This window comes from Urtica dioica, chromosome 7 (assembly GCF_054948205.1).
Source record: "Urtica dioica subsp. dioica isolate 48M chromosome 7, U.dioica_male_clone48M_v1_H2, whole genome shotgun sequence".
Classification (NCBI taxonomy): Eukaryota; Viridiplantae; Streptophyta; class Magnoliopsida; order Rosales; family Urticaceae; genus Urtica; species Urtica dioica.
Window position 1 is genome coordinate 4,934,425 of NC_142762.1, and position 72,089 is coordinate 5,006,513.

Sequence of the window (72,089 nt, forward strand, 5' to 3'; positions counted from 1 at the left end):
GCGCATCCCGCGCCGCACATCCAGCGCCGCGCATCGCGCGCCGCGCCTGGTGACCCGCGCGCCGCGCCCCCTGCGCCGCGCGCCGCGCGCCGCGCATTGTGCGCCGCACTTTGTGCGCCGCGCGCCTCCACTTGATGGCGCGCGCGTTCCTAGTCCCACATGGACGAAAAAGGAGCCTCCTAAGGCCCCCAAACACCTATAAATACCCTCTCTCATTGAGGGGAAATGCCATCCCATTCTTTCTCAAGGAACTTGAGACTTCTCTCCGCTTCTCTAGATGCCATCCTTGGCCTGAAGCGGATTCTCCACGATTTCTCGCTCTCGGAGATTCTGAAGCGCTTTCCGGGGACTCCCGAGTGCCGCCTCTCTTGATCGAGCGATTAATCTTGAGCCCACGAGTGCTCTAACGGTTTTCGACTGAAAATCGCCTACGCGTCTAGCACCCTAGACGCGTCCGCCATTTCTGACAAGAAATCGCCTACGCGTCCTGCATTTCCGACTAGGAATCGCCTACGCGTCCGGAATCTCCGCCACAACAAGGAACTCTTGACTTAGAGTCTTCCACGTCTCCAAAAGAGAGAAAACACACATTCTCTCTCGCGCTCGCGATCTCCGAAGTCCTGAGACGCCGCCGAGGACTCCTCGCGCCCCGTCTCCTTCGTCGAGTACGCTTCTCCATCAAGGCTCCGCGCCTCATACTGCGTATCACACGCTTGAACTACGTTCTGACCTGATCCCACGCACGGGTACGTAGGCAGCCGACAACCAAGGCACGGTCACTCCTCCTCCTCACCCCCTACCTCTCCCGAGAGGCGGATTGATCGGAGAAAACCCTAGCTCGAGACTATCGAGTTCACACTCTTGGCCCGGGTGCGATCACTTGGTCCGGCCTTGGATCGAACCGCCCGAGGTTTTAAATAGTTGTTCATTTTCGTGCGACAACATTTTGGCGCTAGAAGGAGGGGACTTCCCGACCTGTTCAACCCGAAATCCCTTCTGTTCATCTTCTTCTTTTCTTCTACAAACTCAACTTTCTCGAACTTGAGAAAAGATGAGTACTCAACCACCCGTACATTCTGAGGGCGTGAACAACCCCGAAAACGTCACTGGGACCAATAAATACTTCTTGCGCTCCCGAGCGCATGGTGACGAAGAGTCGCTCCATGAAGAGAGCTCGACCCGCTCACCATCTCCATCTCCAGATAGCAGGGACCACCGCATCATGGAGCTGGAGGAGAGTATCCGCCAACTAAAGGCGAAGAACGCGAGGTACCACAGCCGACTAGCTGCGAAGAAAGCCACGCATGACACAATAACCCTCAACAAGGATCCTGAGAACCTCAACGAGGAAAGCCGTGACCGCGACCCTGATTACGAGGGTACTGGCGATTCGGAGGGTATCGAGACTTCTCTCACGAAGGACGGGGAACCCCCCGCCGTGTTTGAAGCCGGTCCTTCGAATCCCCTACCCCGGAAAGGCGACGCACCGGCTGCTTCTCAAGAGGAAAACTCCCGACGCTCGGCCTTCGACCGACTAGGTCAAAGGGAGAATGTTACGGAGAGTCAGGGCACGCGGAGAGCGCGCCGTCGCAGACGAAGCCTGCACCTCCGTATGTCCAGCCCCGATCTTAGGGATCACCTCACCGCCCAACGCATTGAGCGTGGCGATGACTTAAGAGAGCGACTAAGCTCTCGGCCAAACGTCCCCGTAGCAGCCCCAACTAACGGGAACCGCCGCACGGGTCAAGGGTCAAATGAAAGACGACAGATGACTCCTCCCGAACAGGGAGTTACTCCGACTACCGGTCTCGATGTGATCACAATGATCCACAATCTTCGAAATGAAGTACGAGATCTCCGAGAACACGGAATAGGCGGAAGTGCCTATGGGGTCGTTGAGGAGAAGTCCTCGCCTTTCACGGCTCAGATATTGGCCGAAATATGTACGGGAAATTTCAAACTCTCGAACCTCGCTCCATATAATGGAAAAGCAGATCCTGCTTACCACATCCAGCACTATGAAACCTGGATGACGATGCAGGGTGTCACTCCCGACGCTATGTGCCAAGCTTTTAGTCTTACCCTCGCCGGACCCGGCTTCGAGTGGTTCAAGAACTTAAGGCCGGGAAGCATCCGCTCGTTCAAAGACCTGAAGGACATGTTCCTAGCACGGTTCGCTACGTCTATGGTCCAAAAGAAGACCAAGATGTACCTGTGGTCAATCAGGCAAGAGGATGGCGAGTCTCTTAGACGATACCTCGCCCGATTCACTGAAGAATCAAATAAGGTCGATCGCTTTGACGACAAAGACGCAATCACCGCCATCACTGAAGGCTTGCGCACAAGTGACTTCCTTAAGTCCATCGTCGGCCGTGTCCCTTCTACCATGGCCGAGTTAATGACTCGAGCCAAGACCTTCATGGGAGTCGAAGATTACCTCGATGGTCGCAAGGGCAATGATCAAAGCCCTCACCACCGAGACGAGCCTAGCGACGAGCAAGGAAACTCCCGTAAAAGGCGAAACAGAGGAGGTCAGACTTTTAATAGACGACGTCCGATGCCCCAGAAGCCGCGACTTGCGGAAGACTTTAAGGGCTACTCGTCGTTCACACCGTTGAACACAACGCCGGAGCAAATCCTAGCTTTAGCGCGTGACAAGTTCACTCCCCCGGCTCCAATGAACAAAGATCCCGCGACTCGCGATAGATCTAAATATTGCGAGTTCCATCAGGAATACGGTCACTTGACCTCAGAATGCTATAGTCTTAAAAGGCAGATCGAGGCATTGATCCAACAGGGTGAGCTAAAAGAGTTCGTGTTACGCATGATTAGCGCTGCGGGCCCCACCTCGAACAGACCACAGTCTGGCAGGGGAGGAGGAACAGCCGCTTCTGCCGACCGAACCACGGCTACTGCCAATGCCAATCCACAACTCCACGTTGTGACCACCATATTGGGAGGTCCACAAGATGGAGATTCGGCCCGACAACGGAAAAAATTCCTGAAGGCCGTGGCTCAAGAAGACGCTGCTATGCACGTCAACCTCACGTATGAAGAACCTCCGTCCGTGCCTCACGAGATGATGCATTTCACCAACAAAGAGGCCAAGCGAGTTGTGCATCCGCACAATGACGCAATTGTGCTCAAAGCCCAAGTAGCTAATAACTTGGTGAAAAGAGTTCTCATCGACAACGGCAGTGCTGCCGACATAATTTTCAAGTCCACCCTAGAGCGCATGAAGCTCGGGGGGCTACACCCAACTCCGACCCAAACGCCTCTATTCGGGTTCACTGGGAAGAGAGTCATGACTAAAGGCGTCATCGATCTGCCGGTCACCTTCGGAACTCCCGGAGGCATTGAAGTCGTTCACATGGTCCCATTCCTAGTGGTCGACCAAGAGTCCCCCTACAACGTAATCGTTGGGCGACCCACGTTGAACCGGCTAAGGGCAATCACTTCAACATACCACCTACTGGTGAAGTTCCCTACCAAGGATGGAATCGGCATCATGGCTGGAGATCAATCCCAAGCCAGAATATGCTACATCCAGGGAATCGATGGAAAGACCGCTAAAAAGACGGTTAACACGATCTCTCAGCTCAGAGATAGCGTCGAGTCGACCAAGGTCCTCCGCGAAGTCCATAAAGACACCTGCATGACACCCAAGTGCAAGGTAACGGCGTCCTCATCAGGGACCCCACACGGTCTACCAGGTCATACATGGACGAGACACCGATCTATCGCCTGTGGAATGCGGAACACTGGAAGAGAGTACTACCACTAGCCAGCGATCCCCCCATTTTATTTCTTTGCTTTCTAAACATTCAATAAGGCTTACGAGCCAACGTTTTAGGATTTCAAATTTTTTGCAATATTAATAAAGTTCGATGTTTTTCTTTCAAAATCCACTTTATCAAAGATTTTTAATCATCAAAGGTTACACTTGTAAACCCAAAACTCGGGGGGCTAGTGCCATAGGCAATGGAAAGTACGCTCAAAATCCTCAAGAAACTACGCTCCACAAAAAGAAAGCACGCTCCATCAAAACAAAACACCCGAACACAAAATGGGAACAAGCGTGCACGTAAGACGCCTCCGTGGCGCGCCGTAAGACATCCCCGAGATGCAGGCTAAAGACGCCCCCGTGGCGCGCCCAAGAGACATCCCAGAGATGCAGGCTAAAGACGCCCCCGTGGCGCGCCCAAGAGACATCCCCGAGATGTAGGCTAAAGACGCCTCTGCGGCGCGCCCAAGAGACATCCCAGAGATGCAGGCTAAAGACGCCCCCGCGGCGCGCCCAAGAGACATCCCCGAGATGCAGGCTAAAGACGCCCCCGTGGCGCGCCCAAGAGACATCCCAGAGATGCAGGCTAAAGACGCCCCCGTGGCGCGCCCAAGAGACATCCCCGAGATGCAGGCTAAAGACGCCCCCGCGGCGCGCCCAAGAGACATCCCAGAGATGCAGGCTAAAGACGCCCCCGTGGCGCGCCCAAGAGACATCCCAGAGATGCAGGCTAAAGACGCCCCCGTGGCGCGCCCAAGAGACATCCCAGAGATGCAGGCTAAAGACGCCCCCGCGGCGCGCCCAAGAGACATCCCCGAGATGCAGGCTAAAGACGCCCCCGTGGCGCGCCCAAGAGACATCCCAGAGATGCAGGCTAAAGACGCCTCCACGGCGCGCCCAAGAGACATCCCCGAGATGCAGGCTAAAGCCGTCCCTCGTGACGCACTTAAGACGCCTACATGGTGCACGTAAGACGCGTAAAGGCGCAACCCGTAATACGCCTACATGGTGCAACCTAAGACGCCTACATGGCGCACGTAAGACGTGTAAAGGCGCAGCCCGTAAGACGCCTACATGGCGCAATATAAGACGCCTACATGGCGCACATAAGACGCCTACATGGCGCACTTAAGATGCCTACATGGGGCACGTAAGACGCCTACGTGACGCACCTAAGACGCCTACATGGCGCACTTAAGACGCCCACATGGCGCAACCAAATCGTCCCTCGTGACACACCTAAGTAACCTACATGCCGCATCTAGGCCATCCCTCATGACGTGCCTACGATGCCTAAAACAACGCACGCAGCCGTCTCTAATGACGCGCTCTGAGTCACCGCAAGGCGCTGTGTATGATGACTAATCGGAACGCACCTGAACAGCCATACAAGGCGCAACTCATGTCATCTTCACCACCGCCGACTAAGCACAATCACACCCGCCTCTGAGCAAGAACCTCGCTCGGCCTGAACCAGCTGAGACCTCGCTCCTCGAGTTGAGTCATTCTCCTCGAGTCGAGCCTTGCTCCTCAAATCGAGTCAGTCTCCTCGAGTTGAGCTTCGCTCCTCGAGTCAAGTCATTCTCCTCGAGTCAAGCTTCGCTCCTCGAGTCGAGTCATCCCCCTCGAGTCGAGCTCCGCTTCTCGAGTCGAGTCATTCTCCTCGAGTTGAGCTTCGCTCCTCAAATCGAGTCATCCTCCTCGAGTCAAGCTTCGCTTCTCGAGTCGAGTCATTTTCCTCGAGTTGAGCTTCGCTCCTCAAATCGAGTTATTCTCCTCGAAGTCGAGCTCCGCTCCTTGAGTCGAGTCATTCTCCTCGAGTCAAGCCTCGCTCCTCGAGTTGAGTCACGCTCCTTGAGTCGAGTCTTGCTCCTTGAGTCAAATCATTCTCCTTGAGTCGAGCACTGCTCCTCGAGTCAAGACATCCTCCTCAAGTCGAGTCACACCCTCCTCGAATCGAGCCATGCTCCTCGAGTCGAGTCGCTCTCCTCGAGTCACCCCTCTCGAGTCGAGCATCACTCATCAAGTCATTCTCCCCGAGTTGAGTCTTGCTCCTCGAATCGAGTTATACTCCTCGAGTCGAGCATCGCTCCTCGAGTGGAGTCATATTCCTTAATGACTAACCAGTCTCCTTGAGTCGAGTCTAGCCCCTCGAGTTGAGACTTGAGTTGGCTCCCCGAGTCGAGCCTAGCCCCTCGAGTTGAGACTTGAGTCGGCTCCCCGAGTTGAGCTTCGCTCCTTGAGTTGAGACTTGATTCAGTCTCCTCAAGTCGAGCTTCGCTCCTCGAGTCGAGCCTTGAGTCAGTATCCTCGAGTCGAGCTCCGCTCCTCGAATCGAGCCTTGAGTCAGTCTCCTCGAGTCGAGTCCCACTCCTCGAACAAACACCTGGAGCGACCTGAAGAACAGGTCAGCCAAAATAGAGACCCGCGCTCGCGCCTGGGGAATAAGGGCCGATCTTCCGAACGCAGACGAAGAAGCGTCACCGAGGCGAGAATGGCGGATGTCCCGTGAGGCCGACTTATGCTTGATGCGTGGTCAAACTTTTAGCGTTTATCCCCGAGCAGTCGAAGCCCTCCGGTGCGGCAGAGCCTTCCGCCAGGTGCCACTCCGTCTTCTCGAAGCATCAGCCCGCATCATCAACCTCCGTCTTCGAGACCTCGGAATGAGCACGCCTTTGCAAAATGCAAAAGTGCAGTCGCCTTCCAAGCTGGCCGAGACGGAAGCCATGATCTTCCCCTAATTGGTCACGATTGCACAATCGTCACCCTGCTAGTCACCATCGAGTCCCATGGACTCCGGATTGATGATATTATCAAACAAAACGCCATCGAAGGTTAACTCGGGCGTAACATTGCCAAAAGATCAATAAGCCGCGACGCGCCGGCACACCTCTACACAAATGCACGCCCCACTTGCGCATGCATATCCCATTTGCTCCGAGGCTAGAGCGACGAACGCAAGCGCGTTCGCCTCGCCCACGTTGAGCTACGCCTCCTATCCGCTCGGATCCTCCTCCACGTGTACATCACACACTCGTGCCGAGAGAGACGGAAAAGCGAGAGAGAGCACTAGCAATTTTGAGAGTATTCTTTATAATCACAAAGGCTTCGCAACAGTGAAGCTCTGGAAAGTCTATTTTCCTCAAACACCCGGCGGAAACAACTAAAAGTTCACCGCCCGGGGCCTCCCGAGCAATGAACTTGGGGGGCTAATGTTGTCGGTCGTTTTCGGAAAACCCGAGAAGCCAAGAAGGCACGTCGCTCAAAGGGCCGATGGTCAGGCCGGAGGTCCTGAAGAGCGGCAAGTCTTCAAGCCTTCGCCCAAACTCTTGACTCTTTGAGTCGAGCCTAGCCCCTCGAGTTGAGACTTGAGTCGGCTCCCCGAGTTGAGCTTCGCTCCTTGGGTTGAGCCTTGAGTCAGTCTCCTCGAGTCGAGCTTCGCTCCTCGAGTTGAGCCTTGAGTCAGTCTCCTCGAGTCGAGCTTTGCTCCTCGAGTCGAGTCACTCTCGTCAAATGGAAACCTTCATATTTCATGTGGCAAGAATGGTATTCGAAGGCCCGCAAGAGCCCGACGAGGCGGGCCATGCGCCGCGCGCGCAGCCGCGCCGGCCAACCAAGCACAGCAGCCCGCGCGCCGCGCCAGGCAGACCGCGCGCCGCGCAATGACACGCCCGCGCCGCGCATCCCGCGCCGCACATCCAGCGCCGCGCATCGCGCGCCGCGCCTGGTGACCCGCGCGCCGCGCCCCCTGCGCCGCGCGCCGCGCGCCGCGCATTGTGCGCCGCACTTTGTGCGCCGCGCGCCTCCACTTGATGGCGCGCGCGTTCCTAGTCCCACATGGACGAAAAAGGAGCCTCCTAAGGCCCCCAAACACCTATAAATACCCTCTCTCATTGAGGGGAAATGCCATCCCATTCTTTCTCAAGGAACTTGAGACTTCTCTCCGCTTCTCTAGATGCCATCCTTGGCCTGAAGCGGATTCTCCACGATTTCTCGCTCTCGGAGATTCTGAAGCGCTTTCCGGGGACTCCCGAGTGCCGCCTCTCTTGATCGAGCGATTAATCTTGAGCCCACGAGTGCTCTAACGGTTTTCGACTGAAAATCGCCTACGCGTCTAGCACCCTAGACGCGTCCGCCATTTCTGACAAGAAATCGCCTACGCGTCCTGCATTTCCGACTAGGAATCGCCTACGCGTCCGGAATCTCCGCCACAACAAGGAACTCTTGACTTAGAGTCTTCCACGTCTCCAAAAGAGAGAAAACACACATTTCTCTCGCGCTCGCGATCTCCGAAGTCCTGAGACGCCGCCGAGGACTCCTCGCGCCCCGTCTCCTTCGTCGAGTACGCTTCTCCATCAAGGATCCGCGCCTCATACTGCGTATCACACGCTTGAACTACGTTCTGACCTGATCCCACGCACGGGTACGTAGGCAGCCGACAACCAAGGCACGGTCACTCCTCCTCCTCACCCCCTACCTCTCCCGAGAGGCGGGTTGATCGGAGAAAACCCTAGCTCGAGAGTATCGAGTTCACACTCTTGGCCCGGGTGCGATCACTTGGTCCGGCCTTGGATCGAACCGCCCGAGGTTTTAAATAGTTGTTCATTTTCGTGCGACAACAGGCTTGTCTACAAGGAGACCTCCCACTCAAATTTTCAAGAGCATATAGATTTTGAACATATGTGATATAGATATAGTTTTGAAAACATTTTGAAAATTTATTTGATTTGGATGACAAAATATTTTCAAGTTTGAAAGTGAAAACGGTTTTTCAAAATTCAAACTAGTTTTGTAAAAATTCAATTTCAATTAAACTTTCAAAAATCAAAACATTTTAATCTTACACATCATGTTTATAATCATATGAAAAACATTTTTGCTCAAGAAAATTTTCTCATTAGAGTTCTATAACTCATGGTAGTGGGGTTTGAAAATCCGGATTTCTAAAAAACTGGAGTTTCAGACAGCCGCGCACCTCGGAGTAAAATCGCCATATCTGGTGGCTCCAATGTCCTTTTTAGCCGAAACCGGTGGCATTGGACAGAGGACAGACAGAGCTTTAATTTGATTAAAGAATCATTATATTTCAATTTCTGAGCAGAGAGGTATGCCACTTTTAATGCGGGTTTACTCCAGCTCGAAGAAAAAGAAATAAATTAAAACTTTGGTCCTTTTTAGGTGCGAAAAAGAATCAAGTGTAACGGAACGTTTTAAGATGTTGTTTAAAGCTTTTATTTGTGTTTTATTTGCAGGGTAATAACATAGAATAAAAGAAATAACAACATGCATAAAACGATTCAAGTAAATAAACGAAACTAGCAAGACAATATAACTAGTCACAAAATTTTACTCGAAATTTCTCAAACCTTTAAAACACGTTTTTCAATATAAAAAATTAAAAACTTTTAGAACTGATTCTAATGTGTTTTAAAAACATCCCAAACTCATAGAAAAACAACATGGTTTTTAATTTAAAGGCAAGAGCAATTAATTAAAAAAGAATCTAAGATAACAATTCTAACTTGTCACAAAATTAGTAAACTTTCGAAAACGATTTTCAAGCTCATAATTTTAAAAACATGTACATGCATATCTTTGACCATAGCTCTGATACCATTGTTGGAATCGATCTAGGGTTTGAGAAAATAATTAACGCTTCGGTAAGCGGCGGAATTTTAAAAATTTTCTTTTACAAGTAAAACAGTTTTTACTAACCTAGACAAGTGCAAGTACATGTAATTAAAAACCAATCTGAGCTAGGAAGTTTACTAACCTTTCTTGAAGCTTGATCTTTGAGAAGCTCTTAGAAAGTTGGCAACGCTCGTCTCCCCTCGCAGCACGTCTCTCTTTCTTTCCTCGGCACCTCGAGCAACCACGAAAGTTTCTATCACTAAATCACTCGAAAAGAAGGAATCAGTGAGTGGGCACTTTTAAACACTACGACTTAAGAACAAGTCTTGAAGTCGCAGAGCTAAACACTAGGTCGAGTGATGACCTAGGTGCCAAGACAAGAAAAAATCGAAAATAAACTAGAGAGAGAGAGAAGAGGGGCGGCAACCACAAGTTCTAGAGAGAGAAGCTCTCAATCTCTAACTTATGTGGAATGAGAAAAATGAGAAGAATGAGGCTCCTATTTAAAGGAGAGGTCTCACCTTCAATAAGGTAGTTTCCTCTTCTATAGAATATCACATATTCATGAGCCAATTTCCTCTTTTCCTCTATGATGCACTCGGCCAAAGTAGGCTTCATTAAGCCTTGGATTTGTTTCCTTTTTTGTTCCTTTCCTTGCTTCTTTCTCAACTTGGGCGCCTACCTCTTGTTTCCCTTAGAGGAAATTTGTTTCCTCTTTTTCTTTTGGCAAGTATCTTCATACATTTATGCACAAAATATTCTCTCTATCTCTTGGGTATGTTGGGCGCCTATAGCCTTCTAGAAAAGGCTTCTAGAAGCTTTTCCATTTGTTCATGACAACATGAAAAAGGCCCAATAAGAATTTTCAATAAAATTCTTATGAAATGAAATTAATTCACAAGGCCCAATAATCAAGTTATGGCCGAGTGACATTAAGTCATCAAATGAACTTGTCAAAAAATTTATTGACATTCATTTCATCACATGTCTCAAAAGACAAAAATACCCGTTTGACTATTTTCGTTCTTGTTTTGACTTAGCTTCCAGTTTAACTATTCCTATCGATGTGATTCGTGACAGTGACCTCATGGACCCAAATGAACAAAGCTTGAGCTAAACACTTGGACTCAAAAGTTCACAAACCTTTTCCAAGTTTAGCTTAATGTCAACTGACTCCACTAAAGAGCTGACACTGAAAATCTCTCGGTTCAAATGAATTTATTTTCTACTCAAGAATTCGACCTAATTATGATGAGCGGATCCACTGAATATTATCTATGTTTACCCTTCATGAATGTCATCAGCTAGTCGGGATTTACTAAATTACCATTTTACCCTTCTAGCTGTTATTTCCTCAACTCCTTTGTCGCTTGTGAATAAGTTAGAAGCAATGTATTGACGAGGAGCTAACAAGTCACATTGTTTCATCTAAAAGAGTCAGGACTCAATTTGGACACTGGCCAGTTCATTTATTCACACTCCAAGGAACAAAGCATGAGGTGACATACATTGCATTTCAGCAATCTTGTACATGAATTCCATATCTATGAGAACTTCACAAAGTTACTCATGACAGACTCACAACTTAGTACTTCACCAATAGGCCTTGTTCGGAATCACATAGTGAGTCCGAACTTTGACTTTCTCAAATGAGAATACTAAGGTGTGAAATGGCATGTCTCATTTCAGGATTAAGGTAAGCATGATGCAATTCATACATAGTGACTTCGAGACATAAGAGGTTAAATGGTTTGTTCTTATCTTGTCTCTAGAAGTGCACTGGTCAATTCAGTACCTTCGGAAGATACCTAGAAGAACTATAGAGTCCCCAACTCTCAATGCCTCATAACCATACATCATAGATTTTTCTAACAATCATACTGAGGTCAATAGTCCTTTGACCCTAAGATTGCGAATATATCGTTTTAAGCAAACTACGAAGAGTTTGTTCATGCAAATCTACATTTGTCTCTTCGTAAGTTGTTAAGTTTGTTTATGGACTAAAAGACTATGATTTTATCATAAAGCTTAAAACAAAGAAAGAATGAATGAACGTTTCAACTTTATTTATGAATGAATAGGCAATTACAAGCAAGAGTCTTCATGAGACTTTATTACATCAAATGTAAGAAATAAAGACTACAACTCTTCTTGTGGGCACCATTGACAACAGCATCCTCTTCGGCTGCTGCACCCTCGGATCCCTCTCGGGATACCGAGGTCGAGGTCGTTGGGGAGCGCCTCCGGGCCGACATCCCCGTTGTGGACGTCGAGGCTGAGGTCGCCCCTGCGGGGGCCGAAGAGGCTCAGGGCGATCAAGCCCCCGGGTCTGCTTCTGCCGTGCCTGCAGGGCAGGCGGACGGCTCGGGCGGGGCCTCCGCGGGGCCCAAGAAGAGGAAAACTCCAGCCGGTTGTAGCGAGAGCCGAGATGAAGAAGATGAGGCCGCTCCCTAGGAGGGCGAGCTAAAAAGGAAAAAGAAGAAGAAGGATAGGGGTGACGGGAGTAGGGACCCGGAACCCGTGGTCGCCCCAGGCGAACCAGAGAAAACTCCCGCCGTTGGAGCGGCTCAAGGGGAGAGCACCCCGGCCGGTGGGAGCGACGCGGCGAGGACCCGGGGTGGTCTTACGAAGGCGCGAGGAGGTGATCCTAGTGCTTCTTCTTCGAGATCGAAGAAGAAGCACAGCGTCAGTTTTCATTACAAACTAGATCACCTTCTCTGCGACGACTTTTACTCGTCCGCAGGTCTTGTCAGGCAGATGACCATAGACGGTCATGAGCTGCCTAAGGTTCCCGAGCTGACGGAGTCAGACTGGTATCGATGCATGGCGTCGACCATCACCGGGGTAAGTATTTTGTAATTTTTATGGAAGGGTCGAACTAAAATACTTAATGTTTTCCTTGCTATGCTCTTTTTCTTTTTTCTTTCTGCAGCTATGTACCCAGTGTTGTCAATGGTGCCCACAAGAAGAGTAGTAGTGTCTATTTGTGTACATTTGATGTAATATAGTCTCATGAAGACTCTTGCTTGTAATTGCTTATTCATTAATAAAAAGTTGAAACGTTCATTCAATCTTCCTTGTCTGAAGCATTATGATAGAACCTTAGTCTTTTAGTCCATAAACAAACTAAACAACTTACGAAGAGACAAATGTAGATTTGCATGAACAAACTCTTCGTAGTTTGCTTAAAACGATATATTCGCAATCTTAGGGTCAAAGGACTATTGACCTCAGTATGATTGTTAGAAGAATCTATGATGTGTGGTTATGAGGCATTGAGAGTTGGGGACTCTATAGTTCTTCTAGGTATCTTCCGAAGGTACTGAATTGACCAGTGCACTTCTAGAGACAATATAAGAACAAACCATTTAACCTCTTATGTCTCGAAGTCACTATGTATGAATTGCATCATGCTTACCTTAATCCTGAAATGAGACATGCCATTTCACACCTTAGTATTCTCATTTGAGAAAGTCAAAGTTCGGACTCACTATGTGATTCCGAACAAGGCCTATTGGTGAAGTACTAAGTTGTGAGTATGTCATGAGTAACTTTGTGAAGTTCTCATAGATATGGAATTCATGTACAAGATTGCTGAAATGCAATGTATGTCACCTCATGCTTTGTTCCTTGGAGTGTGAATAAATGAACTGGCCAGTGTCCAAATTGAGTCCTGACTCTTTTGGATGAAACAATGTGACTTGTTAGCTCCTCGTCAATACATTGTTTCTAACTTATTCACAAGCGACAAAGGAGTTGAGGAAATAACAGCTAGAAGGGTAAAATGGAAATTTAGTAAATCCCGACTAGCTGATGACATTCATGAAGGGTAGCATAGATAATATTCAGTGGATCCGCTCATTATAATTAGGTGAATTCTTGAATAGAAAATAAATTCATTTGAACCGAGAGATTTTCAGTGTCAGCTCTTTAGTGGAGTCAGTTGGCATTAAGCTAAACTTGGAAAAGGTTTGTGAACTTTTGAGTCCAAGTGTTTAGCTCAAGCTTTGTTCATTTGGGTCCATGAGGTCACTGTCATGAATCACATCGATAGGAATAGTTAAACTGGAAGCTAAGTCAAAACAAGAACGAAAATAGTCAAATGGGTATTTTTGTCTTTTGAGACATAGGATGAAATGAATGTCAATAAATTTTTTGACAAGTTCATTTGATGACTTAATGTCACTCGGCCATGACTTGATCATTGGGCCTTGTGAATTAATTTCATTTCATAAGAATTTTATTGAAAATTCTTAATGGGCTTTTCTCATGTTGTCATGAACAAATGAAGAAGCTTCTAGAAGCTCCTTCTAGATGAGAATAGGCGACCATAATACCCAAGGAAAGAGAAAATATTTTGTGCATAAATGTATCAAGATACTTGCCAAAAGAAAAAGAGGAAACAAACTTCCTATGCTTGCCATAAGGAAATTCGGCCAAACAAGCCAAGAGAAAGTCAAAGGCATGGAATAAAAGAGGAAACTAATCCCTTGTGGATGTGCATGAGGTGGGCGCCTATGTTGATAGGAATGGGTAATAAAAGATTGCTCATAAAGGCTTGGAAAATAAGTGGAAACTACTTCTTTCCAAGGCCAACCCTTCTCCTATAAATAGGACACTCATTCCTCTCATTCTATTCATTGAACATAAGTTAGAGATTGAGAGACTCTCTCTCTAGACATTGTTGGCCGAAAATCCTCTCTCTCTCTCTAGTTTATTTTCGATTTTTTCTTGTCTTGGCACCTAGGTCCTCATTCGACCTAGTGTTTAGCTCTGCGACTTTGAGACTCGTTCTTAAGTCGTAGTGTTTAAAAGTGCCCACTCACTGATTCCTTCTTTTCGAGTGATTTAGTGATAGAAACTTTCGTGGTTGCTCGAGGTGCCGAGGAAAGAAAGAGAGACGTGCTGCGAGGGGAGACGAGCGTTGCGAACTTTCCAAAAGCTTCTTCAAAGTTCAAGCTTCAAGAAAGGTTAGTAAACTCTTAGCTCATATTGGTTTTTAATTACATGTACTTGCACTTGTCTAGGTTAGTAAAAACTGTTTTACTTGTAAAAGAAATTTTTTAAAATTCCGCCGCTTACCGAAGCGTTAATTATTTTCTCAAACCCTAGATCGATTCCAACACCCAGTTCAACCGGGGGGTCTACCGGTATGAGAGGCATCTTCGAAAGGCGAAAGCCTCTCTCGAGGAGCTCGACACGGTGAAGAAGGGGACAGCGTCCCTTCAAGCCGAGCTGAAGGAGGTTGCCGGGAAGGTAACTTCCCTTGAGGAGGACGTCGCCGCCAAGGACGCGCTCTTGGCGAAGTACAAAGCCGCCCAGGCCGATCTGGTGGCGAAGGCCAAGGGCTTGGAGGCTGAGGTCGCGAGGAAGGAGGCGGCGATCGAGAAGTGGGGCGTCCACTCGACCGAGTTGAAGAAGAAGCTGGACGTGTCCGAGGCCAAGGTGAGGAACCGGGATCGAGATCTTGCTGCCGCTATGGGCAAGCTAGCGAAGATCAAGAGATCGGCGAACGTCGAGAAGGCTCGAGCGGTCCTGTCGGCGCGGAAGGCGACCTCGATGCGATATCGGGAGCAGATACTGAAGTATCGTGCTCAGAAGGAGAAGATGGACGAGGCCATCATTGTCCTGAGGAAGCTCGAGCAGTGCCGGGGCAATAGAGAGTTGATCTCGGAGGCTCTGAAGGGGGACATCTCCGACTGGTCGGGCGAACTCAAAGATACCGAGGATGACATCGCCCAGTACGAGGCGGATTTTGCCGCCGTCGTCATTCTCGAGGTCGAGGACATCCCCTTCACTCCTTACTCCGACCATTCTCCTCCCGAGGTCCAGCCCGAGTCCACTCCTGATGCTCACGCCGAGGTCTCTAAGCCGGCAGGATCCTCCCTTCGATGAGCATGGGTCGATGATGGGCGTGGCGGACGAAGTTCTGAACCCAATCCCCGAGGTCGAGGAGGAGGAGCAGCGATTCACCCCGTCCCCTGAGCTTCCCGAAGCTTAAATTCAAGGCCATGGTCTCGCCAGTACCTTTTTTTTTTTCTTTTGTTCATCATTTTTTATATTTTCTCGTTTTTTGAGACAATTATAGGGGGCTTCGGTACCCCTATTTATTTTGGATTGCTTATGTTGCTTACCTTTATTTTTATTTGCTTTATTTTAATGCAGCTTTCATTTCTTCGATATTTGCCAAGTCTTTTAGCTCGCTCAATTATTTTAAGAAATGTATGAATGTGTGTATTTTGTCCAAGTCAATACCTGGCCGACGTCTCGATCGCTTCGGGCTTTATAAAATCTGTTAAGTCTTATAGATCGCCGGGATCTAAAATGTTTCCCTTAAGATTTTAGGTTGAGGTCATATGGCGATATTTTATAAGCGGCTAAGTTTTTTAGACCATTGCGGCGTCTAATCGTGCCAAGGCCGCATCCCGTCTTTCTTCTACAAAATCCAAGGAATCGCATAATGATTCGTTATTTTTTGACTCGTCTTCAGGTGCGTGTGTCACCCTAAGGGTTTGCACCTGGTGCTCGATCGGGATGACTGACTCGACACCGTGGACTAAGGAGAACGGGGTTTCTCCTGTCGGTCTTCGGGGACTGGATCGGTATGCCCAGAGTACACCGGGCAACTCTTCTGCCCATCGTCCTTTCTTGGCGTCGAGCCTCTTTCTTATTGAGTCTACTATAGTTTTGTTTGTTGCTTCGGCATGTCCATTTCCTTGGGGATACCGTGGTGTTGACATCCTCAACTCTATGTTATTGCGGAAACAAAAAGTTTTGAATTTTTTCGATATGAACTGTGACCCGTTGTCCGTTAGGATCTCATGGGGGGTTCTGTGTCGACAGATTATATTCTTCCAGATGAATGCGGTTACGTCAACATCTTTTATCAAGACGAAGGCGCCTGCTTCGACCCATTTTGAGAAATAATCTGTTAAGATTAATAAAAACCTTAATCCGCCGGGGGCGGACGGCATTGGTCCCACGATGTCCATAGACCATTTCATGAATTGGTATGGAGATGAGATGGAAGATAACTCTGTTGGAATCGATCTAGGGTTTAAGAAAAAGTTTAACGCTTCGGTAAGTGGCAGAATTTTAAAAATTTTCTTTTACAAGTAAAACAGTTTTTACTAACCTAGACAAAGAGCAAGCACATGTAAATAGAACTAATATGAGCATAATAAATTTACTAACCTCTTTAAAAGCTTGAATGTTGATGAGCCTTCGGAAGGTTGAAAACGTTCGTCTCCCTCGTTGCACGTCTCTCTTCCTTTCCTCGCTAACTTGAGTAACCACGAAAGTTTCTATCACTAAATCACTCAAGATAAAAAAAAAGGAATTAGTGTGTGGGCACTTTTAAACACTACGACTTAAGAACGAGTCTTGAAGTCAAAGAGCTAAACTCTAGGTCAAATGAGGACCTAGGTGCCAAATCAATAAAAACGAAATTGAATAGAGAGAGAGAGAGAAGAGGGGCGGCCAAGCTAGAGAGAGAAGCTCTCAATCTCTAAAACTTGGGATGAATGAAATGTGGAGAATGAGGCTCCCATTTATAGGAGAGGTCTCACCTTCAATAAGGTAGTTTCCTCTTCTATAGAATATCACATATTGATGAGCCAATTTCCCCTTTTCTTTCACGAGGCACACGGCCAAGACTTGCCAAGCAAGTCCTTGGATTTGTTTCCTCTTTTATTTGCTTCTCCCTTGACCCATGTGGCCTAATTTCCTCTTGCCTCTTTGAGGAAATTTGTTTCCTCTTTTTCTTTTGGCAAGTTTCTTCATACATTCATGCACAAAATATTCTCTCTTTCTTTGGGTATGTTGGGTGCCCATATTGTCTAGAAAAGGCTTCTAGAAGCTTTTCCATTTATTCATGAGAACATGAAAAAAACCCATTAAGAATTTTCAATAAAATTCCTATGAAATGAAATTAATCCACAAGGCCCAATAAATCTAATTTTGGCCGAGTGATACTTATCATCAAATGTGTCAAAAAATATATTGACATTTATTTCATCCTATGTCTAAAGGACAAAAATACCCTTTTGACAATTTTCGAAAAAACTTGTCTCGTTTTTGTTTTGACTTAGCTTCCAGTTTAACTATTCCTACTTGATGTGATTCGTGACAGTGACCTCATGGATCCAAATGAACAAAGCTTGAGCTAAACGCTTGGACTCAAAAGTTCACAAACCTTTTCCAAGTTTAGCTTAATGTCAACTGACTCCACTAAAGAGTTGACACTGAAAATCTCCCGGTTCAAATGAATTTATTTTCTACTCAAGAATTCAACCTAATTGTAATGAGCGGATCGACTAAATATTATCAGTGTTTACCCTTCATGAATATCATCAGCTAGTCGGGATTTACAAAATTACCATTTTACCCTTCTAGCTGTTATTTCCTCAACTCCTTTGTCGCTTGTGAATAAGTTAGAAACAATGTATTGACGAGGAGCTAACAAGTCACATTGTTTCATCCAAAAGAGTCAGGACTCAATTTGGACACTACCAGTTCATTTATTCACATTCCAAGGAACAAAGCATGAGGTGATATACATTGCATTTCAGCAATCTTATACATGAATTCCATATCTATGAGAACTTTACAAAGTTACTCATGACATTCTCACAACTTAGTATTTCACCAATAGGCCTTGTTCGGAATCACATAGTGAGTCCGAACTCTGACTTTCTCAAATGAGAATACGTAAGGTGTGAAATGGCATGTCATATTTCAAGATTAAGGTAAGCATGATGCAATTCATTCGTAGTGACTTCGAGACATAAGAGGTTAAATGGTTTGTTCTTATCTCGTCTCTAGAAGTGCACTGGTCAATTCAGTACCTTCGGAAGATACCAAGAACTATAGAGTCTCCAACTCTCAATGCCCCATAACCAGATATTATAGATTCTCCTAACAATCATACTGAGGTCAATAGTCCTTTGACCCTTAGATTGCGAATATATCGTTTTAAGCAAACTACGAAGAGTTTGTTCATACAAATCTACATTTGTATCTTCGTAAGTTGTTTAGTTTGTTTATGGAGTAAAGACTAATGTTTTATCATAAAGCTTCAAACAGACAAGGAGTAATGAATGAACGTTTCAACTTTTTATTAATGAATAAGCAATTACAAGCAAGAGTCTTCATGAGACTTTATTACATCAAATGTACAATGTAAAGACTACAACTCTTCTTGTGGGCACCATTGACAACAAACTCCCACTTGACTCAAAGAAGATGTGTGTAGTGTTTCATGCCTAATCCCTCTCGATGTTGGTCGAAGACCTTGTTCGCTAGGACCTTGGTGAATGGATCTGCTAGGTTGTCCACCGTTGAGATCTTCTTCACTTCCACGTCTCCGCGCTGCACGATCTCTCGAATCAAATGGTATTTCCTCTCAATATGCTTAGAGCGCTTATGGATTCGAGGTTCGTTTGAGTTAGCGACAACCCCACTATTATCACAATAAAGGGTCATGGGCTCGTCGACGTTTGGAAGAACTTCCAAATACTTAAGGAATTTTCTAAGCCATACAGCCTCTTTGGATGCTTCAGAAGCAGCCACATATTCTGCTTCCATTGTGGAGTCAGCAATGTAAGATTGCTTAATACTTCTCCACACAATAGCTCCACCATTAAGGATGAACACAGATCCCGAAGTGGATTTCCTGGAATCCTTATCCGCTTGAAAATCGGAGTCGGTATATCCCGTCATAGTCAGGTCAGTACCTGAGTATGTAAGCATCAAGTTCCTAGTTCTTCGAAGATACTTAAGAACATGCTTAACAGCAATCCAGTGCTCGGGTCCAGGGTCGGATTGGAAACGGCTAACTACGCCAACGGTGAAATAGATGTCAGGTCTAGTTCAAAGCATAGCGTATTTGAGGCTTCCTACGTCAGAGGCGTAAGGAATTTTCCTCATGTCTTCAATCTCTTGTGCAGTCTTGGGAGACTGGTCCTTAGAGAGTGAAACTCCATGCCTAAAAGGTGTTTGGCCCTTCTTGGAGTCTTGCATCGAGAAGCGATCGATCACCTTATCAATATAAGATGCTTGAGAGAGCGACGGGTCCGGTTTTTCCGATCTTGAAATATTTGGATCCCCAGAATGTACGCGGCTTTTTCTAGATCCTTCATATCGAATTGCTTTGCTAACCAGACCTTAACCTCAGATAATTTACCCACGTCATTACCTATGAGTAATATATCGTCAACATATAGTACCAGAAACACAACTTTTCCTTCGTGTATTAACTTGTAAACACAAGGCTCATCTATTGGCTGTTCAAAGCCGAAGCTTTTCACAGTTTCATCGAATCTAATATTCCATGACCTAGATGCTTGCTTTAGTCCATAAACGGATTTAAGCAACTCACAAACCTTGGTCTCTTGACCTTTTTCCACGAAACCGTTTGGTTGAGCCATGTAAATGCACTCGTCAAGATTGCCATTCAAGAAGGCTGTCTTCACATCCTTTGCTAGATCTCATAGTCGAGAGCTGCAGCTATGGATAGAAGTATGCAGATGGATTTAAGCATCGCGACTGGCGAGACGGTGTCTTCATAGTCAATCCCTTCTTGTTGGGTATAACCCTTCGCCATAAGTCTTGCTTTGAACGTTTCGACATTCCCATCCGGACCCCTTTTCTTCTTGTATATCCACTTACACCCTACGGGTTTAATCCCTTCAGGAAGGTCTACAAGTTTCCAGACTTTGTTGACATACATCGAGTGTATCTCAACTTTCATGGCGTCAAGCCAAAGGTTCGATTTGCCATTGCTTGGCTATTGGAAACAGGATCATCCATGTCAGAGACGGCTACGAGAGAGTCTCCATAAGACATGTACCTGTCAGGCTTTTGAGTAGCCCTCCCACTACGTCGAAGTACTACTTGACGAGATTCTGAAGAGTTAGGTTGTGTTTCAGTTGGGGTAAGAACAGTTCTTACAGATGAGGTAGAAGCTTGCTCACCCAACTTTTCTTCAAGCACAATTTTGCTTCTAGGTTTTGCATCCTTCATAAAGTCCTCCTCAAGGAAATGAGCATTCGTGCTAACGAAAGTCTTATCGTCCTCGGGACTATAGAAGATGAAACCTTTTGTTTCCTTTGGATATCCAACGAACAGACATAATTCTGACCTACTAGCCAACTTGCTAGTCTTTTGCCTTAGCACGTGTGCGGGGCAACCCCAAATTTTGATGCGGCCAAGATTCACTTTACGGCCAGTCCATCGTTCATAAGGAGTACCAGGAACCGTTTTTGGACGGAACTTGGTTCGGAATATAAGCGGCTGTTTCGAGGGAATATCCCCAAAAGGAAAGAGGGAGTGATGAGTAATTCATCATTGATCTAACCATCTCCATAAGAGTTCGGTTTCTTCTCTCTGACACTCAGTTTTGTTGAGGTGTGCCAGGTGCGGTAAGCTGAGAAGCGATACCTTCTTCTTTAAGAAAGTCGTCCAACTCTCCAGACATATACTCACCACCTCGATCAAATCGAAGGGTTTTGATCAATTTGCCAGTTTGCTTTTCCACTAAAGCCCTAAAGACCTTAAATACATTAAAGGTCTCGGATTTGTGTTTGAGCAAATAGAAAAAACCATATCGCGAGTAATTATCGGTGAAGGTAACGAAGTATTCGTATCCTCCACGTGCCTGTTGGCTGAGCGGACCACATACATAAGAATGTACTAGTTCCAGCAACTCAGTGGCTCTTCGACCCTTATCGGAGAAAGGTCGCTTAGTCATTTTTCCTTCTATGCAGGATTCACAAGTAGGTAGTGAACCTATTGCAGAGGCTTGGAGTGGATTGTCCCTCACAAGTCTCTTAATCCTATCTAGACTGATATGACCAAGTCTTAAGTGCCAGAGGTATGTTGATTTTGTTAGATCGGAGGATTCAGAAAGTTTGATCCTCTTTGGCTCCCTAATTAGATCATTATCTATTTCGGTGTCTAAAAGAGAAGGTTTAGTGGGATAGATGTAGAAAATAGCTTTTTTCATACATGCATCAGTGACAAAAGAATTATCAGGAAACGAAATACGAATTCCATTCTTTAATGAACTTTAAACAATAATCTTGCTCAAGAAGATGAGCAACGGATATTAAGTTCTTCCCAAAGGTAGGAACAAAATAAATATTATTCAAGTTTAAAGTGCGGTCTTCAAAAGACAGCGTCACGGATCCCATAGCCTTCGCAGACACCAGGCTCCCATCACCCCATTTGAAATAGAACTCGCCTTCCTCTAACCTTTTGGTTTTCTTGAAACCAGTCTAGGAACTACAAATATGGTTAGTAGCAGCGGACTCAAGAATCCACGTTGATACATTATCAACTACTAAGCATGTTTCGGTAACTAGTACAATATTATGTTCCTTTGCTTTGAGATAGGCGGGACAGATCTTTTTATCGGCTTTGTAAGGTCTCTTCTCAGTTCTAGAGGCGGAGGCTTTTTGCTCAGTAGCATGTGCCTCTCCTTGATTCCTCTTTCTTTTAGTGAGACCTACAGCAGTGTGAAGTTCCTTCATAAGCTTGGTAACAGTGTACTCTAGCTTGTTTATGGAGTAGTTCATCTTGGAGGTATCAAGAGATGCGGGGAGAGTTTCTAAGATCATATCTATGACATTCTTCCCATCAATCTCAGATCCTAGGATTTCCATTTTATTAAGAAAACTAATGATCAGTATCATAAAGTCTCCAACAGGAGTCCTAGCCTTCATATGACAGTTCATAAACTGTCGGACTGCTTTTTTGCCTTGCTTGACGCCTTTGCCCTCCAAACATCTCATGGAGATTGTTGAGCATGTCGGCGGCAGTCTCGATGTCACGATGTTGTTGTTGCAACACATTGTTCATTGATACTAAGATATAGCATCTCGCAATCTCATCGGATCGAAGCCAGGCCGCTAAGGCGTCTTTGCCCTCTTGAGTCGAATCTTTATTCGCTTGAGGACAGGGGGTGGTGAGATCCCATTTGTTCTTGTCGACAGTAAGGACTATGTTGAGGTTACGTTTCCATTCGACATAATTGTCGCCTTCGAGTTTGTTTAAGGAAAGAATGGTTGAGAGAGGGTTGAGAGACATTTTGCCTATAAAAGTTGAAACAAGTTTATGATTAGTCTTTTGGTTTAGGATTTGAGTTTGTTTAAGTTTTTAGGATGAACAAGACATGAAAAATCCAAAGGTGTTATGAACGAAATGACACTTTACTCCTTCGAGGGAAGACCGCAACGAGTCTCCTTTCATAAGTAAATGACTTATCATTAATGCAGATATAGCCAAGATGTCAATACATCAAATTTGACCAGCCACCTTATAAAAAAGTTTGATCACTCACATCCTTTAGCAGGGCCTCGAGGGAGGATTACTAGGGATTGAGTCTAAGTGTGTAACCAACCACTTAGTCTAAAAGATCAACTTTGAAAAACAATCCGCCGAGGGGAGATCTTGTCTCATTGTCTCACTTTCGGACTTAGCTCATTGACCAATGATCAGAGCAAAGCACCCTTGAGTACTCTCATTTAAGAGAGGGCCACGAAGGTGACTCTTAGTCTGGCGATAATTGCACTTTTCATTAGTGTTGGGGATCGTGGGTTACAAACAATAGATATAACCCTCCCACTTAGTTTTTGGAGTTGGTACATCGACTCTTATAAGTTCGGAAACGGTTTTCCTAGTTATAGAGCGATAGAGCGGACAACTAGAAAATAATCCTAGATATAGTTTGAGATTACACATCTTTTCCTATTTTCTATTCGGGGAAAGTGCATGAGGGAAGTGTGAACTTCAACTCACTCGAACACTTGGAAGTTTGAGATTACACATCTTTTTATTTTTCGGCTTGTCTACAAGGAGACCTCCCACTCAAATTTTCAAGAGCATATACATTTTGAATATATGTGATATAGATATAGTTTTGAAAACATTTTGAAAACTTATTTGATTTGGATGACAAAATATTTTCAAGTTTGAAAACGAAAACGGTTTTTCAAAATTAAAACTAGTTTTGTAAAAAACAATTTCAATTAAACTTTCAAAAATCAAAACATTTTAATCTTACACATCATGTTTATAATCTTATGAAAAACAAATTTGCTCAAGAAAATTTTCTCATTAGAGTTCTATAACTCATGGTAGTGGGGCTTAAAATCCGGATTTCTAAAAGACTGGACTTTCGGAACAGCCGCGCACCTCGGAGTAAAATCGCCATAACTGGCGGCTCCGATATTCTTTTGACCTGAAAACGGTGGAATTGGACAGAGGACAGACAGAGCTTTAATATGATTTAAGAATCATTAAATTTAGATTTCTGAGCAGAAAGTTATGCCACCTTTACTGCGGGTTTAACTCCAGCTCGAAGAAAAAGAAATAATTAAAGCTTGGTCCTTTTAGGTGCGAAAAAGAATCGAGTGTAACGGAACGTTTTAGAAAGTTGTTAAAAGCTTTTATTTGTGTTTTATTAGCAAGGTAAAAACATGGTATAAAAGAAATAACAACAAGCATAAAACGATTCAAGTAAATAAAAGAAACAAGCAAGACAATATAACTAGTCATAAAATTACTCGAAATTTTCTCAAACTTAAAAACACGTTTTTCAATATAAAAAATTAAAAACTTTTAGAACTGATTCTAATGTGTTTTAATAACATCCCAAACTCATAGAAAACTAACATGATTTTTAATTTAAAGGCAAGAGCAATAAATTAAAAAAAAATCTAAGATAACAATTCTAACTTGTCCCAAAATTAGTAAACTTTCGAAAACGATTTTCAAGCTCAAATTTTAATTCCATGTACATGCATATCTTTGACCATAGCTCTGATACCATTTGTTGGAATCGATCTAGGGTTTAAGAAAAAGTTTAACGCTTCGGTAAGCGGCGGAATTTTAAAAATTTTCTTTTACAAGTAAAACATTTTTTACTAACCTAGACAAAGAGCAAGCACATGTAAATAGAACTAATATGAGCATAATAAATTTACTAACCTCTTTAAAAGCTTCAACGTTGATGAGCCTTCGGAAGGTTGAAAACGTTCGTCTCCCTCGTTGCACGTCTCTCTTCCTTTCCTCGCTAACTCGAGTAACCACGAAAGTTTCTATCACTAAATCACTCAAGATAAAAAAGGAATTAGTGTGTGCGCACTTTTAAACACTACGACTTAAGAACGAGTATTGAAGTCGAAGAGCTAAACTCTAGGTCAAATGAGGACCTAGGTGCCAAAACAATAAAAACGAAATTGAATAGAGAGAGAGAGAGAAGAGGGGCGGCCAAGCTAGAGAGAGAAGCTCTCAATCTCTAAAACTTGGAATGAATGAAATGTGGAGAATGAGGCTCCTATTTATAGGAGAGGTCTCACCTTCAATAAGGTAGTTTCCTCTTCTATAGAATATCACATATTGATGAGACAATTTCCCATTTTCTTTCATTAGGCTTTCCTCTTTTATTTGCTTCTCCCTTGACCCATGTGGCCTAATTTCCTCTTGCCTCTTTGAGGAAATTTGTTTCCTCTTTTTCTTTTGGCAAGTTTCTTCATACATTCATGCACAAAATATTCTCTCTTTCTTTGGGTATGTTGGGCGCCCATATTGTCTAGAAAAGGCTTCTAGAAGCTTTTCCATTTATTCATGAGAACATGAAAAAAACCCATTAAGAATTTTCAATAAAATTCCTATGAAATGAAATTAATCCACAAGGCCCAATAAATCTAATTTTGGCCGAGTGATACTTGTCATCAAATGTGTCAAAAAATGTATTGACATTTATTTCATCCGATGTCTCAAAAGACAAAAATACCCTTTTGACAATTTTCGAAAAAACTTGTCCCGTTTTTGTTTTGACTTAGCTTCCAGTTTAACTATTCCTACTTGATGTGATTCGTGACAGTGACCTCATGGATCCAAATGAACAAAGCTTGAGCTAAACGCTTGGACTCAAAAGTTCACAAACCTTTTCCAAGTTTAGCTTAATGTCAACTGACTCCACTAAAGAGTTGACACTGAAAATCTCTCGGTTCAAATGAATTTATTTTCTACTCAAGAATTCAACCTAATTGTAATGAGTGGATCCACAGAATATTATCAGTGTTTACCCTTCATGAATATCGTCAGCTAGTCGGAATTTACAAAATTACCATTATACCCTTCTAGCTGTTATTTCCTCAACTCCTTTGTCGCTTGTGAATAAGTTAGAAACAATGTATTGACGATGAGCTAACAAGTCACATTGTTTCATCCAAAAGAGTCAAGACTCAATTTGGACACTGGCCAGTTCATTTATTCACATTCCAAGGAACAAAGCATGAGGTGATATACATTGCATTTCAGCAATCTTGTACACGAATTCCATACCTATGAGAACTTCACAAAGTTACTCATCACATTCTCACAACTTAGTATTTCACTAATAGGCCTTGTTCGGAATCACATAGTGAGTCCGAACTTTGATTTTCTCAAATGAGAATACGTAAGGTGTGAAATGGTATGTGTTGTCGGTCCGTCTCGGACCGACGGGGACTAAGGCGTCACTTCGACCCACGCGACCGGTGCAAGGCCTCGAGGGGCGAAACCTTGCCTCGGCCTTTGGCTGGCCCAAACCAATGGCCGGGCCAAGGGTCAGTCGGCCAGGGGCCGGCCATATGCTCAGCCGGCCAGTGGCCGGCCATATGCTTGACCGGCCTGTCGCCGGCCCAAAGGTCAGTCGGCCACGTCCAAGGCCGGCCCTCCTCCATGGCCGGCTCTCCAAGGCCGGCCCTCCTCCAAGGCCGGTACTCCAAGGCCGGCCCTCCTCCATGGCCGGCTCTCCAAGGCCGGCACTCCAAGGCCGGTCCTCCTCCAAGGCCGGCTCTCCATGGCCGGCTCTCCATGGCCGGCTCTCCAAGGCCGGCCCTCCTCCATGGCCGGCTCTCCATGGCAGGCTCTCCAAGGCCGGCCCTCATCCAAGGCCGGCTCTCCAAGGCCGGCACTCCAAGGCCGGCCCTCCTCCAAGGCCGGCTCTTCAAGGCCGGCCCCCCTCCATGGCCGGCTCTCCATGGCCGGCTCTCCAAGGCCGGCCCTCCTCCATGGCCGGCTCTCCATGGCCGGCTCTCCATGGCCGGCTCTCCAAGGCCGGCCCTCCTCCAAGGCCGGCTCTCCAAGGCCGGCACTCCAAGGCCGGCCCTCCTCCAAGGCCGGCTCTCCAAGGCCGGCCCCCCTCCATGGCCGGCTCTCCATGGCCGGATCTCCAAGGCCGGCCCTCCTCCATGGCTGGCTCTCCATGGCCGGCTCTCCAAGGCCGGCCCTCCTCCAAGGCCGGCTCTCCAAGGCCGGCACTCCAAGGCCGGCCCTCCTCCAAGGCCGGCTCTCCAAGGCCGGCCCCCCTCCATGGCCGGCTCTCCATGGCCGGCTCTCCATGGCCGGCTCTCCATGGCCGGCCCTCCATGGCCGGCTCTCCAAGGCCGGCTCTCCATGGCCGGCTCTCCATGGCCGGCCCTCCATGGCCGACCCAACCTTGCTCAATCGGCCAAGGGGTCTTCAAACCACCCTTTGGCTGCCTATAAATACAGGGGTCTCTCCCCTAATCCAGGTAATCCATTCTATAGTACTGAAACGCTGCCGACCTCGTACCTCGCTCGTTTCTCTCAAGCTTTGGCCTCTAAACACCTAAACCCTCAACATCCACCTCAATCCCACTAATGTTGGGCGTCGGAGAGGTAAACAGAGGCAACCCCTCTGTTTCCCCTTTGTAGTTCACACCTTTTCTGCTTGCTTTTCAGGTGCCTGGACGAGATAGAGATCACCTACAGCTAAGGGACGGCTTGGGCTACCAAGCCCGACACGCTCGAGTCGAGACGAGACCACTTGGTCCGGCCTTGGGTCTAACCGTCTACGACTCCTAAATCGTTGTCCGAAAAACTGCGACAACATTTTGGCGCTAGAAGGAGGAGATCTCTCGACCTTGGCAACACATCCCCTCTACCAGTCTTCTTTTCACTTCTACGACTCTCGAGAGATGAGTCGTAGCCCCGCCACCTCCATGGGCTCCCGAGCGACTAGCTCGAGGCGCGACCTCCAAAGCTCTGCGCATCGTCTCGAAGGGCAACCTCGTGATAACGAGAGCCAGCCCCGAGACCCGGCGAATGACCCCGAGGCCGCAGTCCGAGAGGACACGGCTCGAAGGCTCGCCGAGCTCCTAGACCGCCCCGGCGTCACCGACGCGCTCATCGCCGACCTCCTCAACTCCAACAATGTCGATGACATCAACTACGAGACCAACCTCGACCACGCTGTTCACGAAAGTGGACACGCGCGCACGCCTCCAAGGGGACACCCTCGGGCGGCCGCGTCGAAACGTCAACTTTCTGATGAGCACGCGCACGCGCCCTCGAGGGGACACCCTCGGGCGACCACGTCAAGACGACAAGTGTCGATCGATACACGGGAACGCTCAACATCTAGGCCCCGAAAGGGACGCTCCAAGCTCACCATCCGCGTCCAAAACCCTTGTGAAGGTGACAACGTCGATGGTCGCGACCTCCGCCAAAGGCGTCGCCTGAATGACACGCTCTTAACAAGGGTGATAAGGACGGCCTCCTGAGACTTGAGAGACCGCCTCAACTCTCAAATAGAGGATCGCGAGTTTGACTTGAGAGAAAAAATCGACACTCAACGCGAGCCCGCGATCGTCTTGGGGCAGCGACCACCCAACATTGATCGAGCACCCAACCAGAAGCGCGCGGCGGCGCTTGTGATACCGGCCGTTGGTTCCGAGTCACGAAGGAAAAGGCACCGGAAGGGTCAACTCCCTAATGACCACCCTTCTCCAGCCCCGAAGCGATCCTTTGTCCCGCTCAACACAACGCCCGACCGGATCCTGAGCTTACGCCGCGATGAGCTGGGAAGCCCCGCTCCACTCACAAAGGACCCCGCGAAGCGAGATCGAAGTAGGTTCTGCGAATACCACAAAGATCACGGGCACGTGACGATCGAATGCAAGCAGCTTAAGAAGCGAATTGATTCCCTAATTCGAGGTGGGAATCTCACGGAATTCGTCGCATCTGCTAGCAAGCCATGATTGTCGCGACTTCGACGTTTAAATTCACGGCCGAACTCGATCGGCTTCGTGGTCACTTTCATTTCGAAAATGTAATTTCCTTTTTTCAAAGAAGGCCAAGTGCCATGACAAACTGTAACGACCCCCTTATTGCAATAAAGAGTTATTTCACACATGAAAAAATGTAACGCACACTATTGTATACCTCTAACGCGAGAGTTTCTCGGCCTTTGTCTCACAAACGCAAGAAACTCGGGGGGCTAACAGGGATCAACGCTCAATCAAAAACAATTCAACAACAACTCAAAAAAATAATAATAAAGTCTCAAGGGGCCGATGGTTAGGCCGGAGGTCCCACAGAGAGACTCTTCATATGTCTCCTCGAGATGAATTCATTCCTCGAGTCGAGCTACGTGCCCACGAGTCGACTGATAGTCCTCGTGCCGATTCTTCAAGAAACTCCTCGTGCAGGCTCTACGTGAGTCCTCGAGTCGAGTTCGAGTCCACGAGTCGACTGATACTCCTCGTGCCGACTCTTCACATGTCTCCTCGAGATGAATTCATTCCTCGAGTCGAGCTACGAGTCCGCGAGTCGACCAATACTCCTCGCGCCGGCTCTTCACGAAACTCCTCGTGCAGGCTCTACGTGAGTCCTCGAGTCGAGTTCGAGTCCACGAGTCGACTGATACTCCTCGTGCTGACTCTTCACATGTCTCCTCGAGATGAATTCATTCCTCGAGTCGAGCTACGTGTCCGCGAGTCGACCGATACTCCTCGCGCCGGCTCTTCACGAAACTCCTCGTGCAGGCTCTACGTGAGTCCTCGAGTCGAGTTCGAGTCCACGAGTCGACTGATACTCCTCCTGCCGACTCTTCACATGTCTCCTCGAGATGAGTTCATTCCTCGAGTCGAGCTACGTGTCCGCGAGTCGACCGATACTCCTCGCGCCGACTCTTCACGAAACTCCTCATGCGGGCTCTATGTGAGTCCTCGAGTCGAGTTCGAGTCCACGAGTCGACTGATACTGCTCGTGCCGACTCTTCACATGTCTCCTGGAGATGAGTTCATTCCTCGAGTCGAGCTCCGAGTCCGCGAGTCGACCGATACTCCTCGCGCAGACTCTCCACGAAACTCCTCGTGCAGGCTCTACGTGAGTCCTCGAGTCGAGTTCGAGTCCACGAGTCGACTGATACTCCTCGTGCCGACTCTTCACATGTCTCCTCGAGATAAGTTCATTCCTCGAGTCGAGCTACGTGTCCGCGAGTCGACCGATACTCCTCACGCCGACTCTTCACGAAACTCCTCGTACGAGCTCTACGTGAGTCCTCGAGTCGAGTTCGAGTCCACGAGTCGACTGATACTCCTCGTTCCGACTCTTCACATGTCTCCTCGAGATGAATTCATTCCTCGAGTCGAGCTACGTGCCCACGAGTCGACCGATAGTCCTCGTGCCGATTCTTCACGAAACTCCTCGCGCAGGTTCTACGTGAGTCCTCGAGTCGAGTTCGAGTCCACGAGTCGATTGATACTCCTCGTGCAGGCTCTACAATGTCTCCTCGAGATGAGTTAATTCCTCGAGTCGAGCTCCGAGTCCGCGAGTCGATCGATACTCCTCGCGATGACTCTTTACGAAACTCCTCGTGCAGGCTCTACGTGAGTCCTCGAGTCGAGTTCGAGTCCACGAGTCGATTGATACTCCTCGTGCAGGCTCTACGTGAGTCCTCGAGTCGAGTTCGAGTCCACGAGTCGATTGATACTCCTCGTGCAGGCTCTACGATGTCTCCTCGAGATAAATTCATTCCTCGAGTAGAGCTCCGAGTCCGCAAGTTGACCGATACTCCTCGCGACGACTCTTCACGCAACTCCTCGTGCAGGCCCTACGAGAGCCCTCGAGTTGAGTCCCGAGTCCACAAGCCAACTAAGCACTCCTCTTGCAGGCTTTACATGAGTCCTCGAGTTGAGTCCCAAGTCCACAAGTCAACTAACTATTCCTCGTGCAGGCTCTACATGAGCCCTCGAGTTGAGTCTTGAGTCCGCGCTCGCCGCCCAGCTCGTGGGCCGAAAGGCAACGAGTTACAAATGGGTTCAAGGCCTGCGTCCGCAGGGCGTATCTGGTCGAGCCAGCGTCCACGGGAAACCTCGCCACACAAAAGTGGCATCGCGCTCGCCGCCCAGCTCGTGGGCCGAAAGGCAACGAGTTACAAATGGGTTCAAGGTCTGCGTCCGCTGGGCGTATCTGGTCTAGCCAGCGTCCACTAGAAACCTCGCCACACAAATGTGGCATCGCGCTCGCCGCCCAGCTCGTGGGCCGAAAGGCAACGAGTTACAAATGGGTTCAAGGTCTGCGTCCACTGGGCGTGTCTGGTCTAGCCAGCATCCACGAGAAACCTCGCCACACAAATGTGGCATCGCGCTCGCCGCCCAGCTCGTGAGCCGATAGGCGACGAGTTACAAGTGGGTTCAAGGCTTGCGTCCGCCAGGGTGTATATGGTCTAGCCAGCGTCCACGGGAAACCTGGCCACACGAATGTGGCGTCACGCTCGCCGCCCAGCTCGTGAGCCGATAGGCAACGAGTTACAAATGGGTTCAAGGCTTGCGTCCGCCAAGACGTATCTGGTCTAGCCAGCGTCCACGGGAAACCTGGCCGCACAAAGCCGTCCCTCGACCTATGCTCGACCAGAAACTCGAGAGTGTTTGTCCTGGGTCCACACATCAACGCAAGCACTGAATTTCCGCTCGACCTATGCTCGACCAGAAACTCAGGGGGGTAATGTTGTCGGTCCGTCTCGGACCGACGGGGACGAAGGCGTCACTTCGACCCACGTGACCGGTGCAAGGCCTCGAGCGGCGAAACCTTGCCTCGGCCTTTGGCCGGCCCAAACCAATGGCCGGGCCAAGGGTCAGTCGGCCAGTGGCCGGCCATATGCTCAGCCGGCCAGTGGCCGGCCATATGCTTGACCGGCCTGTCGCCTAAAGGTCAGTCGGCCACGTCCAAGGCCGGCCCTCCTCCATGGCCGGCTCTCCATGGCCGGCCTTCCAAGGCCGGCCCTCCTCCAAGGCCGGTACTCCAAGGTCGGCCCTCCTCCATGGCCGGCTCTCCAAGGCCGGCACTCCAAGGCCGGCCCTCCTCCAAGGCCGGCTCTCCAAGGCCGGCCCTCCTCCATGGCCGGCTCTCCATGGCCGGCTCTCCATGGCCGGCCCTCCTCCATGGCCGGCTCTCCATGGCCGGCTCTCCTCCATGGCCGGCTCTCCATGGCCGGCTCTCCATGGCCGGCTCTCCAAGGCCGGCCCTCCTCCAAGGCCGGCTCTCCAAGGCCGGCACTCCAAGGCCGGCCCTCCTCCAAGGCCGGCTCTCGAAGGCCGGCCCCCCTCCATGGCCGGCTCTCCATGGCCGGCACTCCAAGGCCGGCCCTCCTCCATGGCCGGCTCTCCATGGCCGGCTCTCCAAGGCCGGCCCTCCTCCAAGGCCGGCTCTCCAAGTCCGGCACTCCAAGGCCGGCCCTCCTCCAAGGCCGGCTCTCCAAGGCCGGCGCCCCTCCATGGCCGGCTCTCCATGGCCGGCTTTCCATGGCCGGCCCTCCATGGCCGGCTCTCCAAGGCCGGCTCTCCATGGCCGGCTCTCCATGGCCGGCCCTCCATGGCCGACCCAACCTTGCTCACTCGGCCAAGGGGTCTTCAAACCACCCTTTGGCTGCCTATAAATACAGGGGTCTCTCCCCTAATCCAGGTAATCCATTCTATAGTACTGAAACGCTGCCGACCTCGTACCTCGCTCGTTTCTCTCAAGCTTTGGCCTCTAAACACCTAAACCCTCAACATCCACCTCAATCCCACTAATGTTGGGCGTCGGAGAGGTAAACAGAGGCAACCCCTCTGTTTCCCCTTTGTAGTTCACACCTTTTCTGCTTGCTTTTCAGGTGCCTGGACGAGATAGAGATCACCTACAGCTAAGGGACGGCTTGGGCTGCCAAGCCCGACACGCTCGAGTCGAGACGAGACCACTTGGTCCGGCCTTGGGTCTAACTGTCTACGACTCCTAAATCGTTGTCCGAAAAACTGCGACAATAGTATGTCTCATTTCAGGATTAAGGTAAGCACGATGCAATTCATACGTAGTGACTTCGAGACATAAGAGGTTAAATGGTTTGTTCTTATCTTGTCTCTAGAAGTGCACTGGTCAATTCAGTACCTTCGGAAGATACCTAGAAGAACTATAGAGTCTCCAACTCTCAATGCCCCATAACCAGACATCATAGATTCTCCTAACAATCATACTGAGGTCAATAGTCCTTTGACCCTTAGATTGCGAATATATCGTTTTAAGCAAACTACGAAGAGTTTGTTCATGCAAATCTACATTTGTCTCTTCGTAAGTTGTTTAGTTTGTTTATGGACTAAAGACTAATGTTTTATCATAAAGCTTCAAACAGACAAGGAGTAATGAATGAACGTTTCAACTTTTTATTAATGAATAAGCAATTACAAGCAAGAGACTTCATGAGACTTTATTACATCAAATGCACAATGTAAAGACTACAACTCTTCGTGTGGGCACCATTGACAACAAACTCTTCAGCGGGTCTTTTTATGTTGGGTGCGTGGCGGTTGAATTGGTTGCAGCGGTGCGAATGTGCTTCGCAATCTGCCAGCATGGTCGACCAAAAGTAGCCTTGCCTTTTTATTTTGACGGCGAGTGCTTTGCCCCCTGTGTGGCTTCCGCACTCTCCCTCGTGTATGTCTTCCAGGATTCGTTTTGACTCGTCCGTGCCGACGCACTTGAGGTATGGTCTTGCGAAGCTTCTTTTAAATAGATTTCAGTCTATTACGCAGAATCTCGCACTCCTTAGTATCAGCTTTCGGTTTGCCATCTTGTCGGACGGGACTGTACCAGTCGTGATGTAATGTATGATTTCATCCCTCCAATCCTCCTCTTCCATAGCTATTACTGCCGTGATAGTGATGGCTATGGAAGGTTGTTTGATTGTCTTGACTGGTATTACCCTTTTGTGGTCCAGGTCCGAAGTAGATGCCAATGTAGCTAGTGCGTCTGCAGAGGTGTTTTCGCCCCTGGGAATTCGTGTAAGGGAAAATTGCTTGAATTTCTCCGCAAGGTCTTTCACGACCTTTGAATAGGCTTCCATCCGCTCATCCCTTATTTCTTACTCGCCGGAATATTGGTTTGCTACGAGCTGTGAGTCGCAATAAGCATGCATTTGCTTTGCTCCCACGGCTGTAACCAATCTTAGTCCGACTATCAGCGCCTCATATTCGGCTTCGTTGTTGGATGCAACGAAGTCGATTCTGAATGATTGTTCGATGACCTCGCCGTGGGGCGATATCAGATGTATTCCTACCCCTGCCCCTTGTTTTGATGATGCGCCATCCACTTTCAGTGTCCAAGTGCCATCATCTTCGGTCACGGCTGGGTCCTCTCTCGGGAGTTCGATGAGGAAATCCGCTAAAACTTGAGATTTAGCGCAAGTCCTGATTCGATACTCAATGTCGTACTCGCTTAGTTCTACTGCCCATTTGGTCAGTCTCCCTGACTGGTTGGGGCTGTGTAGAAAACTTCTTAGCGGTTGGGTCGTCATCACTATTATGGAATGGGATTGGAAATATGGCCGGAGTTTTCGTGCTGTGGAAACTACGGCTAATGCCAATTTTTCCATGATAGGATATCGAGTTTCGGCGTCGACTAACGACTTGCTTACATAAAATATGGGTCGTTGGTCCCCTTGCTCTTCCCTAACGAGCACTCCACTGACCGCTGCCTGAGAGACGACAACATACAGGTAGAGAGGTTCCCATGTGACAGGTTTTGCTAAAATTGGGGGTGTCGCCAGGTACGCTTTCAGTTCTTTGAATGCCTCCTCGCATTTCTCGTTCCATTCAAGTTTTTTGTTTCCTTTTAGGAGTCGATAGAACGGGAGGCATTTATTAGAGGATCGAGAGATGAAGCGATTGAGGGCGGCAATGCGGCCTGTCAGTCGTTGCACTTCTTGCCTATTGCGTGGCGATGGCATTTCCCTTAGGGCATTTAGTTGGTCTGGGTTCGCTTCAATTCCACGTTGGGTGACTAGATACCCGAGGAATTTCCCAAATGATACCCCAAAGGAGCATTTAGCAGGGTTCAACTTCATTTGGTATTCATTTAATACCTCGAAGCATTCCTGCAAGTGCCCTACATGATCACAATCTCTTAGGGACTTGACGAGCATGTCATCAATGTACACCTTCATTGTTTTTCCTATTTTTTCTTTGAACATTTCGTTGACTAGCCTTTGATAGGTTGCGCCAGCGTTTTTCAGTCCAAATGGCATGACCTTGTAGCAATAAGTGCCTCGGTCAGTTATGAAAGCCGTTTTTTCTTGATCGTCTGGATGCATTAGGATCTGGTTGTATCCTGAGAACGCATCCATGAACGAGAGCATCTTATGTCCCGCGGTTACCTCCACCAACTGGTCGATGTGTGGCAAGGGGAAGCTTTCTTTAGGGCATGCCTTGTTCAAGTCAGTGAAGTCGATACACACCCTCCATTTTCCATTTTTCTCTTTCACGACGACGGTGTTTGCCAACCAGTCCGGATATTTGACTTCGCGGATTGAATTAGCCTTAAGGAGTATTTCGACTTCATCGTTAATTATTGATGCCCTGTCGGGACCAAGTTTACGCCTTTTCTGCTTTACTGGCTTGAAACTTGGGTCTACGTCAAGTTGATGGGATGTAACGTCGATACTAATCCCTGGCATATCTTCTGTTGTCCAGGCGAAGGTAGATTTGTTTCGTTTCAGGAAACAAATCACTTCTCGTCGTATGCCCCCCGTTAAGTTCTGCTCCGATTCCTACACACTTGGAGGGGTCGAGACCATCGAGCTGTATTTGTACTGTCATTTCAGTACTCGGGGAGTCCAGTTCTTCCAGCTTAGAGCCTTCATTTTCTGTCGGCTCTTTATTCGTTAATTGCTATTGCTTCTCACTAGTTTCTATAACATTTTGCTTGTGGTTAGTGAGGTAGCAGCTACGGGAAGTTGCCTGGTTACCTCTTATCTCACCTACCCCTTCAGGCGTAGGGAACCAGATACATTGATGGTAGGTAGAGGGGACGGCCCTCATCCAATGTATCCATGGTCGCCCCAAGATGATATTGTAAGGGGAAAGGCATTCCAAAACCTGGAATTCGACTATCTTATTTATCCCATTGGTCTTTACGGGTAGCTTGATAGTCCCTATTGATGGAGTGGTCGACCCGTTGAAGCCTGTCAGTTGGGTCTGCTCTTTCTCGATCTCAGATTCTTCGATTCCCATTCTTTTAAGGGTATCTTTGAAAATTAGATCTACAGAGCTTCCTCCGTCAATTAGGACTCGGGTGACTTCGCAATTTGACACGTCGATTGTTACTACGAGCGCGTCGTCATGCTGGTCTGCTGCCCCGATGGCTTCCCTTTCGGAGAACGAGATTTGAACATCCTGCTCCTCTCCGATCTTGATGGTCTTATTCATCAGTTGACGCTGATGAGCTTTTATCGAATTGACTGAGCTTTTGCAAAACTTCGATCCGCCCATAATGAAGTCGACTCGGTGTTTTTCCGCGGTCGGTGGGGACTCCGGCTCCCCTTCTTCAATAGGCCTAGATCTCTTTGGTGAAGGATTGCCTCTGCCGCGGTTGTTAAAAACCTTCTTTTTGGGTGGGGGACCCAAGTCGATGTTTTTCAATTCTCCCTTTGCATATTTTTCGGCCAGTACTTTGCGCATAGTTTCGCAATTTATTGTGGCGTGGCCGGTGGCTTGATGGAAGTCACAGAACGCGTTTGGATCCCTAGTCCATTTTTTTGCCTGGGGACCTCCCTCCTTGCTCTCTTCCCCTATGTTGAAAGCGAAACCCGGAGGGGTGTGCTGCTTCCTAGCCTGTGGTCCGACCTCATGGGGGTTGGGCCTCCGGGGATTGTTCCCAGCGCTTACGGGGCGTACCCATGTGTTAGCATGGGGTTTCTTTTCGGCCACGCGCTATTTTGCCAAGAGGGCAAACTCCTCCTCGGCTTTGGCGTAGTTCGCAGCTTTGTGGATCGCGTCTTCTAGTGACAGGGGCCGGTTCACAGTCATTTCCAATTTGAACCTTGATTCGTGCCACAGTCCGTTCCTCAGAGAGGTTATGGCTGATTCGGGGTCGACATTGGAAATTTTCGAGAGGACGTCCTTATAACGGATCATATAATCCTTTAAGGACTCATTTTCCTTCTGTTGAACCCCCCGCAGGTCCGCTATCGTGAGCTCATCTACAACGAACATCGAGTAATGTTTTAGGAAAGCTGCCGACAGTTTGGCGAAGCTATCAATGGAGTTCGGCTCGAGTCTGGAGAACCATTCTAAAGCGGCTCCAAACAAGCTTTCAGCGAACAACTGGCAATACCCTGTCTCTTGTTGTCCCTCTGTCAGCATAGCTCGCCCCATCGCAATCCTGAAAGACAGGATGTATCCCTTCGGGTTCGAGGTCCCGTTATACCGCGGGAGTCGAACTTTCCCGGCATCCCCAATAAAGACGTCGGTTATATTAGTTGCGAAAGGGGTTCTTCCCGTTTCGGCGACAAGTCGGTCTATATCTGTGGCCGAGCTGGTCGCACTGTGGAATTTTGAGCGGACAGCTTTTAGCTCGGCTGTCACCGACTCTTTGAACTTTTCGAATTCGGTCGTGCTGGGTTCGCCCTCTTGAAAGTGGCGAAGTCCCGTGCGCACTGGCGTGACTGTACTGACTTCGTCCCGATTGATATGCGTCTGGTTCTGCCCGCCAAAATATTGGGGGGTGAACATCTGGAAAGTTGTTGCTGGGCGAGGTCTGAAATCTTCCGGAAAAGATCCTTGAGGTGCGCCCGCTGGCGGGGGTGGAGGCAGTCCCTCCGGATCGATCGTGGCTTCTGTGGTGACCTCTTCCGTTCCCCCTCCGAGCTGCGAGCTCGAACCCGGAGGTAGGTCCGTGCCCTGAGAAACTTGGATCCCGGTGAAATCTAGACGGACTTCGGGACGAAGAGCCCGGCTCACTTGCGCGGCTGACGCCACGTTACGAGCGGACTCTGAGGCGGTCACTTCGCCGGATCCCGGCTGTTGACTCGGAGTATTTTTAGGGGTCAGGAGGGAATCCAGCCGGGTGTTGAGGCTCCGGTTGGTTTCCTCTTGACTTTCAATTTTTTTGTTAAGCATATCCATGATTGCCCTGATCCCCGGAGGGATTTCCTCTCCCGATTCGTAGTGAGTTGAGGTGGAAGACATGATATTATTTTTCTGGCGAATTTTCTCCTTTCGAGGTTAGTCTTTCTGGTTTCCCACAGACGGCGCCAAATTGTTGATGTCGATTTCTACAATCTCAAATTATAATATAGTTTATATATTTGATTTATAATAAGTATGGGTTTCAAGAGACGTCGTATAAGAAGCAAAAGAAATTTCAAAGAAATGAACCGAAAATAAATATAAATGCTCGAAGCTTTTATTAATAATTGAATAAATTACAGACCGGAAGGAGGCGAAGTGCCGAACTTGATAAGGACGAACTCAAAGTAATAAAGTAATGAATGATTGAAAGTAATTCGTTAGCTTCCGTGTGTGAATTTTGACATATCAGCTTCTATTTATAGTCGAGGTTGGCCTGCAGAAGCGGACACGTGTTCGTCAGTTCGGCTCCGTCGCGTTGCTTAGTCCAAGCTATCCCAGGTCCGGTCTTCGCGGCGAGGTTGTTACCGGTCCATTCCGGCCCGGTACGGCAACGACAACATATGGCGGCTTCCCCGAGTCTTTCCCGGCGCACGGCCACCTCAGAGCCGGCCATGGCCGAGTCAGAACCGACCATGGCCTCCATGGCCGAGCCAGAGCCGGCCATGGCCTCCACGGCCGAGTCAGAGCCGGCCATGGCCTCCATGGCCAAGTCAGAGCCGGCCATGGCCGAGTCAGAGCCGGCCATGGCCGAGTCAGAGCCGGCCATGGCCTCCATGGCCGAGTCAGAGCCGGCCATGGCCTCCACGGCCGAGTCAGAGCCGGCCATGGCTGAGTCAGAGCCGGCCATGGCCTCCACGGCCGAGTCAGAGCCGGCCATGGCCGGGTCAGAGGCAGCCCTCGGTCAAGGGGTTGTTCATGACGCTCCTTGGTTGCCTATAAATATAGGGGTCTCTCCCCTAGTCCAGGTAATCCATTCTTGAGTACTGAAACGCTGTCGAACTCGTACCTCGCTCGTTTCTCTCAAGTCTCGGCCTCTAAACACCCCTAAAACCTCTATACTCCACCTCAATCCCACTAATGTTGAGCGTCGGAGAGGTAAACAGGGGCACCCCCCTGTTTCCCCTTTGTAGTTCACAATCTCTTGTTTGCTTTTCAGGTATCAAGACGAGGTGAGCTTCACCCACAGCTAAGGGACGACTTGGGATACCAAGTCCGACACGCTCGAGCCGGGGTGAGACCACTTGGTCCGGCCTTGGGTTTAACCACTCCGTGACAACATTTTGGCGCTAGAGGAAGGGGATCTCTCGACCTTGGAAATACATCCCCTCTACCAGTCTTCTTCTCGCTTCTACGACTCTCGAGAGATGAGTCGTAGCCCTGCCACCTCCGTGGGCGCCCGAGCGACTAGCTCAAGGCGCGACCTCCAAAGCTCTGCGCACCGTCCCGAAGGGCAACCTCGTGATAACGAGAGCCAGCCCCGAGACCCGGCGAATGACCCCGAGGCCGCAGTCCGAGAGGACACGGCTCGAAGGCTCGCCGAGCTCCTAGACCGCCCCGGCGTCACCGGCGCGCTCATCGCCGACCTCCTCGACTCCAACAACGTCGACGATGTCAACCGCGAGACCAACCTCGACCACGCCGCTCACGAAAGTGGACGCCCGCGCACGCGTCCAAGGGGACACCCTAGGGCGACCTCGTCAAGACGTCAACTTCCTGATGAGCACGCGCACGCGCCCTCGAGGGAACACCCTCGGGCGACCATGTCAAGGCTCCAAAGCTCACGCAATACCCGAGAACGCTCGGTCTCAAGGTCCCGAAAGAAACGCTCCAAGCTCACCGTCCGCGTCCAAAACACTTGTGAAGGTGACGACGTCGATGGCCACGGCCTCCTCGCGACGACTCTCCACGAAACTCCTCGTGCAGGCTACATAAGCCCTCGAGTCGAGTTCGAGTCCACGAGTCGACTGATACTCCTCGTGCCGACTCTTCACATGTCTCCTCGAGATGAATTCATTCCTCGAGTCGAGCTCCGAGTCCGCGAGTCGACCGATACTCATTGCGACGACTCTCCACGAAACTCCTCGTGCAGGCTACATAAGCCCTCGAGTCGAGTTCGAGTCCACGAGTCGACTGATACTCCTCGTGCCGACTCTTCACATGTCTCCTCGAGATGAATTCGTTCCTCGAGTCGAGCTCCGAGTCCGCGAGTCGACCGATACTCATTGCGACGACTCTCCACGAAACTCCTCGTGCAGGCTACATAAGCCCTCGAGTCGAGTTCGAGTCCACGAGTCGACTGATACTCCTCGTGCCGACTCTTCACATGTCTCCTCGAGATGAATTCGTTCCTCGAGTCGAGCTCCGAGTCCGCGAGTCGACCGAAACTCCTCGTGACGACTCTTCACGAAGCTCCTCGTGCAGGCTCTACGAGAGCCCTCGAGTTGAGTCCCAAGTCCACAAGCCAACTAACCACTCCTCATGCAGGCTCTACGAGAGCCCTTGAGTTGAGTCCCAAGTCCATAAGCCAACTAACCACTCCTCATGCAGGCTCTATGAGAGCCCTCGAGTTGAGTCCCAAGTCCACAAGTCAACTAACTACTCCTCGTGCAGGCTCTACATGAGTCCTCGAGTTGAATCTTGACTCCGCGCTCGCCGCCCAGCTCGTGGGCCAATAGGCAAGAGTTACAAATGGGTTCAAGGCTTGCGTCCGCTGGGCGTATCTGGTCTAGCCAGCGTCCACGGGAAACCTCGCCACACAAATGTGGCATCGCGCTCGCCGCCCAGCTCGTGAGCCGATAGGCGACGAGTTACAAATGGGTTCAAGGTTTGCGTCCGCTGGGCGTATCTGGTCTAGCCAGCGTCCACGGGAAACCTCTCCACACAAATGTGGCATCACGTTCGCCGCCCAGCTCGTGAGCCGATAGGCGACGGGTTACAAATGGGTTCAAGGCTTGCGTCCGCTGGGCGTATCTGGTCTAGCCAGCATCCACGGGAAACCTCGCCACACAAATGTGGCATCACGCTCGCCGCCCAGCTCGTGAGCCGATAGGCGACGAGTTACAAATGGGTTCAAGGCTTGCGTCCGCTGGGCGTATCTGGTCTAGCCAGCGTCCCCGGGAAACCTCGCCACACAAATGTGGCATCGCGCTCGCCGCCCAGCTCGTGAGCCGATAGGCGACGAGTTACAAATGGGTTCAAGGCTTGCGTCCGCTGGGCGTATCTGGTCTAGCCAGCGTCCACGGGAAACCTCGCCACACAAATGTGGCATCACGCTCGCCGCCCAGCTCGTGAGCCGATAGGCGACGAGTTACAAATGGGTTCAAGGCTTGCGTCCACTGGGCGTATCTGGTCTAGCCAGCGTCCACGGGAAACCTCGCCACACAAATGTGGCATCGCGCTCGCCGCCCAGCTCGTGAGCCGATAGGCGACGAGTTACAAAGGGGTTCAAGGTTTGCGTCCGCTGGGCGTATATGGTCTAGCCAGCGTCCACGGGAAACCTCGCCACACAAATGTGGCATCGTGACGCACAAAGGCCGTCCCTCGCGACGCACAAAGGCCGTCCCTCGTGACGCATCAACTCCGTCCCTCGTGACGCACCAACTCCGCCCTTCGTGACGCACAAAGGCCGTCCCTCGCGATGCGCAAAGGCCGTCCCCCGTGACACAAACCCGAGAGCATTCATCCCGCATCCGCATGGAAGTGTTGACTTTGAGTTTCCCCTCGACCTACGCTCGACCGGAAACTCGGGGGGCTAATGTTACCGGTCCATTCCGGCCCGGTACGGCAACGACAACATATGGCGGCTTCCCCGAGTCTTTCCCGGCGCACGGCCACCTCAGAGCCGGCCATGGCCGAGTCAGAACCGGCCATGGCCGCCATGGCCGAGTCAGAGCCGGCCATGGCCTCCACGGCCGAGTCAGAGCCGGCCATGGCCTCCATGGCCAAGTCAGAGCCGGCCATGGCCGAGTCAGAGCCGGCCATGGCCGAGTCAGAGCCGGCCATGGCCGAGTCAGAGCCGGCCATGGCCTCCCCGGCCGAGTCAGAGCCGGCCATGGCCGAGTCAGAGCCGGCCATGGCCTCCACGGCCGAGTCAGAGCCGGCCATGGCCGAGTCAGAGCCGGCCATGGCCTCCATGGCCGAGTCAGAGCCGGCGATGGCCTCCACGGCCGAGTCAGAGCAGGCCATGGCCGAGTCAGAGCCGGCCATGGCCTCCACGGCCGAGTCAGAGCCGGCCATGGCTGAGTCAGAGCCGGCCATGGCCTTCACGGCCGAGTCAGAGCCGGCCATGGCCGGGTCAGAGGCAGCCCTCGGCCAAGGGGTTGTTCATGACGCTCCTTGGTTGCCTATATATATAGGGGTCTCTCCCCTAGTCCAGGTAATCCATTCTTGAGTACTGAAACGCTGTCGAACTCGTACCTCGCTCGTTTCTCTCAAGTCTCGGCCTCTAAACACCCCTAAAACCTCTATACTCCACCTCAATCCCACTAATGTTGAGCATCGGAGAGGTAAACAGGGGCACCTCCCCTGTTTCCCCTTTGTAGTTCACAATCTCTTGTTTGCTTTTCAGGTATCAAGACGAGGTGAGCTTCACCCACAGCTAAGGGACGACTTGGGATACCAAGTCCGACACGCTCGAGCCGGGGTGAGACCACTTGGTCCGTCCTTGGGTCTAACCACTCTGGGCTCCTAAATAGTTGTCCAAAAATCAGCGACAACAGAGGTCTTCTATCTGATCGAGACCACTTCTTCGTGCTGAGTCAACGCGGGCGCCTATTCCTGTGGTGAACTGGGCTCTTTATTGGGCCTGAGCCGAGCTCCGTGAGTCAAGCTGGGTCCAGAAGACATATCCTTGGGAGCCGGACTAGGTCTGTTGTTTGGCTTTTGTCGGTCCTAAGCCCAACTCGAATGGTTTTGTTATTTTATTTTTAGAAAAGTAATTTTTGACCCCCACAACAATTTTCGTAAAACTCTTTTCGTTCTTGTTTTGACTTAGCTTCTAGTTTAACTAATCCTACTCGATATGATTTGGGAAAGTGAACAAAGCTTTAGCTAATATACTTGGACTCAAAAGTTCACAAATCTTTTTCAAGTTTAGCTTAATGTCAACTGACTCCACTAAAGAGTTGACACTGAGAATCTCTCGGTTCAAATGAATTTATTTTCTACTCAAGAATTCAACTTAATTGTGATGAGTGGATCCACTAAATATTATCTATGTTTACCCTTCATGAATATCATCAGCTAGTCGGGATTTACAAAATTACCATTTTACCCGTCTAGCTGTTATTTCCTCAACTCCTTTGTCGCTTGTGAATAAGTTAGAAACAATGTATTGACAAGGAGCTAACAAGTCACATTGATTCATCCAATAGAGTCATGACTCAATTTGGACACTGACCAGTTCATTTATTCACATTCGAAGGAACAAAGCATGAGGTGATATACATTGCATTTCAGCAATCTTGTACATGAATTCCATATCTATGAGAACTTCACAAAGTTACTCATGACATCTTCATAACTTAGTACTTCACCAATAGGTCCTGTTCGGAATCACATAGTGAGTCTGAACTCTGACTTTCTCAAATGAGAATAAGTAAGCTATGAAATGGCATGTCTCATTTCAGGATTGAGGTAAGCATGATGCAATACATACATCAATTTAGTACCTTCGGAAGATACCTACAACAACTGTAGAGTCTCCAAATCTCAATGTCCCATAACCAGACATTATAGATTCTCCTACCAATCGTACTTAGATCAATTGTCCTTTGATCCTTAGATTGCGAATTGTAGTTTTAAGCAAACCATGAAGAGTTTGTTCATGCAAATCTAATTTGTCTCTTCATGTTTTGTTAGGTTCGTTTAAGGACTATAGACTATAGATTATCATAAAGCTTCAAACAGACAAGGAAGAATGAATGAACGTTTCAACTTTTATTAATAAATAAGCAGTTACAAGCAAGATTCTTCATAAGACTATATTACATCAAATGTACATAAATAGAGACTACAACTCTTCTTGTGGACACCATTGACAATAATGTCCCACTTGACTCAAAGAAGATGTGAGTAGTCCTTCATTCCTAATCCCTCCCGATGCTGGTCGAAGACCTTGTTCGCTTGGGCCTTGGTGAATGGATCTGCCAGGTTGTCCACCGTTGAGATCTTCTTCACCTACACGTCTTCGCGCTGCACGGTCTCTCGAATCAAATGGTATTTCCTCTCAATATATTTCGAGCGCTTATGGCTTTTGAGGTTCCTTTGAGTTAGTGACATCCCCACTATTATCACAATAAAGGGTCATGGGCTTGTCGACGTTTGGAACAGCTCCACCATTTGAGTTAGTGCCCTGCTGCCTCGGCGGGGTGCTCCTGCTGCCTCGGCTGAGTTCCATCTTGCCTCGGCTGGGTGCTCCTACTGCCTCGGCCGGGTGCCATTGCCACCTTGGCAAAGCATCCCTGACGCTAGTCAGTCACAGCGCCCATCCGGACGTCACGCCCCGCGCGCCCTGCGCCCGTCCGGACATCACGCCCGGCGCGCCCTACACCTGTCCGGGTGTCATGCCCCACGTGCCCCGCGCCCGTCTAGGCGTCACGCCCCGCGCGCCTTGCGCCCATCCGGGCAACGCACCCCGTGCACCGCGCGCACAGCTATCCGACGGGCTTCAAGGGGGACCGCCCAAGGACTCCTCCAAATCTATAAATACCCCCACGTTGTGGGAGGGAAAAGAACAACATTTACTCACATCCGAAATCCAATTCTCACACACACAATTCTCCCTCTTCACTTGGACCTCTATCCTGCGTCCTCTGAAGAGCTCTTCTTTCCTCTCGCGCTCTTGTGACATTCCAAGAGTGCTCTCTCCTCCTCCCTCGGCTCAGAAATTCAAGGACCCCCCTCCACGAGAGGGAGCACGCTCCTCTTCTGCGACCCGAGTCTCTACAATACACAAGCTGCACTCCCGCTTCTTGGCCCTTGAGTTAGAACTCCGAGCTACGAGAAAAGAGACCCCTCTTAAGTCTTCACTAGAAGCTACGAGCCGGGTCCTTCTCTAAAGCCTTGGATTCTCAACCTCCGAGTGCAAGATAGCCCCCCACATTCACATTGAACTATGTTCTGACCTGATCACGACAAGCGGGTACATAGGCAGCCAACCTTTGGCACGGTTACACCCTCCAAAACACACCTCAGGGTCTGGAGGGTGCAACTCGGTCCAGAGTTCACATTTTTGCCCCGGGTGCGATCGCTTGGTCCAGCCTTGGATCGAACCGCCCGAGGTAATTAATCATTGTTCATTTTCATGCGACAACATTTTGGCGCTAGAAGGAGGGGCCTTCCCGACTTATACAGCCCAAAATCCCTTCCACAGCTCGACCCCTTCTTCCTCGACTTGAGAAAGACATGAGTGGTCAACCACCAGCTCGTTATGAGGGCGTGAATAACCCCGAGAATGTAATCGAAGTAAAGAAATACTTCATGCGTTCCCGAGCGCAGGGCGATGAGGAGTCTCTCAATGACAAGAGCCACACTCCCTCACCGCCTCCACCATCTCAAGGATAGCCGGGATGACCGCATCCTCGAGATGGAGGAGAAGATCCGCCATCTCAGGGTGGCCAATGCAAGGTACCACCGCCAACTGGCGGGTAAGGTGCCTATGCAAGGCATTCCTCACAAGGAATTCGAGGACCTCATGGACGAGGGACACAACTATGACCCCGACTATGAAGGCTTAGAGATTTCGGCAGAAATCGAGACTTCTCTCACCAAAGACGGGTAACTCCCCGTAGAGATCGAAGCCGGTCCATCGAATCCACCGCCTAAAACAAAAGCAATATCGATCTCCTTCCAAGAGGAAACCTCCCAACGATCAGCCCATACAGAATTGGTCAGAGAGGAAATGTCAGGGAGGGTCCAACGACTTGGTGGGTGAGGTGTGTGGCTCGAAGCTCACGCCCCCATGCCATTGAGCCAGATCTTAGGGACCGGATTACCGCCCAATGGAACGACCGTGGAAAAGTGTTGTCAATGGTGCCCACAAGAAGAGTTGTAGTCTTTATTTTGTACATTTGATGTAATAAATGTTGGAATCGATCTAGGGTTTAAGAAAAAGTTTAACGCTTCGTTAAGCGGCGGAATTTTAAAAATTTTCTTTTTAAGTAAAACTAGTTTTTACTAACCTAGACAAGAGCATATGCATGTAAATAAAAACTAATATGAGCTATAAAAGTTACTAACCTTTTGATGCTTGAACGTTGATGAGCCTTTGGAAGGTTGGCAACGTTCGTCTCCCCTCGCAGCACGTCTCTCTTTTCTTTCCTCGGGAACTCGAGCAACCACGATAGTTTCTATCACTAAATCACTCGAAAAGAAGGAATTAGTGAGTGGGCACTTTTAAACACTACGACTTGAGAACGAGTCTCGAAGTCGCAGAGCTAAAGACTAGGTCGAGTGAGGACCTAGGTGCCAAGACAAGAGAAAACCGAAAATAAACTAGAGAGAGAGAGAAGAGGACTTCGGCCAAGTTCTAGAGAGAGAGTCTCTCAAATCTCTTAAACTTGGATGAATGAATTGTGAGGAAATGAGGCTCCTATTTATAGGAGAGGTCTCACCTTCAATAAGGTAGTTTCCTCTTCTATAGAATATCACATATTCATGAGCAAAATAACCCTTATTTCCCATTCCTCTTAGGCGCCCAAGGCAGCCTTCTAGAAGGCTAGGATTTGTTTCCTTTTTTGTTCCTTGGCTTGCCTTTTACTCTTATGGCCGAAATTCTATATGCATCCTTATGCAATTTGTTTCCTCTTTTTCTTTTGGCAAGTATCTAAATACATTTATGCACAAAATAAATTCTCTCTCTTTGGGTATTTGGGCGCCTATGACTTCTAGAAAGCCTTCTAGATTTTTCTTCATTTGTTCATAACAACATAAGAAAAGCCCATTAAGAATTTTCAATAAAATTCTTATGAAACGAAATTAATTCACAAGGCCCAATTAATCATATTATGGCCGAGTGACATTAAGTCATCAAATGAACTTGTCAAAATTTATTGACATCCATTTCATCCTTATGTCTCGAAAGACAAAAATACCCTTTCGACAATTTTCGTTCTTGTTTTGACTTAGCTTCCAGTTTAACTATTCCTATCGATGTGATTCGTGACAGTGACCTCATGGACCCAAATGAACAAAGCTTTAGCTAAACACTTAGACTCAAAAGTTCACAAACCTTTTCCAAGTTTAGCTTAATGCCAACTGACTCCACTAAAGAGCTGACACTGAAAATCTCTCGGTTCAAATGAATTTATTTTCTACTCAAGAATTCGACCTAATTATGATGAGCGGATCCACTGAATATTATCTATGTTTACCCTTCATGAATGTCATCAGCTAGTCGGGATTTACTAAAATTACCATTTTACCCTTCTAGCTGTTATTTCCTCAACTCCTTTGTCGCTTGTGAATAAGTTAGAAACAATGTATTGACGAGGAGCTAACAAGTCACATTGTTTCATCCAAAAGAGTCAGGACTCAATTTGGACACTGGCCAGTTCATTTATTCACACTCCAAGGAACAAAGCATGAGGTGACATACATTGCATTTCAGCAATCTTGTACATGAATTCCGTATCTATGAGAACTTCACAAAGTTACTCATGACAGACTCACAACTTAGTACTTCACCAATAGGCCTTGTTCGGAATCACATAGTGAGTCCGAACTTTGACTTTCTCAAATGAGAATACTAAGGTGTGAAATGGCATGTCTCATTTCAGGATTAAGGTAAGCATGATTCAATTCATACATAGTGACTTCGAGACATAAGAGGTTAAATGGTTTGTTCTTATCTTGTCTCTAGAAGTGCACTGGTCAATTCAGTACCTTCGGAAGATACCTAGAAGAACTATAGAGTTCCTAACTCTCAATGCCTCATAACCAGACATCATAGATTCTTCTAACAATCATACTGAGGTCAATAGTCCTTTGACCCTAAGATTGCGAATATATCGTTTTAAGCAAACTACGAAGAGTTTGTTCATGCAAATCTACATTTGTCTCTTCGTAAGTTGTTAAGTTTGTTTATGGACTAAAAGACTATGGTTTTATCATAAAGCTTCAGACAAGGAAGATTGAATGAACGTTTCAACTTTATTAATGAATGAATAGGCAATTACAAGCAAGAGTCTTCATGAGACTTTATTACATCAAATGTTTCAAAATAAAGACTACAACTCTTCTTGTGGGCACCATTGACAACAATAAAGTGTCACGAAGACTCTTTCTTGTAATTGCTTATTCATTAATAAAAAGTTGAAACGTTCATTCATTCCTCCTTGTCTGTTTGAAGCTTTATGATAAAACATTAGTCTTTAGTCCATAAACAAACCTAACAACTTACAAAGAGACAAATGTGGATTTGCATGAACGAACTCTTCGTAGTTTGTTTAAAACGATATATTCGCAATCTAAGGGTCAAAGGACTATGGACCTCATTATTATTGTTAGAAGAATCTATGATGTCTGGTTATGGGGCATTGAGAGTTGGAGACTCTATAGTTCTTCTAGGTATCTTCCGAAGGTACTGAATTGACCAGTGCACTTCTAGAGACAAAATAAGAACAAACCATTTAACCTCTTATGTCTCGAAGTCACTACGTATGATATGCATCGTGCTTACCTTAATCCCGAAGTGAGACATGCCATTTTACAGCTTACGTATTCTCATTTGAGAAAGTCAGAGTTCGGACTCACTATGTGATTCTGAACAGGGCCTATTGGTGAAGTACTAAGTTGTGAGAATGTCATGAGTAACTTTGTGAAGTTCTCATAGATATGGAATTCATGTACAAGATTGCTGAATTGCAATGTATATCACCTCATGCTTTTGTTCCTTGGAATGTGAATAAATCAACTGGCCAGTGTCTAAATTGAGTCTTGACTTGTTTGGATGAAACAATGTGACTTGTTAACTCCTCGTCAATACATTGTTTCTAACTTATTCACAAGCGACAAAGGAGTTGAGGAAATAACAGCTAGAAGGGTAAAATGATAATTTTATAAATCCCGACTAGCTGATGATATTCATGAAGGGTAAAAATTGATAATATTCTGTGGATCCACTCATTACAATTAAGTTGAATTCTTGAGTAGAAAATAAATTCATTTGAACCGAGAGATTTTCAGCGTCAACTCTTTAGTGGAGTCGGTTGACATTAAGCTAAACTTGGAAAAGGTTTGTGAACTTTTGAGTCCAAGTATTTAGCTCAAGCTTTGTTCATTAGGATCCATGAGGTTACTGTCACGAATCACATCGAGTAGGAATAGTTAAACTAGAAGCTATGTCAAAACAAGAACGATACAAGTTTTACGAAAATTGTCAAAATGGTATTTTTATCTTTTTAGAAATAGGATGAAATGAATGTCAATAAATTTTGATATGGTCATTTGATGACATGCATCACTCAGCCAGTATTAGTTTTATTGAGCCTTGTTTATTAATTTCATTTCATAAGAATTTTATTGAAAATTTTTAATGGGTATTTTTCATGTTGTCATGAACAAATGAAGGAGCTTCTAGAAGCCCCTTCTAGAGAGCATATGGGCGCCTACTACCGAAGAGAAAAGAGAGAATATTTTGTGCATAAATGTATCAAGATACTTGCCAAAAGAAAAAGAGGAAATAAATTTCCCATACATGCATAAGGGAATTCGGCCAAGTGAGTCAAAGGCAAGGCAATGAACAAAAAATGACACAAATCCAAGCCTTCTAGAAAGCTGCCTTGGCCGTGTGATATAAGTGGGAAGGAGGCAATATTTGCTCATAAATATGTGATATTCTATAGAAGAGGAAAATACCTTATTGAAGGTGAGACCTCTCCTATAAATAGGAGCCTCATTCTTCGCATTTCAATCATCCAAGTTTTAGAGATTTTGAGAGCTTCTCTCTCTAGCTTGGCCGACTCCTCTCTCTCTCTCTAGTCAATTTCGTTTTTGGTTTTGGCACCTAGGTCCTCATTTGACCTAGTGTTTTAGCTCTTCGACTTTAAGACTTGTTCTTAAGTCGTAGCGTTTAAAAATGCCCACTCACTAATTCATTTTCCCTCGAGTGATTCTTGTGATAGAAACCATCGTGGTTGCTCGTCTTGCTGAGGAAAGAAGAGAGACGTGATGCGAGGGAGACGAACGTTATCAACCTTCCGAAGGCTCATCAACGTTCAAGCTTCTAAAAAGGTTAGTAACTTATTTATGCTCATAATAGTTTTTATTTACATGTGCTTGCTCTTTGTCTAGGTTAGTAAAATCGTTTTACTTGTCAAAAGAAAATTTTTAAATTCCGCCCCTTACAGAAGCCTTAAACTTTTTGTTAAACCCTAGATCAATTACAACAAATGGTATCAGAGCTATGGTCAAAGATATGCATGTACATGTATTTAAAATTATGAGCTTGAAAATCGTTTTCGAAAGTTTACTAATTTTGTGACAAGTTAGAATTGTTTTCTTAGATTTTTTTTTAATTTATTGCTCTTGCCTTTAAATTTAAAATCATGTTGATTTTCTATGAGTTTGGGATGTTATTAAAACACAATAGAATCAGTTCTAAAAGTTTTTAATTTTTTATATTAAAAAACGTGTTTTTAAGTTTGAGAAAATTTCGAGTAAATTTTGTGACTAGTTATATTGTCTTGCTAGTTTCTTTTATTTCCTTGAATCGTTTTATGCTTGTTGTTATTTCTTTTATACCATGTTAATACCATGCTAATAAAACACAAATAAAAGCTTTAACAACTTCCTAAAACGTTCAGTTACACTCGATTATTTTTCGCACCTAAAAAGACCGAACTTTAATTATTTCTTTTTCTTCGAGCTGGAGTAAAACCCGCAGTAAAAGTGGCATAACTCTCTGCTCAGAAATCGAAATTTAATGATTCTTGAATCAAATTAAAGGTCCGTCTGTCCTCTATCCAATGTCACTGGTTTGGGGTCAAAAGGACAATGGAGACGCCAGTTATGGAAATTTTACTCCGAGGTGCGCGGCTGTTCCGAAAGTCCAGTTTTTTTTAGAAATCCGGATTTTCAGCCCCACTACCATGAGTTATAGAACTCTAATGAGAAAATTTTCTTGAGAAAAAATGTTTTTTTATAAGATTATAAACATAATGTAAAAGATTAAAATGTTTTGATTTTTGAAAGTTTAATTGAAATTGAATTTTACAAAACTAGTTTGAATTTTGAAAAACCGTTTTCGTTTTCAAACTTGAAAATATCTAGTCATCCAAATCAAATAAGATTTCAAAATGTTTTCAAAACTATATCTCTATCACATATGTTCAAAGTCTATATGCTCTTGAAAATTTGAGTGGGAGGTCTCTTCGTATACAAGCCGAAAATAAAAAGATGTGTAATCTCAAACTTCCAAGTGTTCGAGTGAGTTGAAGTTCACACTTCCCTCATGCACTTTCCCCGAATAGAAAATAGGAAAAAGATCCGAGTATGTACCTTGTGCCTTTATGCACTATAACTGCTCTGAACATGAACTTCTAGGATTCTTTTCTAGTTGTCCGCTCTATCGCTCTATAACTAGGAAAACTGTTTCCGAACTTATAAGAGTCGATGTACCAACTCCAAAAACTAAGTGGGAGGGTTATACTTGTTGTTTGTAACCCACGATCCCCAACACTAATGAAAGAAGCAATTAACGTGAGACTAAGAGCCGCTCTTGTGGCCCTCTCTTAAATGGGAGTACTCTAAGGCGTTTTTGCTTCGATCATTGCTCAATGAGCTACGTCCGAGAGTGAAACGATGATGACAAGGCCTCCCCTTGGGGAATTGTTTTTCAAAGTTGACCTTTTGGACTAAGTGGTTGGTTACACACTTAGGCTCAATCCCTAGTAATCCTCCCTTGAGGCTCTGCGAAAGGATGTGAGTGATCAAACCAATTTAAAAGGTGGCTAGTCAAAATTGGTGTATTGTCATCTTAGCTAAGCATTAATGATGTGTCATTTACTTATAAATGGAGATTTTTTGCGGCCTTCTTTGAGGGAGTAAATTATCGTTTGGTTTATAACACCTTTGGATTTTGTCAAGTCTTAAAAAAACTTAAATCCTAAACCAAAGACTAATCATAAACTTGTTTCAACTTAATTAAGAAACATGTCTCTCAACTTTCTCTCTATCATCCTTTCCTCGAACAAACTAGAAAACAAAGACTACGTAGATTCGAAACATAACCTCGACATAATATCTACCTTTAACAAGCACAAGTGGGTACTCACCACCCCGTGTCCTCCTCTGGCGAATGACGATTCGAGTCAAGAGGACAAAGACGTCTTGGCAGCTTGGCTCTGCTCCGATGAGATTGTGAGGTGCTATATCTTAGCATCAATGAACAATGTGTTGCAACAACAACATTGTGACATCGAGACTGCCGCCGACATGCTTAACAATCTCCATGAGATGTTTGGAGGGCCAAGGCGTCAAGCAAGGCAACAAGCAGTCCGACAGTTTATGAACTGTCGCATGAAGGCTAGGACTCCTGTTGGAGACTTTATGAGACTGATCATTAGTTATGTGAATAAAATGGAAATCTTAGGATGTGAGATTGATGGGAAGAATGTCATAGATATGATCTTAGAAACTCTCCCCGCATCTCTTGATACCTCCAAGATGAACTACTCCATAAAAAAGGTAGAGTACACTGTTACCAAGCTTATGAAGGAACTTCACACTGCTGTAGGTCTCACTAAGAGAAAGAGGAATCAAGGAGAGGCACATGCTACTGAACAAAAAGCCTCCGCCTCTGGAACTGAGAAGAGACCTCACAAGGCTGATAAAAAGAACTGTCCTGCCTATCTCAAAGCAAAGGAACATAGTATTGTACTAATTACCGAAGCATGCTTAGTAGCTGATAATGTATCAACGTGGATTCTTGACTCCGCTGCTACAAACCATATTTGTTGTTCCTTGACTGGTTTCAAGAAAACCAAAAGCTTAGAGAAAGGCGACTTCTGTTTCAAATGGGGTGATGGGAGCCTGGTGTCTGCGAAGGCTGTGGGATTCGTGATGCTGTCTTTTGAAGACCGGACTTTAAAGTTGAATAATGTTTATTTTGTTCCTACCTTTGGGAATAACTTAATATCCGTTGCTCATCTTCTTGAGCAAGATTATTGTTTAAAGTTCATTAAGAATGGAATTCGTATTTCGATTCCTGAAAATTCTTTTGTCACTGATGCATGTATGAAGAATGCTCTTTTTTTCATTTATCCCACTCAACCTTCCATTTTAGACGCCGAAATAGATAATGATCTAATTAGGGAGCCAAAGAGGATCAAAATTTCTGAATCCTCCGATCTAACAAAATCAACATACCGCTGGCACTTAAGACTTGGTCATATCAGTCTAGATAGGATTAAGAGAATTGTGAGGGACGGTCCACTCCAAGCCTCTGCAATAGGTTCACTACCTACTTGTGAATCCTGCATAGAAGGGAAAATGACTATGCGACCTTTCTCCGATAAGGGTCGAAGAGCCACTGAGTTGCTGGAACTAGTACATTCTGATGTATGTGGTCCGCTCAACCAACAGGCATGTGGAGGATACGAATACTTCGTTACCTTCACCGATGATTATTCGCAATATGGTTTTGTCTATTTGCTCAAACACAAATCCGAGACCTTTAACGTATTTAAGGTCTTTAGGGCTTCAGTGGAAAAGCAAATTGGCAAAGTGATCAAAACCGTACCATCTGATCGAGGTGGTGAGTATATGTCTGGAGAGTTCGATGACTTTCTTAAAGAAGAAGGTATCGCTTCTCATCTTACCGCACCTGGCACACCTCAACAAAACGGAGTGTCAGAGAGAAGAAACCGAACTCTTATGGAGATGGTTATATCAATGATGAGTTACTCATCACTCCCTCTTTCCATTTGGGGATATGCCCTCGAAACAGCCGCTTATACTCTGAACCAAGTTCCGTCCAAAACGGTTCCTGGTACTCCTTATGAATGATGGACTGGCCTATTGTCGCTGTTTTTCGGACAACTATTTAGAAGCCCCAAACGGTTCGACCCAAGGCCGGACCAAGTGGTCGCGTTCGGGCTTGAGCGTGTCGGACTCGGTATCCCGAGTCTTCCCTTAGCTGTGGTTGGTGTTGTTGTCGCACGAAAATGAACAACTATTTAATACCTCGGGCGGTTCGATCCAAGGCCGGACCAAGTGATCGCACCCGGGCCAAAAGTGTGAACTCGATAGTCTCGAGCTGAGTTATCTCCGATCAACCCGCCTCTCGGGAGAGGTAGGGGTTGAGGATGAGGAGTGACCGTGCCTTGGGTGTCGGATGCCTACGTACCCGTGCGTGGGATCAGGTCAGAACGTAGTTCAAGCGTGTAAGACGCAGTATGAGGTGTAGAACCTTAGTGGAGAAGGCGTACTCGACGAAGGAGATGAGGCGCGAGGAGTCCTCGGCAGCGTCTCAGAACCTCGGAGATTGCGCGTGCGTCTAGCGTGTTAGACGTGCAAGGGGAACTCTAGCTGAGAACCCTAGGGGCGTGCTTGAGCACCGGAGGGAGTTCGATCAGAGGGAGCGACTTCCGGGAAGTCCCCGAGAGTGCTTCAGGCCAAGGATGGCATCCAGAGAAGCAGATTCAAGTCTCAAGTTCCTTGAGAATGAATTGGATGGCTTTCCCCTCAATGAGAGGGGGTATTTATAGGTGTTTGAGGGCCTTAGAAGGCTTCTTTTTCGTCCATATGGGACTAGGAGCGCGCGCGCCGTCAAGTGGAGGCGCACGGCGCGCGCGGCGCACAACACGGCGCCCAGCGCGGGGCGCAGGGGGCGCGGCGCGCAGGTCACCGGGCGCGGCGCATGATGTGCGGCGCATGGAGCGCGCGGCCTGCCTGGCGCGGCGCGCGATGAGGGCTGCGCGGCGCACGGCCGGCGCGCTGCTTGCTGTGAGCAGTGGCCGGCGCGGCGCACGGCCTGTTTTGTCGGATTTTTGTGGGCCTTTAGGGATCTTTGGATATCATTCTTTCTATGTGAAATGTGAAGGTCTCTACTTGATGAGAGTGACTCGACTCGAGGAGTGACTCGATTCTCGACTCGAGGAGGATGACTCGAGGCTCGACTTGAGGAGCGACTTGAGGCTCGACTCGAGGAGGATGAGTCGAGGCTCGACTCGAGGAGCGACTCGAGGCTCGACTCGAGGAGCGATTCGAGGCTCGACTCGAGGAGCGACTCGAGGCTCATCTCGAGGAGAACGACTCGAGGCTCGACTCGAGGAGCGTGAGAGTTTGGCATGAGGACTCGCCAGTCGACTCGTGACAGAAGGCTTGCCGCTTTTCAGGACCTCCGGACTGACCATCGGCCCTTTGAACGGCGTGTCTTCTTGGCGTCTCAGGTTTTCCGAAAACGACCGACAACAGGTGTTTGCCTCGTCCGTCGTTTGTCCTGCAAGAGAAGGTAACGATGAACTACAAAGGGGAAACAGAGGGGTTGCCTCTGTTTACCTCTCCGACGCTCGACATTAGTAGGATTGAGGTGGATATAGAGGGTTTAGGTGTTTAGAGGCGGAGACTTGAGAGAAACGAGCGAGGTACGAGTTCGAAAGCGTTTCAGTACTCAAAATCGGATTACCTGGACCGAGGGAGGGACCCTCGTATTTATAGGCGACCAAGGGACGTTTTGAAAGTCCCTTGGCCGAGTGAGGCTGAGTCGGCCATCGGCTGGGTGAGACTCGGTCGGCTGATGGCCGAGTGAAGTTAGGCCGCCGAGTGAGATTCACTCGGCCATTGGCCGAGTGAACGGTGGATGAGGTTCACGCAGCCATTAGCCGAGTGAATGTCGGACGCCGAGTGAGATTCACTCGGCCATTGGCCGAGTGAACGCTGGATGAGGTTCACTCGGCCATTGGCCGAGTGAAAAGCCTGGGCCGAGAGAGGACTCACTCGGCCATTGGCCGAGTGAACTTGGTGGGCTGGCTGAGGGTTCACTCGGCCATTGGCCGAGTTAGCATGATGGGCCGGTTGTGGGCTCACTCGGCCATTGGCCGAGTGAATTTCTTGGGTCGGCCAATGGCCGAGTGAACTGGGCCGGCCATTGGCCGGGCGAGCTCGTCCGGCCACCCGAAACGCCGATCGCGTCGTCGGACCTCATCGGGCCGATAACATTAGCCCCCCGAGTTTGGCGCCGGGCGCAGCCCGTGTGGTAAACTCAAGTAATCTCCGCTGCTCGTCGCCTCGCCGGACCGTCTCGTCACTGATTGGTAAGCCCGCTGCCTCCTTTTCATATTGTATTATTATTTTCCGACGTGTTTTCTCGTTACACGTGTTCATGGATCCCACCAACCACCTGTCGGGGTGTGGGACTGTTGAGGACGACCTTTTTTCTCTTCTCGAGAATCAAGACGCTGAGTTGGATAATTTTTGGGCACAATTTTCGCCCCCTTCAACCAATTACAATGCACCGTCTTCGTTCGTCCCGAGCAGGAACGTGGTGGATATGGCAGGCGGTGATTTTTCTTCGATCGAGGCGTGGTTGGCCGACGGGGACGAGGACACGCGCGCCGGAGATGGCCCAAGCCGACAGGGGAGCGCCGGCTTGATGGCGCCAGGTGCCGGGGACAGCCGGGCCGACCAGTGCGAGGCTGGTCTGGTCGAGGGACACGTCGAGGAGGATGCGCGCGTAGGGTCGGCCTCCCAGGAGGCCGCTGGTGAGCCATCCAGCGCCGTGGGGGCCGTCTCCGGCGGGTCTGGAGCCGGGGGAGACGGGCCGGCCATAGGCGGCATCACGCAGGCCGCCGCCGACGCCGGGGAAGTCGCGCCTGGCTTGGTCGGTGCTTTCTGTGCCGGACCCAGGCCCGGAGTGACGCTCGCAGGGTCGCGGGCGACGAGCCCGACCAGGGACCACGCCGACAGGGCTGAGGAGACCGACACCAGTGTGGAGGGGGCCGCTCCTAGCCGGGTCGGCGCCGTCTGGGGCGAGCCCAGCCCCGGGGGAGACGCCCCTCATCCTAAGGGGGTTGGGTCGGCTGTGAAGGATGCTAGAGGAGCGGGCGAGCCTCGGGGCGGCGCGCCTGGCGGGATGGGCGCCGGGGACGACGCGCTGGCGTGGAGAGACGCCGCCGGGGGCGGCGCTGATGCCGGGGAGGACCCCACCCTCTCGGGTGGGGCTGTGCTGCAGGTGGCCAGCGGCTGTGGGAGCCCAGTTGGACCAGTCCCGGCCGGGCTGAGATGTGCGCATGTCGGGGGAGCGCCGCCACCGGCGGCCGGCGCTGCAGGTGGGGGCGCCGGCGGCGAGGAGTGCCGGCCGCCCACTGCCAGAGAGGGGGAGGCGGCCACTTTGGCTCCATTGCAAAACCTAGGGCCTGATGGGCCGGGCCTAGGTGAAGGGGGCTTGGCTCTTCTTGGGCCGGGTCACACGCTTGGGTCGGACGCACCACATGAGGGCCACATGGCCGACCCAGCGCTTCATGGGTGCGAAAGGGATGCGCTTGGGCCGGCCCTTGGCAAGATCGACCCTCGAGCTCGAGCATCCAGTGTGCGCCACGGGCCCGCGACTGGGCCGGATGCGCTGACACGGCCGCCTCCCACGGTCAACACACGGGAAACGGGCCCTAATGGGCCGAGCGCGCACACTACGGCTCGAGCGACCCACTCAGTGTGCACCACGAGGGTTCGGGCGAGACGTCGAGTCGCTGCGCTCTATCGGTCACCCCAATAAGCTTGACCACGCAAGAAGAGGAACGTGCCTCGTCGTTCCCTATCGGGGAAACGGCGATTCGAGATGGCTTTGACTGCTCCGGCGTTGACTTCCCGAGTTCTCTTTCGTTTTCCAGCTTCCGAGGTTTGAGAAAACGCTTTCGCATTCCGCCGGCCGTATTGTTATTGCAACCGCTGCCCGAAGATCTTCCGACTCGCCTCGGAAGGGGTACACCGCCGTTCACGAGGCGAGTCTCCGCGGGGGGCTGCGATTGCCTTTCCAGCCTATGATCCAGGATCTCCTGGTTCGTCTCAACGTCCACGCGGCCCAGATGTCTCCATCCTTCTACCGCACGGTGGCCGCCTGCCACATGATGCTGCATCAGGCGAAGGGCCGGGCCGTGACGGCCGATGATATCAGAAACCTCGTGTCCGTCTTTGACGTCCCTGGAAAATCCGGCTTCTACAAGGTCCGACATTGGAAGTGGTTTCCCATCCTCACCAAGCTAACTTCCAAACACCGTTACCCTTGGGTGTGGGTGTCCGAATCAGCCTTTGGGACGGCGCCTCTCACCTTTGGCCCCGCAGCCGACTTCCCGGCCGACCACGGTATCGAGAGCTCTGAACTTGCGATCGTGGTCAGAGCAGTACCAGATTCAAGGCGACAGGGGTCGCTTTTTGAGTCGCCGGACCTCATGGCGACCACCGGGTGGTTCATGCCCATTGACGAAGATCCTCAGTGCTCCGGACCCGGAGCGGAGGCCGTGGAGGATCCTAAGTCCGAGGCGGGGGGTTCGTATGCTCCCCCACCCGACGCGGGGGATACTAACCGTATATGTGCCTTCGTGCTATAGCTGTTTTCTACTGTCTATGCTTACCGTTACGTTCTAACTGACTAACACACTTTCTCCTTTGCAGATACCATGGCCCGACGACATCGATCGCGCGCACAAGTGCCGAGAGTGGCGCCTACCGCCGAAGCCACGACCGCCGCTCGTCCCCGAGCCGAGACTCGCCACGGGGGGTCGCCACCGTGGGCGAGGAATGAAGCAATCTCTTCCAACAAGCGACCTTCGTCGTCGACCTCCTTCGGATCACACCTTCCGGCCACAAGCGCGCCCACACATCGGCGGTGCCGGACAGCATGGATTCGATGCTCCTAGCGGAGGCGGCAGAGCTGAGGGACCAGTGCTCTCGAGGGATCCTTGAAACCTCTCTGAGGGATTTCAAGGGTCTGCTGACGACGAGCGACCTTGAACATTTCAAAAACGGGATCGGAGACGCCCGAAAGGTACGATTCGTTTGTTCGTCTCACGTGTAATCGTTATGCTTATACTGATTACACGTATATCACTTGTTCCCATAGATGCTCGCGCGCCAAGAGCGAAGTGACCACATTCTCCGAGACCTGCTGCGGCGCATGTGTTGTCAATGGTGCCCACAAGAAGAGTAGTAGTGTCTATTTGTGTACATTTGATGTAATATAGTCTCATGAAGACTCTTGCTTGTGATTGCTTATTCTTTAATAATAAAGTTGAAACGTTCATTCATTCTTTCTTTGTTTGAAGCTTTATGATAAAACCTTAGTCTTTTAGTCCATAAACAAACTTAACAACTTACGAAGAGAAAAATATAGATTTGCATGAACAAACTCTTTGTAGTTTGCTTAAAACGATATATTCGCAATCTTAGGGTCAAAGGACTATTGACCTCAGTACGATTGTTAGAAGAATCTATGATGTCTGGTTATGAGGCATTGAGAGTTGGAGACTCTATAGTTCTTCTAGGTATCTTCCGAAGGTACTGAATTGACCAGTGCACTTCTAGAGACAAGATAAGAACAAACCATTTAACCTCTTATGTCTCGAAGTCATTATGTATGAATTGCATCATGCTTACCTTAATCCTGAAATGAGACATGCCATTTCACAGCTTAGTATTCTTATTTGAGAAAGTCAGAGTTCGGACTCACTATGTGATTGTGAACAGGGCCTATTGGTGAAGTACTAAGTTGTGAGAATGTCATGAGTAACTTTGTGAAGTTCTCATAGATATGGAATTCATGTACAAGATTGCTGAAATGCAATGTATGTCACCTCATGCTTTGTTCGTTGGAGTGTGAATAAATGAACTGGCCAGTGTCCAAATTGAGTCCTGACTCTTTTGGATTAAACAATGTGACTTGTTAGCTCCTCGTCAATACATTGTTTCTAACTTATTCACAAGCGACAAAGGAGTTGAGGAAATAACAGCTAGAAGGGTAAAATGGTAATTTAGTAAATCCCGACTAGCTGATGACATTCATGAAGGGTAAATATAGATAATATTCAGTGGATCCGCTCATCAGAATTAGGTCGAATTCTTGAGTAGAAAATAAATTCATTTGAACCGAGAGATTTTCAGTGTCAGCTCTTTAGTGGAGTCAGTTGACATTAAGCTGAACTTGGAAAAGGTTTGTGAACTTTTGAGTCCAAGTGTTTAGCTCAAGCTTTGTTCATTTGGGTCCATGAGGTCACTGTCACGAATCACATCGATGGGAATAGTTAAACTGGAAGTTAAGTCAAAACAAGAACGAAAATTGTCAAAAGGGTATTTTTGTCTTTTGAGACATATGATGAAATGAATGTCAATAAATTTTTTGACAAGTTCATTTGATGACTTAATTTCACTCGGCCATGACTTGATCATTGGGCCTTGTGAGTTAATTTCATTTCATAAGAGTTTTATTGAAAATTCTTAATGGGCCTTTCTCATGTTGTCATGAAGAAGCTTCTAGAAGCTCCTTCTAGAGAGACTTGGGCGCCTACCCTATAGAGAAATAGGAGAGATTATTTTGTGCATAAATGTATCAAGATACTTGCCAATAGAAAAAGAGGAAACAAATTTGCATATGCATGCATTAGGAATTTCGGCCAAGAGAGAGTCAAAGGCATGGAACAAAATAGGAAAGAAATCCAAGGCTTATTGAAGCCTAGTTTGGCCGTGTGACTCAATAAAGGAAATAGGGAAATTAGCTCATGAATATGTGATATTCTATAGAAGAGGAAACTACCTTATTGAAGGTAAAGCCTCTCCTATAAATAGGAGCCTCATTTCCTCACATTTCATTCATCCAAGTTTAAGAGATTTGAGAGACTCTCTCTCTAGAACTTTGGCCGAAACTCCTCTCTCTCTCTCTCTAGTTTATTTTCGATTTTTCTTGTTTTGGCACCTAGGTCGTCACTCGACCTAGTGTTTAGCTCTGTGACTTCAAGACTCGTTCTTAAGTCGTAGTGTTTAAAAGTGCCCACTCACTAATTCCTTTATTTCGAGTGATTTAGTGATAGAAACTTTCGTGGTTGCTCGAGGTGCCGAGGAAAGAAAGAGAGACGTGCTGCGAGGGGAGACGAGCGTTGCAACTTTCTAAGAGCTTCTCAAAGATCAAGCTTCAAGAAAGGTTAGTAAACTTCTTAGCTCATATTAGTTTTTAATTACATGTACTTGCACTTGTCTAGGTTAGAAAAAACTGTTTTTACTTATAAAAGAAAATTTTTAAAATTCCGCCGCTTACCGAAGCGTTAATTATTTTCTTAAACCCTAGATCGATTCCAACAAATGGTATCAGAGCAAGGTCAAAGATATGCATGTACATGTATTTAAAAATATGAGCTTGAAAATCGTTTTCGAAAGTTTACTAATTTTGTGACAAGTTAGAATTGTTATCTTAGATATTTTTTTTAATTTATTGCTCTTGCCTATAAATTAAAAAACATGTTGATTTTCTATGAGTTTGGGATGTTATTAAAACACATTAGAATCAGTTCTAAAAGTTTTTAATTTTTTATATTGAAAAACGTGTTTTAAAGGTTTGAGAAATTTCGAGTAAAATTTTGTGACTAGTTTTCTTGTCTTACTAGTTTCTTATTTTTACTTGAATCGTTTTATGCTTTTTGTTATTTCTTTTATGCCTTGTTATTACCTTGCTAATAAAACACAAATAAAAGCTTTAACAACCTTCATAAAACGTTCCGTTACCCTCGTTTCTTTTTCGCACCTAAAAAGGACAAAGCTTTAATAATTTCTTTTTCTTAGAGCTGGAGTAAACCCGCATTAAAAGTGGCATAACTCTCGACTCCGAAATCGAAATTTAATGATTCTTGAATCAAATTAAAGCTCTGTTTGTCCTCTGTCCAATGCCACCGGTTTCGGCTCAAAAGGACATCGGAGCCGCCAGATATGGCGATTTTACTCCGAGGTGTGCGGCTGTTCCGAAAGTCCAGTTTTTTAGAAATCCGGATTTTCAAACCCCACTACCATGAGTTATAGAACTCTAATGAGAAACTTTTCTTGAGCAAAAATGTTTTTCATATGATTATAAACATGATGTGTAAGATTAAAATGTTTTGATTTTTGAAAGTTTAATTGAAATTGAGTTTTTTACAAAACTAGTTTGAATTTTGAAAAACCGTTTTCACTTTCAAACTTGAAAATATTTTGTCATCCATATCAAATAAATTTTCAAAATGTTTTCAAAACTATATCTATATCACATATGTTCAAAATCTATATGCTCTTGAAAAATTTGAGTGGGAGGTCTCTTTGTAGACAAGCCGAAATATAAAAAGATGTGTAATCTCAAACATTCAAGTGTTCGAGTGAGTTGAAGTTCACACTTCCCTCACGCACTTTCCCGAAATAGAAAATAGGAAAAGATCGAGTATGTACCTTGTGCCTTTATGCACTAATACTACTCTGAACATGTCGATCTAGGATTCTCTTCTAGTTGTCCGCTCTGTCGCTCTCTAACTAGGAAATCTGTTTCCGAACTTATAAGAGTCGATGAACCAACTCCAAAAACTAAGTGGGAGGGTTATACTTGGTGTTTGTAACCCACGATCCCCAACAGTAATGAAAAGTGCAAGTGTCGCCGGACTAAGAGTCACCCTCGTGGCTGTTGTCAATGGTGCCCACAAGAAGAGTAGTAGTGTCTATTTATGTACATTTGATGTCATATAGTCTCATGAAGACTCTTGCTTGTAATTGCCTATCTATTCATTAATAAAGTTGAAACGTTCATTCATTCTTTCTTTGTTTGAAGCTTTATGATAAAACCTTAGTCTTTTAGTCCATAAACAAACTTAACAACTTACGAAGAGACAAATGTAGATTTGCATGAACAAACTCTTCGTAGTTTGCTTAAAACGATATATTCGCAATCTTAGGGTCAAAGGACTATTGACCTCAGTATGATTGTTAGAAGAATCTATGATATCTGGTTATGAGGCATTGAGAGTTGGGGACTCTATAGTTCTTCTAGGTATCTTCCGAAGGTACTGAATTGACCAGTGCACTTCTAGAGACAATATAAGAACAAACCATTTAACCTCTTATGTCTCGAAGTCACTATGTATGAATTGCATCATGCTTACCTTAATCCTGAAATGAGCCATGCCATTTCACACCTTAGTATTCTCATTTGAGAAAGTCAAAGTTCGGACTCACTATGTGATTCCGAACAAGGCCTATTGGTGAAGTACTAAGTTGTGAGTCTGTCATGAGTAACTTTGTGAAGTTCTCATAGATATCGAATTCATGTACAAGATTGCTGAAATGCAATGTATGTCACCTCATGCTTTGTTCCTTGGAGTGTGAATAAATGAACTGGAAAGTGTCCAAATTGAGTCCTGACTCTTTTGGATGAAACAATATGACTTGTTAGCTCCTCGTCAATACATTGTTTCTAACTTATTCACAAGCGACAAAGGAGTTGAGGAAATAACAGCTAGAAGGGTAAAATGGTAATTTAGTAAATCCCGACTAGCTGATGACATTCATGAAGGGTAAACATATATAATATTCAGTGGATCCGCTCATCATAATTAGGTCGAATTCTTGAGTAGAAAATAAATTCATTTGAACCGAGAGATTTTCAGTGTCAGCTCTTTAGTGGAGTCAGTTGGCATTAAGCTAAACTTGGAAAAGGTTTGTGAACTTTTGAGTCCAAGTGTTTAGCTCAAGCTTTGTTCATTTGGGTCCATGAGGTCACTGTCACGAATGACATCGATAGGAATAGTTAAACTGGAAGCTAAGTCAAAACAAGAACGAAAATTGTCAAAAAAGTAATTTTGTCTTTTGAGACATATGATGAAATGAATGTCAATAAATTTTTTTTGACAAGTTCATTTGATGACTTAATGTCACTCGGCCATAACTTGATTATTGGGCCTCGTGAATTAATTTCATTTCATAAGAATTTTATTGAAAATTCTTAATGGGCCTTTTTCATGTTGTCATGAACAAGTGGAAAAGCTTCTAGAAGGCCTTTCTAGATGAGTCATAGGCGCCCAAATACCCAAGAAACAAGAGAGAATATTTTGTGCATAAATGTATGAAGATACTTGCCAAAAGAAAAAGAGGAAACAAATTTCCTCTAAGGGAAATAAGAGGTAGGCGCCCAACACAAGTAAGATGCAAGGCAAGGAACAAAAAAGGAAACAAATCCAAGGCTTAATGAAGCCCAGCTTGGCCGAGTGCATCATAGAGGAAAAGAGGAAATTGGCTCATAAATATGTGATATTCTATAGAAGAGGAAACTACCTTATTGAAGGTATTACCTCTCCTATAAATAGGAGCCTCATTCTTCTCATTTTTCTCATTCCACATAAGTTAGAGATTGAGAGCTTCTCTCTCTAGACCTTGTGGTGGCCGAACTCCTCTCTCTCTCTCTTTCTAGTTTATTTTCGATTTTTCTTGTTTTGGCACCTAGGTCCTCACTCGACCTAGTGTTTAGCTCTGCGACTTCAAGACTCATTCTTAAGTCGTAGTGTTTAAAAGTGCCCACTCACTGATTCCTTCTTTTCGAGTGATTTAGTGATAGAAACTTTCGTGGTTGCTCGAGGTGCCGAGGAAAGAAAGAGAGACGTGCTGCGAGGGGAGACGAGCGTTGCGAACTTTCCAAAAGCTTCTTCAAAGTTCAAGCTTCAAGAAAGGTTAGTAAACTCTTAGCTCATATTGTTTTTTAATTACATGTACTTGCTTCTTTGTCTAGGTTAGTAAAAACTGTTTTTACTTGAAAAGAAATTTTTTAAAATTCCGCCGCTTCCTGAAGCGTTTAATCTTTTTCTTAAACCCTAGATCAATTCCAAGAGTGGCCCTCTCTTAAATGAGAGTACTCAAGGGCGCTTTGCTCTGATCATTGCTCAATGAGCTACGTCCGAGAGTGAGACGATGATGGCAAGGCCTCCCCTTGGGGGATTTTTTTTCAAAGTTGATCTTTCGGACTAAGTGGTTGGTTGCACACTTAGGCTCAATCCCTAGTAATCCTCCCTCGAGGCCCTGCGAAAGGATGTGAGTGATCAAACCAATTTACAAGGTTGCTAGTCAAAATAGATGTATTGACATCTTGGCTTAACATTAATGATGTGTCATTTACTTATAAAAGGAGATTTTTTGCGGCCTTCTCTTGAGGGAGTAAATTATCGTTTGGTTTATAACACCTTTGGATTTTATAAAAGTCTTAATAAAACTTAAGTCCTAAACAAAAGACTAATCATAAACTTGTGTCAACTTATATAGGCAATATGTCTCTCAACCATCTCTCTATCTTTATTTCCTCGATCAAACTCGAAAACGAAAACTACGTAGATTCGAAACGTAACCTCGACATAATACCTACCATTAACAAGAACAAATGGGTACTCACCACCCCGTGTCCTCCTCTGACGAATGATGATTCAACTCAAGAGGACAATGACGCCTTAGCGGCCTGGCTTCGATCCGATGAGATTGTGAGGTGCTATATCTTGGCATCTATGAACAATATGCTGAAAAAGCAACATCGTGACATCGAGACTGCCGCTGACATGCTCTACAATCTCCTTGAGATGTTTGGAGGGCAAAGACGTCAAACAAGGCGACAAGCAGTCCGACAGTTTATGAACTGTCGCATGAAGGCTAGGACTCATGTTGGAGACTTTATGATATTGATCATTAGTCATCTGAGTAAAATGGAAATCCTAGGATTTGAGATTGATGGGAAGAATGTCATAGATGTGATCTTAGAAACTCTCTCCGCATCTCTTGATTCCTCCAAGATGAACTACTCCATAAACAAGCTAGAGTACACTGTTACCAAGCTTACGAAGGAACTTCACACTGCTGTAGGTCTCACTAAGAGAAAGAGGAATCAAGGAGAGGCACATGCTACTGAGCAAAAATCCTCAGCCTCTGGAACTAAGAAGAGAACTCACAAGGCCGATAAAAAGAACTGTCCTGCAAATCTCAAAGCAAAGGAACATGGTATTGTACTAGTTACCGAAGCATGCTTAGTAGCTGATAATGTATCAACGTGGATTCTTGACTCCGCTGCTACTAACCATATTTGTTGTTCCTTGAATGGTTTCAAGAAAACCAAAAGCCTAGAGGAAGGCGAGTTCTGTTTCAAATGGGGTGATGGGAGCCTGGTGTCTGCAAAGGCTGTGGGATCCGTGATGCTGTCTTTTGAAGACCGCACTTTAAACTTGAATAATGTTTATTTTGTTACTACCTTTGGGAAGAACTTAATATCCGTTGCTCGTCTATGTGAGCAAGATTATTGTTTAAAGTTCATTAAGAATGGAATTCGTATTTCGTTTCCTGATAATTCTTTTTTCACTGATGCATGTATGAAGAATGCTCTTTTCTACATCTATCCCACTAAACCTTCTAATTTAGACACCGAAATAGATAATGATCTAATTAGGGAGCCAAAGAGGATCAAACTTTCTGAATTCTCCGATCTAACAAAATCAACATACCTCTGGCACTTGAGACTTGGTCATATCAGTCTAGATAGGATTAAGAGACTTGTGAGGGATGGTCCACTCCAAGACTCTGCAATAGGTTCACTACCTACTTGTGAATCCTGCATAGAAGGAAAAATGACTAAGCGACCTTTCTCCAATAAGGGTCGAAGAGCCACTAAGTTGCTGGAACTAGTACATTCTGATGTATGTGGTCCGCTTAGCCAACAGGCACGTGGAGGATACGAATACTTCGTTACCTTCACCGATGATTACTCACGATATGGGTTTGTCTATTTGCTCAAACACAAATCGGAGACCTTTAACGTATTTAAGGTCTTTAGGGCTTTAGTGGAAAAGCAAACTGGCAAAGTGATCAAAACCCTTCGATCTGATCGAGGTGGTGAGTATATGTCTGGAGAGTTCGATGACTTTCTTAAAGAAGAAGGTATCGCTTCTCAGCTTACCGCACCTAGCACACCTCAACAAAACGGAGTGTCAGAGAGAAGGAACCGAACTCTTATGGAGATGGTTAGATCAATGATGAGTTACTCATCACTCCCTTTTTCCTTTTGGTGATATGCCCTTGAAACAGCTGCCTATATTCTGAACCAAGTTCCGTCCAAAACGGTTTCTGGTACTCCTTATGAACGATGGACTGGTCGTAAAGTGAATCTTGGCCGCATCCGAATTTGGGGTTGCCCTGCACACGTGCTGAGGCAAAAGACTAGCAAGTTGGCTAGTAGGTCAGAATTGTGCCTGTTTGTGGAATATCCAAAGGTAACCAAAGGTTTTACTTTCTATAGTCCCGAGGACGATAAGACTTTCGTTAGCACGAATGCTCGTTTCCTTGAGGAGGACTTTATGAAGGATGCAAAACCTAGAAGCAAAATTGTGCTTGAAGAAAAGTTGGGTGAGGAAGCTTCTACCTCATCTGTAAGAACTGTTCTTACCCCAACTGAAACACAACCTAACTCATCAGAATCTCGTCAAGTAGTACTTAGACGTAGTGGGAGGGCTACTCAAAAGCTTGACAGGTACATGTCTTATGGAGACTCTCTTGTAGCCGTCTCTGATATGGATGATCCTGTTTCCTATAGCCAAGCGATGGCTTGTTCTGAATCAAACCTTTGGCTTGACGCCATGAAAGTTGAAATGCACTCGATGTATGTCAACAATGTCTGGAAACTTGTAGACCTTCCTGAAGGGATTAAACCCGTAGGGTGTAAGTGGATATACAAGAAGAAAAGGGGTCCTGATGGGAACGTCGAGACGTTCAAAGCACGACTTGTGGCGAAGGGTTATACCCAACAAGAAGGGATTGACTATGAAGAAACCTTCTCGCCAGTCGCGATGCTTAAATCCATCCGCATACTCCTATCCATAGCTGCAGCTCTCGACTATGAGATCTGGCAAATGGATGTCAAGACAGCCTTTCTGAATGGCAATCTTGACGAGCGCATTTACATGGCTCAACCAGACGGTTTCATGGAAGAAGGTCAAGAGACCAAGGTTTGTGAGTTGCTTAAGTCTATTTATGGATTAAAGCAAGCATCTAGGTCATGGAATATTAGATTCGATGACACTGTAAAGAGCTTTGGCTTTGAACAGTCAATAGATGAGCCTTGTGTTTACAAGTTAATACACGAAGGCAAAGTTGTGTTTCTGGTACTATATGTCGATGATATACTACTCATTGGTAATGACGTGGGTAAGTTATCTGAGGTTAAGGTCTGGGTGGCAAAGCAATTCGATATGAAGGATCTAGGAGAAGCCACGTACATTCTGGGGATCCAAGTCTTTGAGATAGGAAAAATCGGACCCTGTCGCTCTCTCAAGCATCTTATATTGATAAGGTGATGGATCGTTTCTCGATGCAAGACTCCAAGAAGGGTCAAACACCCTTTAGGCATGGAGTTTCACTCTCTAAGGACCAGTCTCCCAAGACTGCACAAGAGATTGAAGACATGAGGAAAATTCCTTACGCCTCTGCCGTAGGAAGCCTTGTGTATGCTATGCTTTGCACTAGACCTAACATCTGTTTCACCGTTGGCGTAGTTAGCCGTTTCCAATCCAACCCTGGACCCGAGCACTGGATTTCTGATAAGCATGTTCTTAAGTATCTTCGAAGAACTAGGAACTTGATGCTTACATACTCAGGTACTGACCTGACTATGACGGGATATACCGACTCCGATTTTCAAGCGGATAAGGATTCCAGGAAATCCACCTCGGGATTTGTGTTCATCCTTAATGGCGGAGCTGTTGTGTGGAGGAGTATTAAGCAATCTTGCATTGCTGACTCCACAATGGAAGCAGAATATGTGGCTGCTTGTGAAGCATCCAAAGAGGCTGTATGGCTTAGAAAATTCCTTAAGTATTTGGAAGTTGTTCCAAACGTCGACGAGCCCATGACCCTTTATTGTGATAATAGTAGGGCTGTCGCTAACTCAAAGAAACCTCGAAGCCATAAGCGCTCTAAACATATTGAGAGGAAATACCATTTGATTCGAGAGATCGCGCAACGCGGAGACGTGGAGGTGAAGTAGATCTCTGGCAGATCCATTCCCCAAGGCCCTAGCGAACATGGTCTTCGACCAACTTCGAGAGGGATTAGGCATGTAGGACTACTCACATCTTCTTTGAGTCAAGTGGGAGTTTGTTGTCAATGGTGCCCACAAGAAGAGTAGTAGTGTCTATTTGTGTACATTTGATGTAATATAGTCTTACGAAGACTCTTGCTTGTAACTGCTTATTTATTAATAAAAGTTGAAAAGTTCTTTCAATCTTCCTTGTTTGAAGCTTTATGATAAAACATTAGTCTTTAGTCCATAAACAAACTAAACAACTTACGAAGAGACAACTGTAGATTTGCATGAACAAACTCTTCGTAGTTTGCTTAACACGATATATTCGCAATCTAAGGGTCAAAGGACTATTGACCCCAGTATGATTGTTAGGAGAATCTATGATGTCTGGTTATGAGGCATTGAGAGTTGGAGACTCTATAGTTCTTCTAGGTATCTTCCGAAGGTACTGAATTGACCAGTGCACTTCTAGAGACAAGATAAGAACAAACCATTTAACCTCTTATGTCTCGAAGTCACTATGTATGAATTGCATCATGCTTACCTTAATCCTGAAATGAGACATGCCATTTCACAGCTTAGTATTCTCATTTGAGAAAGTCAGAGTTCGGACTCACTATGTGATTCCGAACAGGGCCTATTGGTGAAGTACTAAGTTGTGAGAATGTCATGAGTAACTTTGTGAAGTTCTCATAGATATGGAATTCATGTATAAGATTGCTGAAATGCAATGTATGTCACCTCATGCTTTGTTCCTTGGAGTGTGAATAAATGAACTGGCCAGTGTCCAAATTGAGTCCTGACTCTTTTGGATGAAACAATGTGACTTGTTAGCTCCTCGTCAATACATCGTTTCTAACTTATTCACAAGCGACAAAGGAGTTGAGGAAATAACAGCTAGAAGGGTAAAATGGTAATTTAGTAAATCCCGACTAGCTGATGACATTCATGAAGGGTAAACATAGATAATATTCAGTGGATCCGCTCATCAGAATTAGGTCGAATTCTTGAGTAGAAAATAAATTCATTTGAACCGAGAGATTTTCACTGTCAGCTCTTTAGTGGAGTCAGTTGACATTAAGCTGAACTTGGAAAAGGTTTGTGAACTTTTGAGTCCAAGTGTTTAGCTCAAGCTTTGTTCATTTGTGTCCATGAGGTCACTGTCATGAATCACATCGATAGGAATAGTTAAACTGGAAGCTAAGTCAAAACAAGAACGAAAATTGTCAAAAGGGTATTTTTGTCTTTTGAGACATATGATGAAATGAATGTCAATAAATTTTTTGACAAGTTGATTTGATGACTTAATGTCACTCGACCATGACTTGATCATTGGGCCTTGTGAGTTAATTTCATTTCATAAGAGTTTTATTGAAAATTCTTAATGGGCCTTTCTCATGTTGTCATGAAGAAGCTTCTAGAAGCTACTTCTAGAGAGACTTGGGCGCCTACCCTATAGAGAAATAGGAGAGATTATTTTGTGCATAAATGTATCAAGATACTTGCCAAAAGAAGAAGAGGAAACAAATTTGCATATGCATGCATTAGGAATTTCGGCCAAGAGAGAGTCAAAGGCATGGAACAAAATAGGAAAGAAATCCAAGGCTTATTGAAGCCTAGTTTGGCCGTGTGACTCAATAAAGGAAATAGGGAAATTAGCTCATGAATATGTGATATTCTATAGAAGATGAAACTACCTTATTGAAGGTAAAGCCTCTCCTATAAATAGGAGCCTCATTTCCTCACATTTCATTCATCCAAGTTTAAGAGATTTGAGAGACTCTCTCTCTAGAACTTTGGCCGAAACTCCTCTCTCTCTCTCTAGTTTATTTTCGATTTTTCTTGTTTTGGCACCTAGGTCCTCACTCGACCTAGTGTTTAGCTCTGCGACTTCAAGACTCGTTCTTAAGTCATAGTGTTTAAAAGTGTCCACTCACTAATTCCTTTATTTCGAGTGATTTAGTGATAGAAACTTTCGTGGTTGCTCGAGGTGCCGAGGAAAGAAAGAGAGATGTGCTGCGAGGGGAGACGAGCGTTGCAACTTTCTAAGAGCTTCTCAAAGATCAAGCTTCAAGAAAAGTTAGTAAACTTCTTAGCTCATATTAGTTTTTAATTACATGTACTTGCACTTGTCTAGGTTAGAAAAAACTGTTTTTACTTATATAAGAAAATTTTTAAAATTCCGCCGCTTACCGAAGCGTTAATTATTTTCTTAAACCCTAGATCGATTCCAACAACATGTAGATCATGGAGAAGGACAAGGAGAGCGCGGCGGCCGCCCATGCTGCCGCTCTAGCGGGGGTCCGCACTGCCCAAGAGTTTCAAGCGCTCAAGGAGGAGTTGGAGCGAGTGTTGGAATTGATCTGGGGTTTAAGAAAAAGTTTAACGCTTCGTTAAGCGGCGGAATTTTAAAAATTTTCTTTTCAAGTAAAAACAGTTTTTACTAACCTAGACAAAGAGCAAGTACATGTAAATAAAAACTATTATGAGCATAGAAGTTTACTAACCTTTCTTGAAGCTTGAACTTTGAGAAGCTTTTGGAAAGTTGCAACGCTCGTCTCCCTCGCAGCACGTCTCTCTTTCTTTCCTCGGCACCTCGAGAAACCACGAAAGTTTCTATCACTAAATCACTCAAAATAAAAGGAATTAGTGAGAGGGCACTTTTAAACACTACGACTTAAGAACGAGTCTTGAAGTCGCAGAGCTAAACTCTAGGTCAAATGAGGACCTAGGTGCCAAAACAATAAAACAAAATTGAAGAGAGAGAGACAGAGAGAGAGAGAGAGAGAGAGAGGATCGACCAAGCTAGAGAGAGAATCTCTCAAATCTCTAGAACTTTGGATGAATGAAATTTGAAGAAAGGGGCTCCTATTTATAGGAGAGGTCTCACCTTCAATAAGGTAGTTTCCTCTTCTATAGAATATCACATATTCATGAGAAAATATTGCCTATTTCCCCTTTGATTCACTCGGCCAAGGCTGCCTTCTAGAAGTCTTGGATTTGTTTCCTTTTTTTTGTTCCATGCCTTGCCTTTTCTCTACTTGGCCGAAATTCCTACAAGCATGTGTCGGAAATTTGTTTCCTCTTTTTCTTTTGGCAAGTATCTTTATACATTTATGCACAAAATATTCTCTCTTTCCTTGGATATGTTGGGCGCCCATATCGTCTCTAGAAGGAGCTTCTAGAAGCTTCTTCATTTGTTCTTGACAACATGAAAAAGGCCCATTAAGAATTTTCAATAAAATTCTTATGAAATGAAATTAATCCACAAGGCCTAATGATCAAGTCGTGGCCGAGTATTATTAAGTCATCAAATGACCTTGTCAAAAAATTTATTGACATTCATTTCATGCTATGTCTCAAAAGACAAAAATACCCTTTTGACAATTTTCGTTATTGTTTTG

At 46.7% G+C, this 72,089-nt stretch overlaps 2 protein-coding genes across 2 annotated transcripts; both read right to left on the reverse strand.

Moving 5' to 3' along the window:
- Nucleotides 1-33,259: 33,259 nt before the first annotated feature.
- LOC149390154 (uncharacterized) lies at nt 33,260-33,586 on the reverse strand. Its single transcript, XM_089619680.1, has one exon. The coding sequence runs from the start codon at nt 33,584-33,586 to the stop codon at nt 33,260-33,262; it is 327 nt and encodes a 108-aa protein (XP_089475806.1).
- A 1,822-nt stretch (nt 33,587-35,408) lies between these two features.
- Nucleotides 35,409-36,197, reverse strand: LOC149390155 (uncharacterized). Its single transcript, XM_089619681.1, has one exon. The coding sequence runs from the start codon at nt 36,195-36,197 to the stop codon at nt 35,409-35,411; it is 789 nt and encodes a 262-aa protein (XP_089475807.1).
- Between the last annotated feature and the right edge of the window lie 35,892 nt (nt 36,198-72,089).

Bases quoted from the DNA above. Each gene is read 5' to 3' on its own strand.
- LOC149390154 (XM_089619680.1), bottom strand. From the start codon at position 33,586: ATGGAAGCCTATTCAAAGGTCGTGAAAGACCTTGCGGAGAAATTCAAG.
- LOC149390155 (XM_089619681.1), bottom strand. From the start codon at position 36,197: ATGCGCAAAGTACTGGCCGAAAAATATGCAAAGGGAGAATTGAAAAAC.